We start from the raw sequence: 64,296 nt of genomic DNA, 5'->3' as shown, positions 1-64,296 counted from the left end.
TACAGTAGGAGCAGGTGTACCAGCCATGTCAGGTATACAGCAGGAGCAGGTGAACCAACTGATGGGATATAACCACACATTGTGCCACAAGGCCGTCCGTTTAGTTTGCCTTGTGTCATTCTGCCTCTATCTTATTGAATGTAACTTCTGACGTTCCTTCTTCTCTCTTGTTTTCTAAACCACCACTGTTGAGCTGCCTCCTCCTCATGGTGCTATGAAGCATCAACATTATCATTTAGACTTTGGTCTTGATTACTTCCAGAAATGACAGGAAAGAAATGCAAACTAGACGACTGACCCTCTTGATGAATGTATATTATATTATTATTATTCTGTTATGTTTGATGTAGTTATTCGTTATTTAAATACATTTGATTGGGATTTTACTTTGTGATCATTTGGTTGACAGAATATGTAGCTTTATATGATGATACTGCCTAGAGTTGTTACCAGAAGGGTCTCGAAGGACTCTTGACACAGCAAAATCTTGTATATTTTTTGTGTGCCAATTTGTAACATATTTTGTAAGTGTATATTTTTCTTAGAAAGTGCTGTGAAGTATTTGTGTGTGAGTAACCTTTTATCCCCTGTACAGGCAGTGGAAAGGATGTACAATAAAATGCTTCTGGGTTTAAAAACCCAAATATGAAAGAAACAACAATGTGAAATATCTCCATTTTGATGGGAGTTTTGAAATAATAAGATGTTGCTCTTGTTGTGAGAGTGTTGTGTTGTTGTGAGAGTGTTGTGTTGTTGTGAGAGTGTTGTGTTGTTGTGAGAGTGTTGTGTTGTTGTGCAAAACACAAATAAGCAAAGAAAAAAACATCTGGACTGGAAAAAATATTCAACATTTGTGAGCAGTTTGCTGTTTTATAGAATTTCATGTAAATGATTTGAGTTTTATTCCGTTTTTATGGTGTAACTGTTGCAAAGGTTTGACATATTTGTGATCCAGCCTGTATGGTGACAATGTAATATTAGTGACTTGCTGAGTTTAGGAATAATGTTTATGGAGTAAATATAAACATTAAAATAATATTTTGAACGCTGCTTTCTGAAGAGAGTTGGCTTGTGACTAGTGATTATTCTAATTGGTAGGCCTAAGAACTGATATGATAAGTAAGTTCTGCAATATGCTGCTACAATCACAACAAAACGCTCAAATATCCATTCACTGTTTTGAAGCCTCTTACAGATGCAGCCTCCTCCTCATCTCTGCTCTCCTAGTTTGGCTCCTCATGTTATTTTAATGTCCGTTTTAATTAGCGTACAGCCTCCTCCTCATCTCTGCTCTCCTCCTCATGTTATTTTAACGTCTGTTTTAATTAGCGTACAGGCTCAGGCATGGAGGTACAGTGAGGGATAAAGTATTTGATCCCCTGCTGATTTTGTACGTTTGCCCACTGACAAAGAAATGATCAGTCTATAATTTTAATAGTAGGTTTATTTGAACAGCGAGAGACAGAATAACAACAAAAAAATCCAGAAAAACACATGTCAAAAATGTTATAAATTGATTTGCATTTTAATGAGGGAAATAAGTATTTGACCTCCCCTCAATCAGAAAGATTTCTGGCTACCAGGTGTCTTTTATACAGGTAACGAGCTGAGATTAGGAGCACACTCTTAAAAGACCCCTGTCCACAGAATCAATCAATCAATCAGATTCCAAACTCTCCACCATGGCCAAGACCAAAGAGCTCTTCAAGGATGTCAGGGAGAAGATTGTAGACCTACACAAGGCTGGAATGGGCTACAAGACCATCGCGAAGCAGCTTGGTGAGAAGGTGACAACAGTTGGTGCGATTATTCGCAAAGGGAAGAAACACAAAAGAACTGTCAATCTCCCTCGGCCTGGGGCTCCATGCAAGATCTCACCTCGTGGAGTTGCAATGATCATGAGAACAGTGAGGAATCAGCCCAGAACTACACAGGAGGATCTTGTCAATGATCTCAAGGCAGCTGGGACCATAGTCACCAAGAAAACAATTGGTAACACACTACGCCGTGAGGGACTGAAATCCTGCAGCACCCGCAAGGTCCCCCTGCTCAAGAAAGCACATATACATGCCCGTCTGAAGTTTGCCAATGAACATCTGAATGATTCAGAGGACAACTGGGTGACAGTGTTGTGGTCAGATGAGACCAAAATGGAGCTCTTTGGCATCAACTCAACGTGCCGTGTTTGGAGGAGGAGGAATGCTGCCTATGACCCCAAGAACACCATCCCCACCGTCAAACATGGTGGAAACATAATGCTTTGGGGGTGTTTTTCTGCTAAGGGGACTGGACAACTTCACCGCATCAAAGGGACGATGGATGGGGCCATGTACCGTCAAATCTTGGGTGAGAACCTCCTCCCTCAGCCAGGGCATTGAAATGGGTCATGGAAGGGTATGCCAGCATGACAATGACCCAAAACACACGGCCAAGGCAACAAAGGAGTGGCTCAAGAAGAAGCACATTAAGGTCCTGGAGTGGCCTAGCCAGTCTCCAGACCTTAATCCCATAGAAAAACTGTGGAGGGAGTTGAAGGTTCAAGTTGCCAAACGTCAGCCTCGAAACCTTAATGACTTGGAGAAGATCTGCAAAGAGGAGTAGGACAAAATCCCTCCAGAGATGTGTGCCAACCTGGTGGCCAACTACAAGAAACGTCTAAGTCATACTAAGTCATGTTTTGCAGAGGGGTCAAATACTTATTTCCCTCATTAAAATGCAAATCAATTTATAACATTTTTGACATGTGTTTTTCTGGATTTTTTTGTTGTTATTCTGTCTCTCGCTGTTCAAATAAACCTACCCTTAAAATTATAGACTGATCATTTCTTTGTCAGTGGGCAAACGTACAAAATCAGCAGGGATCAAATACTTTTTTCCCTCACTGTATGGCCAGAAAGACTGCTCATTCATAGTTGGGGCTGGCTCTGCTGCTAGCTGGTTGACGTTGCTCTTCTGTGGTCCTGCTGCTAGCTGGCTGCCGTTGCTCTACTGTGGTCCTGCTGCTAGCTGGCTGACGTTGCTCTACTGTGGTCCTGCTGCTAGCTGGCTGCCGTTGCTCTACTGTGGTCCTGCTGCTAGCTGGCTGCCGTTGCTCTACTGTGGTCCTGCTGCTAGCTGGCTGACGTTGCTCTACTGCTGGTCCTGCTGCTAGCTGGCTGACGTTGCTCTACTGCTGGTCCTGCTGCTAGCTTGCTGACTTTGCTCTACTGCTGGTCCTGCTGCTAGCTGGCTGACGTTGCTCTACTGTGGTCCTGCTGCTAGCTGGCTGACGTTGCTCTACTGTGGTCCTGCTGCTAGCTGGCTGCCGTTGCTCTACTGTGGTCCTGCTGCTAGCTGGCTGACGTTGCTCTACTGCTGGTCCTGCTGCTAGCTGGCTGACGTTGCTCTACTGCTGGTCCTGCTGCTAGCTTGCTGACTTTGCTCTACTGCTGGTCCTGCTGCTAGCTGGCTGACGTTGCTCTACTGTGGTCCTGCTGCTAGCTGGCTGACGTTGCTCTACTGCTGGTCCTGCTGCTAGCTGGCTGCCGTTGCTCTACTGTGGTCCTGCTGCTAGCTGGCTGACGTTGCTCTACTGTGGTCCTGCTGCTAGCTGGCTGACGTTGCTCTACTGCTGGTCCTGCTGCTAGCTGGCTGACGTTGCTCTACTGTGGTCCTGCTGCTAGCTGGCTGCCGTTGCTCTACTGTGGTCCTGCTGCTAGCTGGCTGCCGTTGCTCTACTGTGGTCCTGCTGCTAGCTGGCAGACGCTGCTCTACTGTGGTCCTGCTGCTAGCTGGCTGCCGTTGCTCTACTGTGGTCCTGCTGCTAGCTGGCTGCCGTTGCTCTACTGTGGTCCTGCTGCTAGCTGGCTGACATTGCTCTACTGTGGTCCTGCTGCTAGCTGGCTGACATTGCTCTACTGCTGGCCCTGCGGTGGGTGTTGCAGTGTGGTGGCTGACTGATTGACTGCAACATGTCTTCCTGGTTTCCTGTTTAGTTGGAGCTGGAGATAGAGGCGGCCAAAACATAAACAACATATCTTCTCTCATATTGTCAGCTGCTTTGTTTCTGTTCCATAGCAGACAGGGGAGCAGAATGGTAGACTCAGTGAAGGGGGTTGGTGTCTAACAGCTATTGATCTTTAGTTAGTATAAATTAGTATGCCATCACACCAGATCAGTTACAGGTACATTCATACTAGTTGAATTCAATCATCGGGTTCAAATACACATTTAGATTTGTGAACAGCCATCAACAACAACCGCAATCCGTAAGGAGCAAATAACTAAATGAGAGAGCAGCAGTGTGATTCACACCAATGCTCTATGCAGATATCAGTAATAAGTGATATCCGTATCGCCGTAGACTACACCTCTGCTGTCATCCTTACCTCCAAACGTATAGGGCGGCCCACAATTGGCCCAGCGTTGTCCGGGTTAGGGGAGGGTTTGGCCGGGGTAGGCCGTCATTGTAAAATAAGAATTTGTTCTTAACTGACTTGCCTAGTTAAATAAAGTAAAAATATTGTAGTGCTTCATTGTAATCGGTGTAAACTGTACAAGTAGAGCCACTTGACCTGAGGATAGTGTAGGCTGTGTTTAAGTGATACTCAAGGAGTGGTATCTGATGGGAGAGAAAGAGCATGAGGATCCTCCAGCCACTCCAGATGTTCTGAAGCGAGGATCTATGCTCCATATGGCACCCTATTCCCTACATTGTGCCCTACTTTTGATAAGAGCGCTATCGGGCCCTGGTCAAAAGTAGTGCACTATATAGGGAATAAGTTGCCATTTGGGATACAGACAGAGTTATCTCATTGAAAATAAGAAGTTGTTATTAACTGACTTGCCTAGTTAAAAAAAAAAAATAAAAAAAAAACACTCCCAGGAATGTCATACATGATGGATCATTAGCTTCCCTACATAAATTACACCAACATTCACACATCTAGATGGCCAGGTGGGGTGGGTGTGTAGCCAGAGATAGCAGTGGGGTCAAACTGTAGAACCCAGTTCCTACATTTGATATATAAAAATGGATTTGATCAAACAAAACTATGCCACATTTTATATTTGGGACCTCAGGATGACAAATTAGAGCCAGATTACTGAATGTAAGCACATTATTTACCTTCAGAGGTGAATGTATCAAACCAGTTGCCGTGATAAGTGTTTTGTTGTTGTGCACTCTCCTCAAACAACAGCATGGTATTTGTTCACTGTAATAGCTACTGATAATTGGACAGTGCAGTTAGATTAACAAGAATTTAAGCTTTATGCCCATATAAGACATGTCTATGTCCTGTTACAACATCATGTTAATCACATTAGTGCTCGTTAGTTCAATCGCCCCGGGACACCGATCCCGTAGAGGATTAATTAAAGGGGGAAATCTGTAGTTGCTACATCCATTTATGGACTTATAAATTATATATATTCATTGATTGTTGAAGAATATAACTTATAAATGCCCCATGAGCTTAGTTCAACTGTCACACTCCATGAGAACCCAACATATAAGCTTGTTTTGCTCCAATGTTTTAAACATTGTAACTGTAAACAAACACTGTATAGCCTCATAACATGGTTAAAATAATATGTTGATATCATGGATGGTCAGTCCTTGCATCCATAGCTCTGTCTATTCATCTGAGAGTGGTTACATTTCTCCAGGCCCATCCCTCAGCGTTTTACCAAAACAGAGGCAGGGTCGACCGTTTTGTTATTGTTTCATCTGTAGATTTGCACTTTAAACAGCTGCATATTATCAAGATATCAATGTGCTACCAACTAAAAGGTAAACAATAGGTCTATAGCAAATGCAGAATATGACATTCATTCATTTTCACATGTAAGTAGCACTTTTCAGTAGTGCTCAAAGCATGCCATTCCATGAGCGCAGCATTTATTTTTCAACTCAGATCAATGAGCCATATTAGTCCTCTATGACAATAAAATCATAAACAACACAGTAGGGCTGGCTAATAAGGTAAAACAATTTAGCTAATCTATACATCCATACTTCCAAGGCCTATTTTTGAAGATCAAGGGGTATAACATTTATTGTAATGACTGTAATTGTGATAGACTTAGATTTTTTATGTAAAGATATCATTTAATCGCATTCTTATATGTAGTAGAAAGAGATGGGTTAGAAGAAGCCTACATAACCAACCCAGCCACCCCAGTCATAAACTGTTCTCTCTGCTACCGCACGGCAAACAGTACCGGAGCGCCAAGTCTAGGTCCAAGAGGTTTCTAAACAGCTTCTACCCCTCAAGCCATAAGACTCCTGAACATCTAATCAAACGGCCACCCAGACTAATTGTAGTAGTAGTAGCTACATTGGTCATATTGATTTTACATTTATTATTACACCTTTAATGTTGCATGCAATAATTGATCTGCTTTTTGACAATTCCACCTCTCACCACAGCATTGCGCTGCAGTCAAAGTACAAACCAAAAACAAACTTCCGTTTCATGCTCCCCCAGTTTCCGGAAGATCTCTGTACAATGATGGAGAAAATGGAATCCTAAGACCGTACCCAACTATTCAAGCGGATTTGTTAGAATAAAACGACCAAAGTCCAAGATAACGAATAACGACACAAATACAAGACAGGTACTGTGAATGTATGACATATTTAAATGTTGTTAACTAGATATAAAGTGGGCTGTTAAATTGTGCTAACCTGTTAGCTAGCTGGCGCTTTAGCAAGCAGCTAAAAGTCTTAACTTCGGGAAGGTGTTGGCTAACTGACTAGCTTCATCACCTAGCTAACTGACTATCTTCATCACCTAGCTAACTGACTATCTTCATCACCTAGCTAACTGACTATCTTCATCACCTAGCTAACTGAATATTTTCATCACCTAGCTAACTGACTAGCTTCATCACCTAGCTAACTGACTAGCTTCATCACCTAGCTAACTGGCTAGCTTCAACACCTAGCTAGCTGACTAGCTTCATACCCTAGCTAACTGACTAGCTTCGTCACCTAGCTAACTGACTAGCTTCGGTACCTAGCTAACTGACTAGGTTCGTCACCTAGCTAACTGACTAGCTTCATTACCTAGATAGATAGGTGGGTAGGTTAGATGAGCGTTGATTTACTGGCTTCGTTTCGTGTTGGTGACAATATGTCAGGTAGGTAGTTAACATTGTTTCCAGGTATTCATTCATTTACTTAATAGTTGGCTAGCCAGTTATGAACAGCAAAAACAACGTAAAGTCGCTAATAACGTATCGTGTATAGAAGAACAACTTAATCATATAATTTTGTGTGTAAGTGGATGTCTATATTTAACATTTTACACAAAAGGCATCCGAAGAGCTGATGACTGCAAGTTTAAACGTTTTCTCCTTAGCCTGTTAGCCAATGTTATTAAATGGTATGTTGGCCAGACGAATGTCTTAACTAGATCGCTACATTTAGTCTTGACAACTTGAAATCATAAAATAATAATGTTGTTAGTATATCGTTAGCTAGCTGAGTTAACACGAGCTGTTTTCTCCATCTTTCAGATGCCATTTCCAGCCAGATGCTAAGGGTGTTAGCTAGCATGCTAATGGTTAGCTCCCCAGATTCCATTTTGTTTTTGTCGACTTTGGTCTGACTGGTTAGCTGCTGCTGCTGATTATTATTATTATTATTATTATCAAAACACGGAACTCCGTTAGGATAATGCTTTTTTAAAGGAGGAGACATTGTTGCATCAGAGTAAACGATGCCCACCAAGCCAGGAAAGATTTTCCTTGATATCGGAAACGTCCTTATTAATAACTAGTTTATTGAACGCTAGCTAACTTATTAGCTAATAAGCTGGCTAGTTAACCTGCTTTCTGCTATTTGTTGATGTCATTTAGTCCTGGTCAATAACATCAAAATATGTGTGTTTTATTAATGTGCTGCATGTCATAAATCAGATCACCTGTCTGTGGTCTTCCCCACCTGCTGAATGTGTCAGTGTGTCGAAGATGCAGCTAGGCATTTCTATTGTCGACCTGGTACAGCCAGAAGAGGATGGCGATGGCCTACTTCTCTCAGCCTGCTTCCTCTCGAGGTTTCTTCCTTCTAGGGACTTTTTCCTGACTCTACCTGGCTTGCTCATTGGGTTCTAGGCCAGGCTACTGTAAAAGCACATTTTGACTGTAAAAGCACATTTTGACAACTGCTGATGTAAAAATACATTTTGATTGATCACATTTGATTGATTATCCCTAGCAGCTGGATCGTGGTGACTCAGCGATAGACAGCGTTTATCTCCAGCTTCTCTCCCTTCGACACCCGATGGAGGGCTCCGACAGTTCCGAGCCGGGCGCCAGTGACCAACCAGAGGCCCAGCGCAGGCGGCAACGGGACCGGCTAGACCGGGAGGAGGCCTTCTACCAGTTTGTCAACAACCTGAGTGAGGCAGACTACCGGCTGATGAGAGACAACAACCTGCTGGGTACCCCAGGTAACTGACTCTCCTTTAATTCACCTGTTATAAACCACTAACACACCTCATTAGACAAAAACCTGCTGTGAACCCCAGGTAACTGACTCTCCTTTAATTCACCTGTTATAAACCACTAACACACCTCATTAGACAACAACCTGCTGTGAACCCCAGGTAACTGACTCTCCTTTAATAAACCTGTTATAAACCACTAACACACCTCATTAGACAACAACCTGCTGTGAACCCCAGGTAACTGACTCTCCTTTAATTCACCTGTTATAAACCACTAACACACCTCATTAGACAACAACCTGCTGTGAACCCCAGGTAACTGACTCTCCTTTAATTAACCTGTTATAAACCACTAACACACCTCATTAGACAACAACCTGCTGTGAACCCCAGGTAACTGAATCTCCTTTAATTAACCTGTTATAAACCACTAACACACCTCATTAGACAACAACCTGCTGTGAACCCCAGGTAACTGACTCTCCTTTAATTCACCTGTTATAAACCACTAACACACCTCATTAGACAACAACCTGCTGTGAACCCCAGGTAACTGACTCTCCTTTAATTCACCTGTTATAAACCACTAACACACCTCATTAGACAACAACCTGCTGTGAACCCCAGGTAACTGACTCTCCTTTAATTCACCTGTTATAAACCACTAACACACCTCATTAGACAACAACCTGCTGTGAACCCCAGGTAACTGACTCTCCTTTAATTAACCTGTTATAAACCACTAACACACCTCATTAGACAACAACCTGCTGTGAACCCCAGGTAACTGAATCTCCTTTAATTAACCTGTTATAAACCACTAACACACCTCATTAGACAACAACCTGCTGTGAACCCCAGGTAACTGACTCTCCTTTAATTCACCTGTTATAAACCACTAACACACCTCATTAGACAACAACCTGCTGTGAACCCCAGGTAACTGACTCTCCTTTAATTCACCTGTTATAAACCACTAACACACCTCATTAGACAACAACCTGCTGTGAACCCCAGGTAACTGACTCTCCTTTAATTCACCTGTTATAAACCACTAACACACCTCATTAGACAACAACCTGCTGTGAACCCCAGGTAACTGAAATACATATGAGGGTTAACAGAGCATTGTAGACATGAGTTTTCTATCTCATTTAAAAAGTTAATGTCTTTGCGTTCTTTTTGATTTAGGGCTTTATTTCTCTACTGCAGACTGGGTTGAATTACATTTTCGGTCAGTTTTTTAGATTGGCTATCGAAGGTTGTTGTCTCAGGTTTGAGTTTTTCTTATCATGCCACATCCAGGTCAGTGGGGTGGGCAGTATGTTTGGAGCATCCGCTAGTGGAACACCTTTCCTGGGGAGAGCAGTGAGAGGACAGGGCCTGTCCTGGTAAGTCTGGTGGTTCTCAGTACTGTCCTGTTGCTGTGTAACCAGGAGACAAACTACAGCTTTATGGGCAAATACTTGGGTATTTCCAGTAGTAAATGAAGGCAGTTAGAGCCAGTGTCGGTTTACTGAGTTGTAGTTTCATCCCTCCTAGGTGAGATCACAGCAGAGGAGTTGTTGAGTCGGCTGCAGCAGATTAAGGATGGACCAGAGCAGCAGCAGCCTAGCATCAACACCAGTGAGACTGGAGAAGCTACAGGAGGTAAGGCTCCTCTGTACTTTTCATTATGTCTTTCAAGCGGAAATTAAAAGTTCATCAACTTTTAAAGATGGAGTCCTTAATGGTGACATTATGACCGTCACTGCAAACCATTAGAATGTTGATATGTTCTGTCTTCCATTGGAATGTTGATATGGTCAGTCTTCCATTAGAATGTTGATATGTTCTGTCTTCCATTAGAATGTTGATATGTTCTGTCTTCCATTAGAATGTTGATATGTTCTGTCTTCCATTAGAATGTTGATATGTTCTGTCTTCCATTAGAACTGGCAGAAGGTCCAGAGGACCCGTCTAATGGCGACACCCTCTTGGATTGGCTGAACACCGTCAGGCGGACAGGCAACACCACCCGCAGTGGTCACCGAGGCAACCAGTCATGGCGGGCGGTGAGCCGGACCAACCCAAACAGCGGAGACTTCCGGTTCAGTCTGGAGATCAACGTTAACCGTAACCTGGCTGAGCAGCAGGCCCGCGCGGAGGGGGAGGCTGAGGCGCAGGAGGAGGCCCCAACTAGAGCACCTGGCAATGGGGTGGAGGTCCAGCCTGAGGCGGAGGCGGGGACGGAGGTGCCCATGGAGACAGGAGAGGTGCTGGAGGAACCAGTTGTGGAGGAGATGGCTGTCATAGTGGAACCAGAAGCGGAGATGGAGCCAGAGGCTGAAGTAGAAGCTGAGCCAGAGGCTGAAGTAGAAGCTGAGCCAGAGGCTGAAGTAGAAGCTGAGCCAGAGGCTGAAGTAGAAGCTGAGCCAGAGGCTGAAGTAGAAGCTGAGCCAGAGGCTGAAGTAGAAGCTGAGCCAGAGGCTGAAGTAGAAGCTGAGCCAGAGGCTGAAGTAGAAGCTGAGCCAGAGGCTGAAGTAGAAGCTGAGCCAGAGGCTGAAGTAGAAGCTGAGCCAGAGGCTGAAGTAGAAGCTGAGCCAGAGGCTGAAGTAGAAGCAGAGATGGTCCCAGAGTTAGTAGTAGAGGTAGTCCCACAGCTGCCCAGCCCTGTCACCACCACCCCTCCTGTCTCCAGACCAGCCAGTCCCCTGGTGCAGGCCCCTCCAGCAACCCCTGCCCCTCCTAGCCCGCCCCCTGAGGAGCCTCCGCGACGGGGCCAGAGACGAGCCCGCAGCCGTAGCCCTGAGCAGCGCCGGACCAGGGCTCGCACCACACGAAGTCGTTCCCCCCTCACCCTGGACCGACTCCCCCGCCACGTCCCCACCTCAGCCACCTCACACACCCCCGCCACCCAGGCACCCGCAGAGGGAAGCTCACGGACTCGACAGCATGTTCTGTCCCGGCAGAGCACCGCAGAGTACGAGACCCAGTCAGCCGGAACAGGGTTTGGCACAGGTTCTGGGAACGCCCCAGAGCCCGGTACCACCCCACCCCAGGAGGGAGAGGCCACGGGCGGGGAGGGAGCAGCAGGACGACGTCCCCCCACCATCATGCTGGACCTGCAGGTGCGTCGTGTTCGTCCAGGTGAGTACCGCCAGAGGGACAGCATTGCTAACAGAACCCGCTCACGCTCCCAGAACTCCAACAACACCTTCCTGTACGAGAGTGAGAGGGGGGGGTTCCGCAGGACCTTCTCCCGGTCCGAGCGTGCGGGTGTGAGGACGTACGTCAGCACCATCAGGATCCCCATCAGGAGGATCAGTGATGCAGGGTTGGGAGAGGCCACCTCCATGGCTCTGCAGACCATGATACGACAGATCATGACCGGCTTCGGAGAGCTCAGCTACTTCATGGACTCAGACTCTGACTCCTCGGACTCAAACCGTGGAGGTGGTAACCCCACTGGCGCTGCCGACCTGGCCGAGGCGCTCAATACTCCTGACGGGGGCGTAGCCGGCATGGCGGAGGGGGCGGAGCCTCCTGTCTCAGTGAGCGGGCATAGTATTGGAGGAGCCGGGGAGGCAAGGACAGAGGAGAGGGAGGGGGAGGACGGGATGGGTCTAGGTCTGTCCCCAGGGATAGGTTTAGGGGTGGGGGGCACCCCCAGGGAGGGGCGAGCTCGGCCCCGTGCCCCCATCAGTCTGGAGGAACCAGGGTCACTACCCTTCCTCCGCCTTGCTCACTTCTTCCTCCTGAATGATGAGGATGAGGAACAGCCCAGAGGACTCACCAAGGAGCAGATCGACAACCTCTCCACCAGGAACTTTGGGGAGAGTGATGCTCTGAAGACCTGCAGTGTGTGTATCACAGAGTATGCTGAGGGGAACAAGTTGAGGAAGTTGCCCTGTTCTCATGAGTACCATGTTCACTGTATCGACCGCTGGCTGTCTGAGAACTCCACCTGTCCTATCTGCCGCAGGGCCGTGTTGGTGTCTGCTAACCGGGAGAGTGTGGTCTAACCTGGAGAGCTGGAGGTCAGGGGTCAACGGTGCTCCAGGCAGACAGTATATAACACCGTGTCAGTTCTGCAGGCCTTTCTCCTAGTCAGACCACTTACGTTGTTCATGTTTTCATTCTTAAGACATCACTGACTTTTATCCAACTGACATGCTGGTGTTTGGACAGACAGACAGAGAGACTGACAGGAAGGAAGGAAGGAAGGTGATGTCCTCATAGACTCTGTAGGAAGAGATGTGAGAAAGAGATGCAACTGTCCCCTGTTGGCTAACAGACCCCACTCTCCCCTACCTGTCTTACCCCAAAAGGGACTGTCCCCACCTGAAAGACTTAACTGCATTTATCAATACTCTGGAACGGCTCACAGACTGTCAGTGTGTCAAAGCTTGCTGAATTAGTTTTTAAGTTAAAACTGTAGAATGTTGTACAGGCTTTAATGGGGAGAACAAGATGTGACGGACTTGGATTCCGTTGGGAATTCTATCAGTTTATTTGGACTTGTATTGCATCATATTCATGACATCGGACCAATAGTACTGATTATTGATTATGAACTGTCTTGAACCGTTGTTGAGAAGGGATGTAGGTATCTGTTAACTGATGCTAGTATGTAGTCTAACTCTAGCCCATCACATGAAGCATTGATCTGGCCTGTTTCTATTTCTGCCCTCTGACAGTGTTTCATCATGACCTGGCCTGTGTACACAAAGCATATCACAGTATCAGTGGGGATCTAGGATCAGTCCGTCAGTGTGGATCTAGGATCAGTCCGTCAGTGGGGGTCTAGGATCAGTCGGTCAGTGGGGGTCTAGGATCAGTCCGTCCGTGGGGGTCTAGGAACAGTCCGTCAGTGGGGGTCTAGGAACAGTCCGTCCGTGGGGGTCTAGGATCAGTCCGTCAGTGGGGGTCTAGGATCAGTCCGTCAGTGGGGGTCTAGGATCAGTCCGTCAGTGGGGGTCTAGGATCAGTCCGTCAGTGGGGGTCTAGGATCAGTCCGTCAGTGGGGGTCTAGGATCAGTCCGTCAGTGGGGGCGGGGTCTGTCCATATAATCTTATTCATTATGACCTAAAAGGGCCAACTGATCCTAGATCATCACTCCTACTCTGGGAGTAGGATCCTAACCCTGTCACTATGACAACCTGTTGGTTCTGCTACCATATGACCAGGAAGTGAACAGACGGCATTATGGCTCCGTCTTCACCAGCCTATCTCTATATAGTGCACTACCCATAGGACTCTAGTCAGAAGTACTGCTCTATATTGGGGATAGTGCCGTTTGGGAATCACATTTATGGGTTCCATGTGGTGTTGCATGAAGGATCTGGATTTAGACCCCTGCCGGGCCAGGTTTAGACCCGGGCCAGGGTTATTAAGCCCGGTGTCTAACCCTGCCTGGTTAAACCCAGGCCAGGTTAAACCCCGGCCAGGCCAGGTTAGACCCCAGGCCAGGTTAAACCCCGGCCAGGCCAGGTTAGACCCCGGCCAGGCTGCTGCCTCTGTCCTGTGTTTTGGCCTAGAACTTCAACCACCAAGAGACATCTTCATATCTGAAACACCAGTGCAATAACTAGAGTGGGAAAACTGAAGAAGTGTAATATTCTCAACTTGTATATTATTATTTCTAAAATATTGTAGACTGAATATTCACAGTTAAAACAAAGACTTGTTCCCTTTTAAAAATGTGTTAATCTTTTTATTTTCTTGAGCTTGGTTCTTTGTGTACATTCTGATAGCGCTCTTTCTTGTTGAGCGGTGGGCCTGTAGGATGCTGTAGGTTGGCTGTTCACACAGAGGGAGGGAGTGTTCCATGCCATGATGACATCACATTCTATAGGTTCCATGTGTTCTCACGGTTGCCGTCATTACCTCCTCCCTGTACAAATAAAGTTTTGGGTGGTTGAAGCTCTGTTATTGTTGATAATGACCCGTTGTAAATGAACTGTATTGTGTCTTTCTGACTTTCTGTCTTACTAACCTGGCTATCTTCATCAAGGCCTCCTAGTGCATTGGTCCCAAATGGCTCCCTATTCCCTATAGTGACTTACTTTTGACCGGAGTCCAATGGGCTCTGGTGAAAAGAAGTGCACAATAAAGGGAATAGGTTGTTTGGGTCACAGGCCAGTTGTGTGTTTTAACAGGCTGTAGTTTAACATCCGTATGCTCACAAAGGGCACCTCTCTATCATGAAATACAGTGCATTTGGAAAGTATTCAGACCCCTTGACTTTTTCCACATTTTGTTACGTTACAGCCTTGTTCTAAAATGGATGAAATAAAAATATTTCCTCAGCAAATGACATCACAATACCCCATAATTTATTACCTTTATTTAACTAGGCAAGTCAGTTAAAATCAAATTCTTATTTTCAATGATGGCCTACGGCCTTAACTGCCTGTTCAGGGGCAGAACGACAGATTTGTATGTTGTCAGCTGGGGGATTTGAACTTGCAAACTTTCGGTTACGAGTCCAATGCTCTAACCACTAGGCTACCCTACAATGACATGACAATACCCTGTAATGACAAAGCAAAAACAGGTAACAACAACTCAATGTTTATATCCCAGGACAAAACATAACAGCAAGCTAGCTAAATAGCCATACATGTTTAATGCTTTTCGACCTGTCCCCAAATTAATGTCACTGGTTCAGAGTTTGTTTTGATATTTTAACCTGCCTGTTGTGATCGCGTTTGGTGTGGGGCGGGGCAAAATACATGTATGCACGATGCACGCGCGCAGCTGGTTTGGGTTCCGTGTTAGTCCACTCTGTTCGTTACATATTTTAGTTCTGGGAACTGAAAACTGTATTGAGATCAACTGTTTAATCTACGAGAAAATTAGCAGAATATCGGCCAAAATCCATCTCGTTCTCTCCTCTCTCACTGCCGGACACTGGGCTTCCTCTCAGCACCATATTTGATTGTGAGCAGAAACGCCGAGCGGATGCCTCAAGTATATAGATCCGGTGAAATATCTGTCTCATTGTTCTGTGTTCATTCTACTTGCGCTTTGCCGCACAGAGCTGTCGTGAAGGAAGTTCATCAAGATTCCCATAACGTTGCTCACGAGTGTCTCAGCGATCTAATGGACTGTCTCAGTGCTAGAGGCGTAACTACAGACACTGGTTCGATTCCAGGCTGTATCACAACCGGCCATGATCGGGAGTCCCATAGTGGCGGCGCATAATTGGCCCAGCGTCGCACGGGTTAGGGGAGGATTTGGCCGGGGTTGGCCGTAATTGTAAAATAAGTGTTCTTAACTGACTTCCCTGGTTAAATATAGGCTAAAGAAAATTATGTGGTAGGCAAAAAACTCTAGCAATTACGGTATTATAGTCAAGGCAATAAGAAGGAAGTGAAGGGTGGAATGTCATCCATTTATTTTCAACTCTACTAAGGAACGATGGCGCTCCGGACTTTAGGTTGTCACTTGGGGCGTTTTCAAGGGATTTACCGCCAGGTAAGACCTGTAGAATAAAACCAATGTCACCTGTTCTAAAACGGAGCTACAGAATAGTGCCTTGTCTTTGGAAGACACTTTTATTAACGAGGGCATGTGTAGTCGTTTACAGTACAACTTCTGTATTAAATTGTAAGCTATTAACTTTTGTTGAGAATGTGTAATTAATATCGAATTCTACAACTTTAAGAAACGACACCGCTACAGTTGACCGATTTACCGTAATTACCCGAATACGGTTAACCCCAGATTTTTGCTGAATATATCATAGTACTACTTCATTTGACCACGTAGGGACGCTGTCTTCACGTTCATGTGAATATTTCTTTACATGCATGATTTTTTTTGCACACCTACATTCACCCATCTTTCCCATCTTTCCCATGTTGTCCCAGCTACAGCCCCGGTCCTGTGGGCTGGCTGTGTTGGGGGTGCGGGGGCTACCCGTGGTGTCGTTGGGGGTGAGATGTAAGAGCTCCGGCCCTGTACAGGTGAGTCACCTGGACCACCTTGTGTTGACCGTGAAGAGTGTTCCAGACACCTGCACCTTCTACTCCTCTGTCCTGGGCATGGAGGTCATCACCTTTAAGGTACATTCTGAGTACTGACACAGACTGCATAATCAATGATTAGTCTATTGATCACTTTTACTGAGACGTTAATTATTCTACTTTGGATAAAACATAGGTTGTCAACGTTTTCTACTGTTCTGCCCGTGGTTGTTTCCACAATAGATTTGCTAACAACCAACAAGGTCATTAAATAAATCATAGATACACTCCAACTGGACTGTGTAACCATGTGGAAAACCCCAGCAGATGGTAGCCTTGACTAGTCTCTTATTAAACCCCAGCAGATGGTAGCATTGACCAGTCTCTCCTATTAAACCCCATCAGATGGTAGCATTGACCAGTCTCTCTTATTAAACCCCAGCAGATGGTAGCATTGACCAGTCTCTCTTATTAAACCCCAGCAGATGGTAGCCTTGACTAGTCTCTTATTAAACCCCAGCAGATGGTAGCATTGACTAGTCTCTTATTAAACCCCAGCAGATGGTAGCATTGACCAGTCTCTCTTATTAAACCCCAGCAGATGGTAGCCTTGACTAGTCTCTTATTAAACCCCAGCAGATGGTAGCATTGACCAGTCTCTTATAAAACCCCAGCAGATGGTAGCCTTGACTAGTCTCTTATTAAACCCCAGCAGATGGTAGCATTGACCAGTCTCTCTTATTAAACCCCAGCAGATGGTAGCATTGACCAGTCTCTCTTATTAAACCCCAGCAGATGGTAGCCTTGACTAGTCTCTTATTAAACCCCAGCAGATGGTAGCATTGACCAGTCTCTTATAAAACCCCAGCAGATGGTAGCATTGACTAGTCTCTTATTAAACCCCAGCAGATGGTAGCATTGACCAGTCTCTTATAAAACCCCAGCAGATGGTAGCATTGACTAGTCTCTTATAAAACCCCAGCAGATGGTAGCATTGACCAGTCTCTTATTAAACCCCAGCAGATGGTAGCATTGACTAGTCTCTTATTAAACCCCAGCAGATGGTAGCATTGACCAGTCTCTCTTATTAAACCCCAGCAAATGGTAGCATTGACCAGTCTCTCTTATTAAACCCCAGCAGATGGTAGCATTGACTAGTATTTTATTAAACCCCAGCTGATGGTAGCATTGACCAGTCTCTCTTATTAAACCCCAGCAGATGGTAGCATTGACCAGTCTCTCTTATTAAACCCCAGCAGATGGTAGCATTGACCAGTCTCTCTTATTAAACCCCAGCAGATGGTAGCATTGACCAGTCTCTCTTATTAAACCCCAGCAGATGGTAGCATTGACCAGTCTCTCTTATTAAACCCCAGCAGATGGTAGCATTGACCAGTCTCTTATTAAACCCCAGCAGATGGTAGCCTTGACCAGTCTCTCTTCTTCTTTACCCCAGGGTAACCGTAAGGCGCTGTGTTTTGGGAAGCAGAAGTTGAACCTGCACCAGGTGGGTCAGGAGTTTGAACCCAAGGCCTTGAGACCCACCTCAGGATCAGCTGACCTCTGTCTCATCACCCTCACCCCCCTGGCTGCTGTAGCTACACACCTACAGGTGAGACACACACACACACACACACACACACACACACACACACACACACACACACACACACACACACACACACACACACACACACACACACACACACACACACACACACACAGCCGCTACACCTCCAAGTTATCTACTACATGGTTCCAGTCCTCCACCATAACCATATGGATGGACATGCTGTCTTCTAGTAGGATGTTGTTCTGCCATGTCCTGAAAGTCCCTGTGTGACTGTCTCATCTATCTGTCACCTGCAGGTGTGTGGTGTGGAGATAGAGGAGGGTCCAGTGGAGAGGAGTGGCGCTGTTGGACCCATCACATCTCTCTACTTCAGAGACCCAGACCACAACCTGATAGAGGTCTCTAACTACAACCAACCAACAAAGGACTGAGGCCTTCCTTTAGCTAAACAGCTACCTTCAACAGACCAACATCCTTTAGCTAAACAGCTACCTTCAACAGACCAACAGCCTTTAGCTAAACATCTACCTTCAACAGACCAACAGCCTTTAGCTAAACATCTACCTTCAACAGACCAACAGCCTTTAGCTAAACATCTACCTTCAACAGCCTTTAGCTAAACATCTACCTTCAACAGACCAACAGCCTTTAGCTAAACATCTACCTTCAACAGACCAACAGCATTTAGCTAAACATCTACCTTCAACAGACCAACAGCCTTTAGCTAAACATCTACCTTCAACAGACCAACAGCCTTTAGCTAAACATCTACCTTCAACAGACCAACAGCATTTAGCTAAACATCTACCTTCAACAGACCAACAGCCTTTAGCTAAACATCTACCTTCAACAGACCAACAGCCTTTAGCTAAACATCTACCTTCAACAGACCAACAGCCTTTAGCTAAACATCTACCTTCAACAGACCAACAGCCTTTAGCTAAACATCTACCTTCAACAGACCAACAGCCTTTAGCTAAACAGCTACCTTCAACAGACCAACAGCCTTTAGCTAAACATCTACCTTCAACAGACCAACAGCCTTTAGCTAAACATCTACCTTCAACAGATCAACAGCCTTTAGCTAAACAGCTACCTTCAACAGACCAACAGCCTTTAGCTAAACATCTACCTTCAACAGACCAACAGCCTTTAGCTAAACATCTACCTTCAACAGACCAACAGCCTTTAGCTAAACATCTACCTTCAACAGACCAACAGCCTTTAGCTAAACATCTACCTTCAACAGACCAACAGCCTTTAGCTAAACATCTACCTTCAACAGACCAACAGCCTTTAGCTAAACATCCACCTTCAACAGACCAACAGCCTTTAGCTAAACATCTACCTTCAACAGACCAACAGCCTTTAGCTAAACATCTACCTTCAACAGACCAACAGCCTTTAGCTAAACATCTACCTTCAACAGACCAACAGCCTTTAGCTAAACATCTACCTTCAACAGACCAACAGCCTTTAGCTAAACATCTACCTTCAACAGACCAACAGCCTTAGAACAACAATTTAACTGCAACAGAAGAACAATGAACAAAGGGCATTCTTATATTTAGTTTTTTTGTGCTCAGCCAACTTATTTGTCTTTTGGCAGGAAGATAACAGTAGTTAGACTGAAGAGTTAGTGCTAAGGTAACCTTTATGAGGACAACAACGTAGGTCCTAGCCAGATTTGTATGTTAGCCAATTCCTTTGTTGTTTGGGGAGATGACTTGCCTTGTTAAATAAAAAAAGTGAAAGCGGCAAAATAGTTGTTTGAAGCAGAACCATATCTACAGTAGGTCAGTCTGCATCAATTCAGTATCTGGTCAGTCTGCATCGATTCAGTATCTGGTCAGTCTGCATCGATTCAGTATCTGGTCAGTCTGCATCGATTCAGTATCTGGTCAGTCTGCATCGATTCAGTATTTTGTCAATCTGCATCGATTCAGTATCTGGTCAGTCTGCATCGATTCACTATCTGGTCAGTCTGCATCGATTCAGTATCTGGTCAGTCTGCATCGATTCAGTATTTGGTCAGTCTGCATCGATTCAGTATCTGGTCAGTCTGCATCGATTCACTATCTGGTCAGTCTGCATCAATTCAGTATCTGGTCAGTCTGCATCGATTCACTATATGGTCAGTCTGCATCGATTCAGTATCTACATGGAGTATTTTCAACTTTCTGGTCAGTCTGCGTCAATTCAGTATCTACATGGAGTATTTTCAACTTTCTGGTCAGTCTGCGTCGATTCAGTATCTACATGGAGTATTTTCAACTTTCTGGTCAGTCTGCATCGATTCAGTATCTACATGGAGTATTTTCAACTTCTGGTCAGTCTGCATCGATTCAGTATCTGGTCAGTCTGCGTCGGTTCAGTATCTGGTCAGTCTGCATCGATTCAGTATCTGGTCAGTCTGCGTCGATTCAGTATCTGGTCAGTCTGCATCGATTCAGTATCTGGTCAGTCTGCGTCGATTCAGTATCTGGTCAGTCTGCATCGATTCATTATCTGGTCAGTCTGCATCGATTCACTATCTGGTCAGTCTGCATCGATTCAGTATCTGGTCAGTCTGCGTCGATTCAGTATCTGGTCAGTCTGCGTCGATTCAGTATCTGGTCGGTCTGCATCAATTCATTATCTGGTCAGTCTGCATCAATTCACTATCTGGTCAGTCTGCATCGATTCACTATCTGGTCAGTCTGCATCAATTTACTATCTGGTCAGTCTGCATCGATTCACTATCTGGTCAGTCAGTGTTGATTCAGTATCTACATGGAGTATTTTCAACTTTCTGGTCAGTCAGTGTTGATTCAACAAACCACAGTCCATTTTTAAGATGTAAATGTAGCATTACAGATACTATCATAACTAAATGCTGTAACTCTAACTCCAGCTGGCCCTGTTTAGACCTGTTTATCAATGGCTCTGACCAGTCCACTCTGTTACAGAGGCTGTTCAGTTCATATTGACGTCATGTAGCTACAGCTTGTTGTTTCAGCTAGCAGGGCTGACTGGTCAGATAACGTCAGCGGGCAGGCTAGTCCCAACAACACAGCTTGTTGTTTCAGCTAGCAGGGCTGACTGGTCAGATAACGTCAGCGGGCAGGCTAGTCCCAACAACACAGCTTGTTTTTTCAGCTAGCAGGGCTGACTGGTCAGATAACGTCAGCGGGCAGGCTAGTCCCAACAACACAGCTTGTTGTTTCAGCTAGCAGGGCTGACTGGTCAGATAGCGTCAGCGGGCAGGCTAGTCCCAACAACACAGCTTGTTTCAGCTAGCAGGGCTGACTGGTCAGATAGCGTCAGCGGGCAGGCTAGTCCCAACAACACAGCTTGTTGTTTCAGCTAGCAGGGCTGACTGGTCAGATAGCGTCAGTGGGCAGGCTAGTCCCAACAACACAGCTTGTTGTTTCAGCTAGCAGGGCTGACTGGTCAGATAGCGTCAGCGGGCAGGCTAGTCCCAACAACACAGCTTGTTTCAGCTAGCAGGGCTGACTGGTCAGATAGCGTCAGCGGGCAGGCTAGTCCCAACAACACAGCTTGTTGTTTCAGCTAGCAGGGCTGACTGGTCAGATAGCGTCAGCGGGCAGGCTAGTCCCAACAACACAGCTTGTTGTTTCAGCTAGCAGGGCTGACTGGTCAGATAGCGTCAGCGGGCAGGCTAGTCCCAACAACACAGCTTGTTGTTTCAGCTAGCAGGGCTGACTGGTCAGATAGCGTCAGCAGGCAGGCTAGTCCCAACAACACAGCTTGTTTCAGCTAGCAGGGCTGACTGGTCAGATAGCGTCAGTGGGCAGGCTAGTCCCAACAACACAGCTTGTTGTTTCAACTAGCAGGGCTGACTGGTCAGATAGCGTCAGCGGGCAGGCTAGTCCCAACAACACAGCTTGTTGTTTCAGCTAGCAGGGCTGACTGGTCAGATAGCGTCAGCGGGCAGGCTAGTCCCAACAACACAGCTTGTTGTTTCAGCTAGCAGGGCTGACTGGTCAGATAGCGTCAGCGGGCAGGCTAGTCCCAACAACACAGCTTGTTGTTTCAGCTAGCAGTGCTGACTGGTCAGATAGCGTCAGCGGGCAGGCTAGTCCCAACGACACAGCTTGTTATTTCAGCTAGCAGTGCTGACTGGTCAGATAGCGTCAGCGGGCAGGCTAGTCCCAACAACACAGCTTGTTATTTCAGCTAGCAGGGCTGACTGGTTAGATAGCGTCAGCAGGCAGGCTAGTCGCAACAACACAGCTTGTTGTTTCAGCTAGCAGGGCTGACTGGTCAGATAGCGTCAGCGGGCAGGCTAGTCCCAACAACACAGCTTGTTATTTCAGCTAGCAGTGCTGACAGGTCAGACAGCGTCAGCGGGCAGGCTAGTCCCAACAACACAGCTTGTTTCAGCTAGCAGGGCTGACTGGTCAGATAGCGTCAGCGGGCAGGCTAGTCCCAACAACACAGCTTGTTGTTTCAGCCAGCAGTGCTGACTGGTCAGACAGCGTCAGCGGGCAGGCTAGTCCCAACAACACAGCTTGTTTCAGCTAGCAGGGCTGACTGGTCAGATAGCGTCAGCGGGCAGGCTAGTCCCAACAACACAGCTTGTTATTTCAGCTAGCAGTGCTGACTGGTTAGATAGCGTCAGCGGGCAGGCTAGTCCCAACAACACAGCTTGTTATTTCAGCTAGCAGTGCTGACTGGTTAGATAGCGTCAGCGGGCAGGCTAGTCCCAACAACACAGCTTGTTATTTCAGCTAGCAGGGCTGACTGGTCAGATAGCGTCAGCAGGCAGGCTAGTCGCAACAACACAGCTTGTTATTTCAGCTAGCAGTGCTGACTGGTCAGATAGCGTCAGCGGGCAGGCTAGTCCCAACAACACAGCTTGTTATTTCAGCTAGCAGGGCTGACTGGTCAGATAGCGTCAGCAGGCAGGCTAGTCCCAACAACACAGCTTGTTTCAGCTAGCAGGGCTGACTGGTCAGATAGCGTCAGCGGGCAGGCTAGTCCCAACAACACAGCTTGTTATTTCAGCTAGCAGGGCTGACTGGTCAGATAGCGTCAGCGGGCAGGCTAGTCCCAACAACACAGCTTGTTGTTTCAGCTAGCAGGGCTGACTGGTCAGATAGCGTCAGCAGGCAGGCTAGTCCCAACAACACAGCTTGTTATTTCAGCTAGCAGGGCTGACTGGTCAGATAGCGTCAGCGGGCAGGCTAGTCCCAACAACACAGCTTGTTATTTCAGCTAGCAGGGCTGACTGGTCAGATAGCGTCAGCAGGCAGGCTAGTCCCAACAACACAGCTTGTTATTTCAGCTAGCAGGGCTGACTGGTCAGATAGCGTCAGCAGGCAGGCTAGTCCCAGCAACACAGCTTGTTATTTCAGCTAGCAGGGCTGACTGGTCAGATAGCGTCAGCAGGCAGGCTAGTCCCAACAACACAGCTTGTTATTTCAGCTAGCAGGGCTGACTGGTCAGATAGCGTCAGCAGGCAGGCTAGTCCCAACAACACAGCTTGTTATTTCAGCTAGCAGGGCTGACTGGTCAGATAGCGTCAGCGGGCAGGCTAGTCCCAACAACACAGCTTGTTGTTTCAGCTAGCAGTGCTGACTGGTCAGATAGCGTCAGCGGGCAGGCTAGTCCCAACAACACAGCTTGTTATTTCAGCTAGCAGGGCTGACTGGTCAGATAGCGTCAGCAGACAGGCTAGTCCCAACAACACTACTTGTTATTTCAGCTAGCAGGGCTGACTGGTCAGATAGCGTCAGCAGGCAGGCTAGTCCCAACAACACAGCTTGTTGTTTCAGCTAGCAGGGCTGACTGGTCAGATAGCGTCAGCAGGCAGGCTAGTCCCAACAACACAGCTTGTTATTTCAGCTAGCAGGGCTGACTGGTCAGATAACGTCAGCAGGCAGGCTAGTCCCAACAACACAGCTTGTTGTTTCAGCTAGCAGGGCTGACTGGTCAGATAACGTCAGTGGGCAGGCTAGTCCCAACAACACAGCTTGTTGTTTCAGCTAGCAGGGCTGACTGGTCAGATAACGTCAGTGGGCAGGCTAGTCCCAACAACACAGCTTGTTGTTTCAGCTAGCAGGGCTGACTGGTCAGATAGCGTCAGCAGGCAGGCTAGTCCCAACAACACAGCTTGTTGTTTCAGCTAGCAGGGCTGACTGGTCAGATAGCGTCAGCGGGCAGGCTAGTCCCAACAACACAGCTTGTTATTTCAGCTAGCAGGGCTGACTGGTCAGATAGCGTCAGCAGGCAGGCTAGTCCCAACAACACAGCTTGTTGTTTCAGCTAGCAGGGCTGACTGGTCAGATAACGTCAGTGGGCAGGCTAGTCCCAACAACACAGCTCGTTATTTCAGCTAGCAGTGCTGACTGGTCAGACAGCGTCAGCAGGCAGGCTAGTCCCAACACAGCTTGTTATTTCAGCTAGCAGGGCTGACTGGTCAGATAGCGTCAGCAGGCAGGCTAGTCCCAACAACACAGCTTGTTATTTCAGCTAGCAGGGCTGACTGGTCAGATAGCGTCAGCAGGCAGGCTACTCCAGGGCCTTATTACACACTGTATGCATCACAAATGACACCCTAATAACTATATAGCTCATTAGTCTTGACCAGGGTCCATTGGGATCTACAGTAGTGCACTATGTAGGGAATATTGTTCCACGTGGGACATATTTAAACTAACAGTCAGAGGGTAAGTGCAATATAGTGTGGGACACAGTATGTGTCCAAAATGGCACCCTTCTCCTTATGGGGCACTGATCAAAAGTAGAGCACTATATATGGGTCTATTTAGGAGGCACTCTGTTTTCTCTCCAACTATTCTCCTGCTCTGGCAGTCTCACTACAAAACAGACTGGAACAAATTCTCCATGTCATTTTGGCTGGCTAAGCTCAGCTACTTAAAGTGCCCTGAAATAGTATGAAGATGTGAAAAACTAAATATTATGGCAATTAAGAGGCATTATAGCTTTCTGAACATCCTGTCCCCCTGGTCTAGCTGCTTGTGTTAAGGTCTGTATTATGGCTGAATGCAATACATAAAACAAGCCCTTCTATATAAAAGGCCTGTGTGTGTGTGTGTATTCTCATCACTGTGTAACTGGGGTGTTCCCAATGTAAATGTGTCACGTTAAGTTAACTTGTTACTGTGAGTGTAGAGGTTGTCTCAGAGAGTTGGTTATTTAACTGTAAAACATTATGGGGGATGTTGGTCTTCTCCATATTGGTCTTCACATTACTGTGAACTGATCCATGGAAAACCAACAGGATACGCATTGACACACACACACAACACTGACAGGCATGGTGCTGGAGGAGGGAAACAAACTTCCTGTTAGTGCCCATCCATCAGGCTTAGGTCCTAACTTCCTGTTCTTACTGCCTACCCATCCATCAGGTCTAGGTCCTAACTTCCTGTTCTTACTGCCTACCCATCCATCAGGTCTAGGTCCTAACTTCCTGTTCTTACTGCCTGCCCATCCATCAGGTCTAGGTCATAACTTCCTGTTCATACTGCCTACCCATCCATCAGGTCTAGGTCCTAACTTCCTGTTCTTACTGCCTGCCCATCCATCAGGTCTAGGTCATAACTTCCTGTTCATACTGCCTACCCATCCATCAGGTCTAGGTCCTAACTTCCTGTTCTTACCCATCCATCAGGTCTAGGTCCTAACTTCCTGTTCTTACTGCCTACCCATCCATCAGGATTAGGTCCTAACTTCCTGTTCTTACCCATCCATCAGGCTTAGGTCCTAACTTCCTGTTCTTACTGCCTACCCATCCATCATGCCTAGGTCCTGACTTCCTGTTCTTACTTCCCAACCATCAGGCTTAGGCCCTAACTTCCTGTTCTTACTGCCCATCCATCAGGCTTAGGTCCTAACTTCCTGTTCTTACAGCCTACCCATCCATCAGGCCTAGGTCCTAACTTCCTGTTCTTACTGCCCATCCATCAGTTTTAGGTCCTGACTTCCTGTTCTTACTGCCTACCCATCCATCAGGCTTAGTTCCTGACTTCCTGTTCTTACTGCCTACCCATCCATTAGGCTTAGGTCCTGACTTCCTGTTCTTACTGCTCATCCATCAGGCTTAGGTCCTGACTTCCTGTTCTTACTGCCCATCCATCAGGCTTAGGCCCTAACTTCCTGTTCTTACTGCCCATCCATCAGGCTTAGGTCCTGACTTCCTGTTCTTGCTGCCCAACCATCAGGCTTAGGTCCTAACTTCCTGTTCTTACTGCCCATCCATCAGGCCTAGGTCCTGACTTCCTGTTCTTACTGCCCATCCATCAGGCCTAGGTCCTGACTTCCTGTTCTTACTGCTCATGCATCAGGCTTATGTCCTGACTTCCTGTTCTTACTGCCCATCCATCAGGCCTAGGTTCTTACTGCCCATGCATCAGGCTTAGGTCCTAACTTCCTGTTCTTACTGCCCATCCATCAGGCCTAGGTCCTGACTTCCTGTTCTTACTGCCCATCCATCAGGCCTAGGTCCTGACTTCCTGTTCTTACTGCCCATCTATCCATCAGGCTTATGTCCTGACTTCCTGTTCTTACTGCCCATCCATCAGGCCTAGGTTCTTACTGCCCATGCATCAGGCCTATGTCCTAACTTCCTGTTCTTACTGCCCATCCATCAGGCTTAGGTCCTGACTTCCTGTTCTTACTGCCCATCCATCAGGCCTAGGTCCTAACTTCCTGTTCTTACTGCATATCCATCAGGCTTAGGTCCTGACTTCCTGTTCTTACTGCATATCCATCAGGCTTAGGTCCTGACTTCCTGTTCTTACTGCCCATCCATCAGGCTTAGGTCCTAACTTCCTGTTCTTACTGCCCATCCATCAGGCCTAGGTCCTAACTTCCTGTTCTTACTGCCCATCCATCTGGCTTAGGTCCTAACTTCCTGTTCTTACTGCCCATCCATCAGGCCTAGGTCCTAACTTCCTGTTCTTACTGCCCATCCATCAGGCTTAGGTCCTGACTTCTGTCGTGGAAATATTCAGTCAATAATATTTCCCAAATACTGGAGCTTGTGAGTTCAAATAGACTTCATTACAAAGTAACAGAAACCGAGCTGGCTCAAGAAGCAACTGACTTTCTAGCCTTGGCTTTTATACTGGTTTCATCCCTACATCACACACAACTGACTTTCTAGCCTTGGCTTTTATACTGGTTTCATCCCTACATCACACACATCTGACTTTCCAGCCTTGGTACACACCTTTATACTGGTTTTATCCCTACATCACACACAGCTGACATTCCAGCCTTGGTACACACCTTTTATACTGGTTTCATCCCTACATCACACACAGCTGACTTTCTAGCCTTGGCTTTTATACTGGTTTCATCCCTACATCACACACAACTTGACTTTCTAGCCTTGGCTTTTATACTGGTTTCATCCCTACATCACCCACAACTTGACTTTCTAGCCTTGGCTTTTATACTGGTTTCATCCCTACATCACACACAACTTGACTTTCTAGCCTTGGCTTTTATACTGGTTTCATCCCTACATCACACACAACTGACTTTCCAGCCTTGGTACACACCTTTTATACTGGTTTCATCCCTACATCACACACAGCTTACTTTCCAGCCTTGGTACACACCTTTATACTGGTTTTATCCCTACATCACACACAACTGACTTTCTAGCCTTGGCTTTTATACTGGTTTCATCCCTACATCACACACAGCTGACATTCCAGCCTTGGTACACACCTTTATACTGGTTTTATCCCTACATCACACACAACTGACTTTCTAGCCTTGGCTTTTATACTGGTTTCATCCCTACATCACACACAACTGACTTTCCAGCCTTGGCTTTTATACTGGTTTCATCCCTACATCACACACAACTGACTTTCCAGCCTTGGCTTTTATACTGGTTTCATCCCTACATCACACACAACTGACTTTCCAGCCTTGGCTTTTATACTGGTTTCATCCCTACATCACACACAACTGACTTTCCAGCCTTGGTACACACCTTTTATACTGGTTTCATCCCTACATCACACACAACTGACTTTCTAGCCTTGGCTTTTATACTGGTATCATCCCTACATCACACACATCTGACTTTCCAGCCTTGGTACACACCTTTTATACTGGTTTCATCCCTACATCACACACAGCTGACTTTCCAGCCTTGGTACACACCTTTATACTGGTTTCATCCCTACATCACACACATAGTAACCCCTCTTTATGTTAATGATTCATCCCCTCTGGCATTTAGCCACCATTTATCTTTTAACCTTGCACTAATTTTTAGCTTGGCTTCACATTGGGGTGAAGGGTGGGGTCATGATAGGGGCTACACCAAATGTTTAATGTATTATAATAATTGATTATGCTTATGTTGTATTAATAGAATGGGAAGGGTTATAACACTACATTTATAGGGTCCTAGACTTCAGATGAACTATATATATATTATAAGGGTTATAACACTACATTTATAGGGTCCTAGACTTCAGATGAACTATATATATATATTATATGGGTTATAACACTACATTTATAGGGTCCTAGACTTCAGATGAACTATATATATATATATATATTATAAGGGTTATAACACTACATTTATAGGGTCCTAGACTTCAAATGAACTATATATATATATTATAAGGGTTATAACACTACATTTATAGGGTCCTAGACTTCAGATGAACTATATATATATATTATAAGGGTTATAACACTACATTTATAGGGTCCTAGACTTCAGATGAACTATATATATATATAGATATTATAAGGGTTATAACACTACATTTATAGGGTCCTAGACTTCAAATGAACTATATAGATATTATATGGGTTATAACACTACATTTATAGGGTCCTAGACTTCAGATGAACTAATATATATATAGATATTATATGGGTTATAACACTACATTTATAGGGTCCTAGACTTCAGATGAACTAATATATATATAGATATTATATGGGTTATAACACTACATTTATAGGGTCCTAGACTTCAGATGAACTATATATATATATAGATATTATATGGGTTATAACACTACATTTATAGGGTCCTAGACTTCAGATGAACTATATATATATATAGATATTATATGGGTTATAACACTACATTTATAGGGTCCTAGACTTCAGATGAACTATATATATATATAGATATTATAAGGGTTATAACACTACATTTATAGGGTCCTAGACTTCAAATGAACTATATAGATATTATATGGGTTATAACACTACATTTATAGGGTCCTAGACTTCAAATGAACTATATAGATATTATATGGGTTATAACACTACATTTATAGGGTCCTAGACTTCAGATGAACTATATATATATATATAGATATTATATGGGTTATAACACTACATTTATAGGGTCCTAGACTTCAACTGAACTATATAGATATTATATGGGTTATAACACTACATTTATAGGGTCCTAGACTTCAACTGAACTATATAGATATTATATGGGTTATAACACTACATTTATAGGGTCCTAGACTTCAGATGAACTATATATATATATTATAAGGGTTATAACACTACATTTATAGGGTCCTAGACTTCAGATGAACTATATATATCTATTATAAGGGTTATAACACTACATTTATAGGGTCCTAGACTTCAGATGAACTATATATATATATTATAAGGGTTATAACACTACATTTATAGGGTCCTAGACTTCAGATGAACTATATATATATATAGATATTATATGGGTTATAACACTACATTTATAGGGTCCTAGACTTCAGATGAACTATATATATATATATATATTATAAGGGTTATAACACTACATTTATAGGGTCCTAGACTTCAGATGAACTATATATATATATAGATATTATAAGGGTTATAACACTACATTTATAGGGTCCTAGACTTCAAATGAACTATATAGATATTATATGGGTTATAACACTACATTTATAGGGTCCTAGACTTCAGATGAACTAATATATATATAGATATTATATGGGTTATAACACTACATTTATAGGGTCCTAGACTTCAGATGAACTAATATATATATAGATATTATATGGGTTATAACACTACATTTATAGGGTCCTAGACTTCAGATGAACTATATATATATATAGATATTATATGGGTTATAACACTACATTTATAGGGTCCTAGACTTCAGATGAACTATATATATATATAGATATTATATGGGTTATAACACTACATTTATAGGGTCCTAGACTTCAGATGAACTATATATATATATATAGATATTATAAGGGTTATAACACTACATTTATAGGGTCCTAGACTTCAAATGAACTATATAGATATTATATGGGTTATAACACTACATTTATAGGGTCCTAGACTTCAAATGAACTATATAGATATTATATGGGTTATAACACTACATTTATAGGGTCCTAGACTTCAGATGAACTATATATATATATATAGATATTATATGGGTTATAACACTACATTTATAGGGTCCTAGACTTCAACTGAACTATATAGATATTATATGGGTTATAACACTACATTTATAGGGTCCTAGACTTCAACTGAACTATATAGATATTATATGGGTTATAACACTACATTTATAGGGTCCTAGACTTCAGATGAACTATATATGTATATATATATTATAAGGGTTATAACACTACATTTATAGGGTCCTAGACTTCAGATGAACTAATATATATATAGATATTATATGGGTTATAACACTACATTTATAGGGTCCTAGACTTCAGATGAACTATATATATATATAGATATTATATGGGTTATAACACTACATTTATAGGGTCCTAGACTTCAGATGAACTATATATATATATAGATATTATATGGGTTATAACACTACATTTATAGGGTCCTAGACTTCAGATGAACTATATATATATATATAGATATTTTTTTTATAAGGGTTATAACACTACATTTATATGGTCCTAGACTTCAGATGAACTATATATATATTATAAGGGTTATAACACTACATTTATAGGGTCCTAGACTTCAGATGAACTATATATATATATATTATAAGGGTTATAACACTACATTTATAGGGTCCTAGACTTCAGATGAACTATATATATATATATATATTATAAGGGTTATAACACTACATTTATATGGTCCTAGACTTCAGATGAACTATATATATATATAGATATTATAAGGGTTATAACACTACATTTATAGGGTCCTAGACTTCAGATGAACTATATATATATATAGATATTATATGGGTTATAACACTACATTTATAGGGTCCTAGACTTCAGATGAACTATATATATATATAGATATTATATGGGTTATAACACTACATTTATAGGGTCCTAGACTTCAAATGAACTAATATATATATATATATTTTATAAGGGTTATAACACTACATTTATAGGGTCCTTGACTTCAGATGAACTATATATATATATATATATATATATATATATATATATATTTTATAAGGGTTATAACACTACATTTATAGGGTCCTAGACTTCAGATGAACTATATATATATATATATATATATATATATATATATATATATTTTATAAGGGTTATAACACTACATTTATAGGGTCCTAGACTTCAGATGAACTATATATATATATATATATATATATATATATATTTTATAAGGGTTATAACACTACATTTATAGGGTCCTAGACTTCAGATGAACTATATATATATATATATATATATATTTTATAAGGGTTATAACACTACATTTATAGGGTCCTAGACTTCAGATGAACTATATATATAGATATTATATGGGTTATAACACTACATTTTATAGGGTCCTAGACTTCAGATGAACTATATATATATATTATAAGGGTTATAACACTACATTTATAGGGTCCTAGACTTCAGATTAACTATATATATATATATATATATATTATAAGGGTTAAAATGGTTTCACAGTTATTTTCTAGTCTCTGCCTCTTATAAAGAAACAGTCTGTGAGAAAAGCACCTCAAAGATAAACACAGAACCCTGCAGGGGAGTGAAAGAGATAAGAGACTAGTCAGGCATACCTCTAAATCAACTTGGGGAGTGGACATTTACTGCTGAGCCCTTAGAAAACACTGGAACTATTGTATCTGTCTTGCAAGTTTGTATAGCTGTGCATGCATGGGCTTGGTCTGATGAGTAGAAGGTAATGATGTATGCAGTGACATCACTAGGGCTGGACTTCGGGCTCAGGAAAAGTCCCAAGGTCTTTTATTATTTGGCAGAATTCAGGAGAGACATCAGTTGTATGTGTGATGTTTGATCTTTTGACTTCTGTCTACCCGTATTTTGATTAAAATTGTTATGATTTATGAGTGCACATTTTGAGTGTTCCTTATTTGTTAAGTAAATAAATCGGAGCACAGAAAAACGGAACCAACACTGCCCCTCCATCTGGTTTAGGTCCTAACTTCTTGTTCTTACTGCCCATCAATCAGGCCTAGGTCCTAACTTCCTGTTCTTACTGCCGATCCATCATGCTTAGGTCCTAACTTCCTGCTCTTACTGCCCATCCATCAGGCCTAGGTTCTAACTTCCTGTTCTTACTGCCCATTCATCATGCTTAGGTCCTAACTTTTCTATTCTTACTGCCCATCTATCCATCAGGCTTAGGTCCTAACTTCCTGTTCTTACTGCCCATCTATCCATCAGGCTTAGGTCCTAACTTCCTGTTCTCACTGCCCATCTATCCATCCGGCTTAGGTCCTAACTTCCTGTTCTTACTGCCCATCTATCCATCAGGCTTAGGTCCTAACTTCCTGTTTTTACTGCCCATCTATCCATCAGGCTTAGGTCCTATCTTCCTGTTCTTACTGCCCATCTATCCATCAGGCTTAGGTCCTAACTTCCTGTTCTTACTGCCCATCCATCCATCAGGCTTAGGTCCTAACTTAATTTTCTTACTGCCCATCCATCAGGCTTAGGTCCTAACTTCCTGTTCTTTCTTCCCATCCATCAGGCCTAGGTCCTAACTTCCTGTTCTTACTGCCCATCGATCCATCAGGCTTAGGTCCTAACTTCCTGTTCTTAGTGTCCAACCGTCCATCAGGCCAGGGGAGAACGACTGCCTCCTCTCTTCGAAATGCAAGGCCAAACGTAGTAGCAGTGCAGGCAGTGTTATCAGAAAACAGGATCACCATTATAGTGAATAGAATAATGGAAATCTTTGTCTTCCATCTTTTTGTAAAAATAACAAACAATTGAAGAGAATCATGGTACCAATAATACACCAGATATGTGTCACGTAGAGTAGGCCAGAAGACTAAACTGGAAAACCTAACCTCTATCACGTAGAGTAGGCCAGAAGGCTATACTGGAGAACCTAACCTCTATCACGTAGAGTAGGCCAGAAGGCTATACTGGAAAACCTAACCTCTATCACGTAGAGTAGGCCAGAAGGTACTGGAACACCTAACCTCTATCACGTAGAGTAGGCCAGAAGGCTATACTGGAGAACCTAACCTCTATCACGTAGAGTAGGCCAGAAGGCTAAACTGGAGAACCTAACCTCTATCACGTAGAGTAGGCCAGAAGGCTAAACTGGAAAACCTAACCTCTATCACGTAGAGTAGGCCAGAAGGTACTGGAAAACCTAACATCTATCACATAGAGTAGGCCAGAAGGCTAAACTGGAAAACCTAACCTCTATCACGTAGAGTAGGCCAGAAGACTAAACTGGAGAACCTAACCTCTATCACGTAGAGTAGGCCAGAAGACTATACTGGAAAACCTGACCTCTATCACGTAGAGTAGGCCAGAAGGTACTGGAAAACCTAACATCTATCACGTAGAGTAGGCCAGAAGGCTAAACTGGAAAACCTAACCTCTATCACGTAGAGTAGGCCAGAAGACTAAACTGGAGAACCTAACCTCTATCACGTAGAGTAGGCCAGAAGGCTATACTGGAAAACCTGACCTCTATCACGTAGAGTAGGCCAGAAGGCTATACTGGAAAACCTGACCTCTATCACGTAGAGTAGGCCAGAAGGCTAAACTGGAAAACCTAACCTCTATCACGTAGAGTAGGCCAGAAGGCTATACTGGAAAACCTAACCTCTATCACGTAGAGTAGGCCAGAAGGTACTGGAAAACCTAACCTCTATCACGTAGAGTAGGCCAGAAGGTACTGGAAAACCTAACCTCTATCACGTAGAGTAGGCCAGAAGGCTAAACTGGAAAACCTGACCTCTATCAAAATAAAAAGATGGCGGAGCCGCAAAAGTTCTTCTGTGCTTCAGGGTGTTAATTTACATAGTGATTCCGGAACAAAAATAACAGTACAAATCTGTCGTTCTGCCCCTGAACAGGCAGTTAACCCACTGTTCCTAGACCAGTTAACCCACTGTTCCTAGACCAGTTAACCCACTGTTCCTAGACCAGTTAACCCACTGTTCCTAGACCAGTTAACCCACTGTTCCTAGACCAGTTAACCCACTGTTCCTAGACCAGTTAACCCACTGTTCCTAGACCAGTTAACCCACTGTTCCTAGACCAGTTAACCCACTGTTCCTAGACCAGTTAACCCACTGTTCCTAGACCAGTTAACCCACTGTTCCTAGACCAGTTAACCCACTGTTCCTAGACCAGTTAACCCACTGTTCCTAGACCAGTTAACCCACTGTTCCTAGACCAGTTAACCCACTGTTCCTAGACCAGTTAACCCACTGTTCCTAGACCAGTTAACCCCCTGTTCCTAGACCAGTTAACCCACTGTTCCTAGACCAGTTAACCCACTGTTCCTAGACCAGTTAACCCACTGTTCCTAGACCAGTTAACCCACTGTTCCTAGACCAGTTAACCCACTGTTCCTAGACCAGTTAACCCACTGTTCCTAGACCAGTTAACCCACTGTTCCTAGGCCAGTTAACCCACTGTTCCTAGACCAGTTAACCCACTGTTCCTAGACCAGTTAACCCACTGTTCCTAGACCAGTTAACCCACTGTTCCTAGACCAGTTAACCCACTGTTCCTAGACCAGTTAACCCACTGTTCCTAGACCAGTTAACCCACTGTTCCTAGACCAGTTAACCCACTGTTCCTAGACCAGTTAACCCACTGTTCCTAGACCAGTTAACCCCCTGTTCCTAGACCAGTTAACCCACTGTTCCTAGACCAGTTAACCCACTGTTCCTAGACCAGTTAACCCACTGTTCCTAGACCAGTTAACCCACTGTTCCTAGACCAGTTAACCCACTGTTCCTAGACCAGTTAACCCACTGTTCCTAGACCAGTTAACCCACTGTTCCTAGACCAGTTAACCCACTGTTCCTAGACCAGTTAACCCACTGTTCCTAGACCAGTTAACCCACTGTTCCTAGGCCGTCATTGAACATAAGAATTTGTTCTTATTAACTGACTTAGTTAAATAAAGGTGAAATAAAAAATCCAAAATGCCTCTCCATGAACTGAAAGAGAGGCTCCTTTTGTAGGGCTAGCCCCTCCCCTCAGAACAATTAACCCTAATTAATTGAGCAATTACCCATACAAACCTACATTTTCCATTTAACTAAACATACTAAAGTATATACATTGCAACATGTATATGAAACAATATCACAACATAACATTTACAAAATTACATCACTACTCACAGTGTCTTTCAATATTCCCATTTGCATTAATGAGCCATTTGGGACAGGCACTACAAAGTCAGCCCAATTCCCTTTGCTCGGGTCCTTATCCAGCATACCCGGAAGCTACAGAGATGGAGAGAGAGAGGAACAGAACAAACAAACAACGCGCTCATCCACAACATCGATAACTATAAAAAATATTGCTTATATTAAATATGAACATTTGTCTGTTTATTTCTTTATACCATAACCGGTTACTGACATAAGTGTGAAATGTATGTACTAAGACAGAGGTAAATTGTATGTCGACCCATGTTGTTATCTTATAAAGGAGCAGGGAGGAGTGATGAATGTGTGCGTGCGTTAAAGTACCAAATGCTGCCCGCGGCCAGTGACGGACTTCTACGTCACATTACCGTCCTCCTCTCCTGAAGCGACCAGGTTCGGGAGCCTTGATAGGTAGTCCGCTCGCGGCCAGGGACGGACTTCTACGTCACACAGCCCGCTTGGAGTTTGACAAAAGGAACCTAAAGGACTCTCAGGCCAGTGTTGGACAGGCCAGTGACGGACTTCTACGTCACATTACCGTCCTCCTCTCCTGAAGCGACCAGGTTCGGGAGCCTTGATAGGTAGTCCGCTCGCAGCCAGTGACGGACTTCTACGTCACATTACCTTCCTCCTCTCCTGAAGCCACCAGGTTCGGGAGCCTTGATAGGTAGTCCGCCAGCGGACAGTGACGGACTTCTACGTCACATTACCGTCCTCCTCTCCTGAAGCGACCAGGTTCGGGAGCCTTGATAGGTAGTCCGCCGTGATGTTCTATTGTCCTGCCTTGTGACGGACACAGAACCTGAGGGGCTGGAGCTCCAGATACCACCTGGTCACATGAGAATTCCTCCTTTGAAGTGAGGTTGGTCAGAGGGACAGCGATGGTCTAAAACTGTGGAATGAATCTCCGGTACCAACCTGCCAGACCTAGGAAGGACTTCACCTGTGTCTTGGTTCTGGGTTGAGAGCTGTTCCTGATGGACTCCACTTTGTCCACCTGAGGCCGAACTTCACCCTTACCCAGCTGGTAACCCAGGTACTTTGCCTCCTGTTTCGCCAACCCACACTTCAGGAGGTTAAACGTGAGGCCTGCATCATGGATCTTCCCCAGGACTCTGCTAAGATGCTGTATGTGCTCCTCCCAGGAGTCGCTGTAGATCGCCACGTCATCCAAGTAAGCAGCACAGTAATCGTCACAGTCCTGGAGGACCTTGTCCATCAGCCTCTGGAAAGTCGCAGGGGCCCCATGAAGGCCAAACGGCATGACCTTGAACTGGAACAGTCCCATTGGCGTCCGGAATGCAGTGTAGGCCTTGGATTGTTCATTCAGGGGCACCTGCCAGTACCCTTTGCAGAGATCCAATGTGGTGATGTAATGAGCTCTACCTATTCTCTCCAGTAAGTCGTCAATGCGGGGATAGGCATCAAACTGGGAGATGGCATTCACCTTACGGAAGTCCATGCAGACGCGCAAAGACCCATCCTTCTTTGGGACAATGACAATAGGGCTGCTCCATTCACTTGACGATGGCTCGACAACATCCCTCTCTATCATGGTGTGGACCTCTTCCTTGATATGTCATTGAACCAATTATTGTAAAATAGTATACAGAAGGATAAGGACATTTCAGTTGCTAATGGCAGCCATTTAAAGTAGTTGTAAATACGTTCAGAATGGAAGATTGTAAACTAGTTGTGAATATGTTCAGTATGGAAAACTGTAAATAATTTCCTCCGTTTCCTCCACGGAAGGATGTGGTGGAGGCCATAATTGAGGGTAAAGGAGGGATGTGAGAAGAAGAGAGAGGAGAGGTTTCCAGGAAAAGGGAGCAGTATATCATTCTGTCTGGACTTGTCACCAAGTACTTTGATTTATTACATGGAACATCCTGTACCTTCAGACAGTATTCACATGTAGAGGACATCCTGTACCTTCAGACAGTATTCACATGTAGAGGACATCCTGTACCTTCAGATAGTATTCACATGTAGAGGACATCCTGTATCTTCAGATAGTATTCACATGTAGAGGACATCCTGTACCTTCAGATAGTATTCACATGTAGAGGACATCCTGTACCTTCAGATAGTATTCACGTGTAGAGGACATCCTGTACCTTCAGATAGTATTCACATGTAGAGGACATCCTGTACCTCTAGACAGTATTCACATGGAGAGGACATCCTGTACCTTCAGATAGTATTCACATGTAGAGGACATCCTGTACCTTCAGATAGTATTCAAATGTAGAGGACATCCTGTACCTTCAGATAGTATTCACATGTAGAGGACATCCTGTACCTTCAGATAGTATTCAAATGTAGAGGACATCCTGTACCTTCAGATAGTATTCACATGTAGAGGACATCCTGTACCTTCAGATAGTATTCAACTGTAGAGGACATACTGTACCTTCAGATAGTATTCACATGTAGAGGACATCCTGTACCTTCAGATAGTATTCACATGTAGAGGACATCCTGTACCTTCAGATAGTATTCACATGTAGAGGACATCCTGTACCTTCAGATAGTATTCACATGTAGAGGACATCCTGTACCTTCAGATAGTATTCACATGTAGAGGACATCCTGTACCTTCAGATAGTATTCACATGTAGAGGACATCCTGTACCTTCAGATAGTATTCACATGTAGAGGACATCCTGTACCTTCAGATAGTATTCACATGTAGAGGACATCCTGTACCTTCAGATAGTATTCACATGTAGAGGACATCCTGTACCTTTTATTTTTTTTTATTTTTTTTATTTCACCTTTATTTAACCAGGTAGGCTAGTTGAGAACAAGTTCTCATTTGCAACTGCGACCTGGCCAAGATAAGGCATAGCAGTGTGAACAGACAACACAGAGTTACACATGGAGTAAACAATTAACAAGTCAATAACACAGTAGAAAAAAGGGGAGTCTATATGTACATTGTGTGCAAAAGGCATGAGAAGGTAGGCGAATAATTACAATTATGCAGATTAACATTGGAGTGATAAATGATCAGATGGTTATGTACAGGTAGAGATATTGGTGTGCAAAAGAGCAGAAAAATAAATAAATAAAAACAGTATGGGGATGAGGTAGGTGAAAATGGGTGGGCTATTTACCAATAGACTATGTACAGCTGCAGCGATCGGTTAGCTGCTCAGATAGCAGATGTTTGAAGTTGGTGAGGGAGATAAAAGTCTCCAACTTCAGCAATTTTTGCAATTCGTTCCAGTCACAGGCAGCAGAGAACTGGAACGAAAGGCGGCCAAATGAGGTGTTGGCTTTAGGGATGATCAGTGAGATACACCTGCTGGAGCGCGTGCTACGGATGGGTGTTGCCATCGTAACCAGTGAACTGAGATAAGGCGGAGCTTTACCTAGCATGGACTTGTAGATGACCTGGAGCCAGTGGGTCTGGCGACGAATATGTAGCGAGGGCCAGCCGACTAGAGCATACAAGTCGCAGTGGTGGGTGGTATAAGGTGCTTTAGTGACAAAACGGATGGCACTGTGATAAACTGCACCCAGTTTGCTGAGTAGAGTGTTGGAAGCAATTTTGTAGATGACATACCTTCAGATAGTATTCACATGTAGAGGACATCCTGTACCTTCAGATAGTATTCACATGGAGAGGACATCCTGTACCTTCAGATAGTATTCACATGTAGAGGACATCCTGTACCTTCAGATAGTATTCACATGTAGAGGACATCCTGTACCTTCAGATAGTATTCACATGTAGAGGACATCCTGTACCTTCAGATAGTATTCACATGTAGAGGACATCCTGTACCTTCAGATAGTATTCACATGTAGAGGACATCCTGTACCTTCAGATAGTATTCACATGTAGAGGACATCCTGTACCTTCAGATAGTATTCACATGTAGAGGACATCCTGTACCTTCAGATAGTATTCACATGTAGAGGACATCCTGTACCTTTTATTTTTTTATATTTTTTTTATTTCACCTTTATTTAACCAGGTAGGCTAGTTGAGAACAAGTTCTCATTTGCAACTGCGACCTGGCCAAGATAAGGCATAGCAGTGTGAACAGACAACACAGAGTTACACATGGAGTAAACAATTAACAAGTCAATAACACAGTAGAAAAAAGGGGAGTCTATATGTACATTGTGTGCAAAAGGCATGAGAAGGTAGGCGAATAATTACAATTATGCAGATTAACATTGGAGTGATAAATGATCAGATGGTTATGTACAGGTAGAGATATTGGTGTGCAAAAGAGCAGAAAAATAAATAAATAAAAACAGTATGGGGATGAGGTAGGTGAAAATGGGTGGGCTATTTACCAATAGACTATGTACAGCTGCAGCGATCGGTTAGCTGCTCAGATAGCAGATGTTTGAAGTTGGTGAGGGAGATAAAAGTCTCCAACTTCAGCAATTTTTGCAATTCGTTCCAGTCACAGGCAGCAGAGAACTGGAACGAAAGGCGGCCAAATGAGGTGTTGGCTTTAGGGATGATCAGTGAGATACACCTGCTGGAGCGCGTGCTACGGATGGGTGTTGCCATCGTAACCAGTGAACTGAGATAAGGCGGAGCTTTACCTAGCATGGACTTGTAGATGACCTGGAGCCAGTGGGTCTGGCGACGAATATGTTGCGAGGGCCAGCCGACTAGAGCATACAAGTCGCAGTGGTGGGTGGTATAAGGTGCTTTAGTGACAAAACGGATGGCACTGTGATAAACTGCATCCAGTTTGCTGAGTAGAGTGTTGGAAGCAATTTTGTAGATGACATACCTTCAGATAGTATTCACATGTAGAGGACATCCTGTACCTTCAGATAGTATTCACATGGAGAGGACATCCTGTACCTTCAGATAGTATTCAAATGTAGAGGACATCCTGTACCTTCAGATAGTATTCACATGGAGAGGACATCCTGTACCTTCAGATAGTATTCAACTGTAGAGGACATACTGTACCTTCAGATAGTATTCACATGTAGAGGACATCCTGTACCTTTTATTTTTTTATATTTTTTTTATTTCACCTTTATTTAACCAGGTAGGCTAGTTGAGAACAAGTTCTCATTTGCAACTGCGACCTGGCCAAGATAAGGCATAGCAGTGTGAACAGACAACACAGAGTTACACATGGAGTAAACAATTAACAAGTCAATAACACAGTAGAAAAAAGGGGAGTCTATATGTACATTGTGTGCAAAAGGCATGAGAAGGTAGGCGAATAATTACAATTATGCAGATTAACATTGGAGTGATAAATGATCAGATGGTTATGTACAGGTAGAGATATTGGTGTGCAAAAGAGCAGAAAAATAAATAAATAAAAACAGTATGGGGATGAGGTAGGTGAAAATGGGTGGGCTATTTACCAATAGACTATGTACAGCTGCAGCGATCGGTTAGCTGCTCAGATAGCAGATGTTTGAAGTTGGTGAGGGAGATAAAAGTCTCCAACTTCAGCAATTTTTGCAATTCGTTCCAGTCACAGGCAGCAGAGAACTGGAACGAAAGGCGGCCAAATGAGGTGTTGGCTTTAGGGATGATCAGTGAGATACACCTGCTGGAGCGCGTGCTACGGATGGGTGTTGCCATCGTAACCAGTGAACTGAGATAAGGCGGAGCTTTACCTAGCATGGACTTGTAGATGACCTGGAGCCAGTGGGTCTGGCGACGAATATGTTGCGAGGGCCAGCCGACTAGAGCATACAAGTCGCAGTGGTGGGTGGTATAAGGTGCTTTAGTGACAAAACGGATGGCACTGTGATAAACTGCATCCAGTTTGCTGAGTAGAGTGTTGGAAGCAATTTTGTAGATGACATACCTTCAGATAGTATTCACATGTAGAGGACATCCTGTACCTTCAGATAGTATTCACATGGAGAGGACATCCTGTACCTTCAGATAGTATTCAAATGTAGAGGACATCCTGTACCTTCAGATAGTATTCACATGGAGAGGACATCCTGTACCTTCAGATAGTATTCAACTGTAGAGGACATACTGTACCTTCAGATAGTATTCACATGTAGAGGACATCCTGTACCTTCAGATAGTATTCAAATGTAGAGGACATCCTGTACCTTCAGACAGTATTCAAATGTAGAGGACATCCTGTACCTTCAGACAGTATTCACACCCCTTGACTTTTCCATGTTTTGTTGCTACAAATTGCGATTTAAAATGTTTGTTTTTTTCAACGATCTACACAAAATACTCTGTCAAATTGGAAGAAAGATTTGAAAATTTTTTAAAGATTCATGAAAAATAAAACACTATCTTGATTAGATAAGTATTCAACCCCATGAGTCAATACATGTTAGAATCACCTTTGTCAGCAATTACAGCTTTGAGTCTTTCTGGGTAAGATTCCATAAGAGCTTTGCCCAACTGGATTGTACAATATTCGCCCATTATTATTTTCAGTTCTTCAAGCTCTGTCAAATTGGTTGTTGATCATTGCTAGACAGCCATTTTCAAGTCTTGCCATGGTTTTAAAATCTGACTTAAGTCAAAACTGTAACTAGGCCACTCAGGAACATTCAATGTCGTCTTGGTAAGCAACTCCAGTGTATATTTGTCCTTAAGTTTTAGATTAATGTCCTGCTGAAAGTTGAATTTGTCCCCCAGTCTCTGGGAAACAAATATCCTCTAGGATTTTGCCCTAAAGAACTCCCTAGTCCTTGCCGATGACAAGTATACTCATAACATGATGCAGCCACCACCATGCTTGAAAGTGGTACTGAGTGGTGTGTTGTGTTGGATTTTCCCCAAACATAACAATAAAGTAAATTATTTTTAAAAAAAATTGCAGTATTACTTTAGGACTTACAGATTCCGTGATAGAAATGTTAAGGTGATTTCTGAGTGATCCGACATATGAAGCGTTTACCCTAAATGCAGTTTCCACTAAATTGGGAACATTGCCTTTCAATTTCAATCACATTGTAAAGCTGAACATGCGCGATGCGGATTAAATAGAGACATTAGTGCCTTATTGGAAACAGGAAGCATGTTTTGGAATACTTCCTTCTTTTCACTCTGTCAATTAGGTCAGTATTGTGGAGTAACTACAATGTTGTTGATCCATCCTCAGTTCTATCACAGCCATTAAACTCTGCAACTGTTTTAAAGTCACCATTGGCCTCATGGTGAAATCCCTGAGCGGTTTCCTTCCTCTCCGGCAACTGAGTTAGAAAGGACACCTGTATTTTTGTCGTGACTGGGTGTATTGATACACCATCCAAAGTGTAATTAATAACATCACCATGCTCAATGTGATATTCAGTGTCTACCAATAGGTGCCATCCTTTGCAAGGCATTGTAAAACCTTCCTGGTCTTTGTGGTTGAATCTTTGTTTTAAATTCACTGCTTAACTGAGGGACCTTACAGATAATTGTATGTGTGGGGTACAGCGATGGGGTAGTCATTTAACAATAATGTTAAATACTATTATTGTACACAGACTCCATGCAACTTATTATATGACTTGATAAGCACATTTTTACTCGTGAACTTATTTTGGCTTGCCATAACAAAGGGGTTGAATACTTATTGACTAAAGACATTTCAGATTTTTATATTTTATTAATTTGTAAACATTTCTAAAAACAAACGTCCACTTTGACATTGTGGAATATTGTATGTAGATCAGCGGCACAAAATCTCAATTGAATCCATTTTAAATTCAGGCTGTAACACAACAAAATGTGGAAAAAAAGTCAAAGGGTGTGAATACTTTCTGAAGGCTCTGTAGATCATGTTTACTTACGTTGGTTTTGTTTTCACTTAATAACCAAGTATCAAAGAAAGGCTCCTTAACTGGAAAAGGCAGTACTTCCAGTAACTCCCACTGTTGCCAAGCTAATCTGTCTCTCCATAATAGGTTTAGAGCTAGTTTAAAGATAGCTCCAGCCTTCCTGGTTTCAGTGTTCAGGATAAGTGATATTTACAGACCATGCATTGTTTAGAATAATGGCTCATCTGGGAATCACCTGGGGTAAAAGAGTTACTGGAAAAGAGAGCTTACGTTTTATGGGCGTCTGTGCTTCCTCGAAGGTAGTCAACAAGTGAAACATCGGGGTCGTAGTCCCTGGACATTCTCTAGTTTGACTTCTCTCCTTATGTTACAGTTGAAGTCGGAAGTTTACATACACTTAGGTTGGAGTCATTAACACTTGTTTTTCACCCACTCCACAAATGCCTTGTTAATTAACAAAACATAGTTTTGGTAAGTCGGTTAGGACATCTGCATGGCACAAGTAATTTTTCCAACAATTGTTTACAGACAGATTATTTCACTTATAATTCACTGTATCACAATTCCAGTGGGTCAGAAGTTTATATACACTAAGTTGACTGTGCCTTTAAACAGCTTGGAAAATTCCAGAAAATGATGTCATGTCTATAGAAGCTTCTGCTAGGCTAATTGACAACATTTGAGTCAATTTGAGGTGTACCTGTGGATGTATTTCAAGGCCTACCTTCAAACTCAGTGCCTCTTTGCTTGACATCATGAAAAAATCCAAAGAAATCAGCCAATACCTCAGAAAAAAACATTGTAGACCTCTACAAGTCTGGTTCATCCTTGGGAGCAATTTCCAAACGCCTGAGGGTACCACATTCACCTGTACAAACAATAGTACGCAAGTATAAACACCATGGGACCACGCAGACGTCATACCGCTCAGGAAGGAGACACGTTCTCTCTCCTATAGATGAACGTACTTTGGTGCGAAAAGTGCAAATCAATCCCAGAACAACAGCAAAGGACCTTGTGAAGATGCTGGAGGAAACAGGTACAAAAGTATCTATATCCACAGTAAAACGAGTCCTATATCGACATAATCTGAAAGGCTGCTCAGGGAGGAAGAAGCCACTACTCCAAAACCGCCATAAAAAAAGCCAGACTACGGTTTGCAACTGCACATGGGGACAAAGAATGTACGTTTTGGAGAAATGTCTTCTGGTCTGATGAAACAAATATATTACTGTTTGGCCATAATGACCATCGTTATGTTTGGAGGAAAAAGGGGGAGGTTTGTAAGCCGAAGAACACCATCCCAACCGTGAAGCATGGGGGTGGCAGCATCATGTACAAGAGGGACTGGTGCACATCACAAAATAATTTTCCTACCTGCACATTACAACAATTTTCCTACCATCATGAGGTAGGAAAATTATGTGGATATATTGAAGCAACATCTCAAAACATCAGTCAGGAAGTTAAAGCTTGGTCGCAAATGGGTCTTCCAAATGGACAATGACCCCAAGCATACTTCCAAAGTTATGGCTCAAGGACAACAAAGTCAAGGTATTGGAGTGGCCATCATAAAGCCCTGACCTCAACCCTGTAGAAATTTGTTGGAAGAACTGAAAAAGTGTGTGCGAGCATGGAGGCCTACAAACCTGACTCAGTTACACCAGCTCTCTCAGGAGGAAGGCTACCTGAAATGTTTGATGTTCTGTAAACTTCTATAAACTTCTGACCCACAGGGAATGTGACTATTATTCTGACATTTCACATTCTTAAAATAAAGTGGTGATGCTAACTGACCTAAAACAGGGACTTTTTAGTTGGATTAAATATCAGGAATTGTGAAAAACTGAGTTTAAATGTATTTAGCTAAGGTGTATGGTGACTTCAACTGTAGATATCAGGCTGGCCCTACTGAGTGTACTACTTTTAACCAGGGCCCTACTGAGTGTACTACTTTTAACCAGGGCCCCATTGATGTGTACTACTTTTAACCAGGGCCCTACTGATGGGTACTAGTTTTAACCAGGGCCCTACTGAGTGTACTACTTTTAACCAGGGCCCTACTGAGTGTACTACTTTTAACCAGGGCCCTACTGATGGGTACTAGTTTTAACCAGGGCCCTACTGAGTGTACTACTTTTAACCAGGGCCCTACTGAGTGTACTACTTTTAACCAGGGCCCCATTGATGTGTACTACTTTTAACCAGGGCCCTACTGATGTGTACTACTTTTAACCAGGGCCCTATTGATGGGTACTAGTTTTAACCAGGGCCCTACTGAGTGTACTACTTTTAACCAGGGCTCTACTGATGTGTACTACTTTTAACCAGGGCCCTACTGATGGGTACTAGTTTTAACCAGGGCCCTACTGAGTGTACTACTTTTAACCAGGGCCCTACTAAGTGTACTACTTTTAACCAGGGCCCGACTGAGTGTACTACTTTTAACCAGGGCTTTACTGATGTGTACTACTTTTAACCAGGGCCCTACTGATGGGTACTAGTTTTAACCAGGGCCCTACTGAGTGTACTACTTTTAACAAGGGCCCTACTGAGTGTACTACTTTTAACCAGGGCCCTACTGATGTTTACTACTTTTAACCAGGGCCCTACTGATGGGTACTAGTTTTAACCAGGGCCCTACTGAGTGTACTACTTTTAACCAGGGCCCTACTGAGTGTACTACTTTTAACCAGGGCCCTACTGATGGGTACTACTTTTAACAAGGGCCCTATTGATGTGTACTAGTTTTAACCAGGGCCCTACTGATGGGTACTAGTTTTAACCAGGGCCCTACTGAGTGTACTACTTTTAACCAGGGCCCTACTGAGTGTACTACTTTTAACCAGGGCCCCATTGATGTGTACTACTTTTAACCAGGGCCCTACTGATGGGTACTAGTTTTAACCAGGGCCCTACTGAGTGTACTACTTTTAACCAGGGCCCTACTGAGTGTACTACTTTTAACCAGGGCCCTACTGATGGGTACTAGTTTTAACCAGGGCCCTACTGAGTGTACTACTTTTAACCAGGGCCCTACTGAGTGTACTACTTTTAACCAGGGCCCCATTGATGTGTACTACTTTTAACCAGGGCCCTACTGATGTGTACTACTTTTAACCAGGGCCCTATTGATGGGTACTAGTTTTAACCAGGGCCCTACTGAGTGTACTACTTTTAACCAGGGCTCTACTGAGTGTACTACTTTTAACCAGGGCCCTACTGAGTGTACTACTTTTAACCAGGGCCCGACTGAGTGTACTACTTTTAACCAGGGCTTTACTGATGTGTACTACTTTTAACCAGGGCCCTACTGATGGGTACTAGTTTTAACCAGGGCCCTACTGAGTGTACTACTTTTAACAAGGGCCCTACTGAGTGTACTACTTTTAACCAGGGCCCTACTGATGTTTACTACTTTTAACCAGGGCCCTACTGATGGGTACTAGTTTTAACCAGGGCCCTACTGAGTGTACTACTTTTAACCAGGGCCCTACTGAGTGTACTACTTTTAACCAGGGCCCTACTGATGGGTACTACTTTTAACAAGGGCCCTATTGATGTGTACTAGTTTTAACCAGGGCCCTACTGATGGGTACTAGTTTTAACCAGGGCCCTACTGAGTGTACTACTTTTAACCAGGGCCCTACTGAGTGTACTACTTTTAACCAGGGCCCTATTGATGTTTACTACTTTTAACCAGGGCCCTACTGATGGGTACTAGTTTTAACCAGGGCCCTACTGATGGGTACTAGTTTTAACCAGGGCCCTACTGATGGGTACTAGTTTTAACCAGGGCCCTATTGTTGTTTTGATGAGTAGATGGCTTTGGATGATTCTTTGATGGCTGGTTGTAAACAGGGAAACACCTATTCAAAACACAAAATGTTATTGGGCTGTTTTCTAGCTTTAGCCGGCTATTTCTGGCCAACCCAGACGTCACCGTCCTCTGGGAACAGTAAGAACCACATCCAGGAGTCACTTAGTAACTTCAGCATATTAACCAGACAGTTGGGAAACAGACAGACTACCCATATCCTTACGGTTGGTTGTCTGTTATTTTTGTGTCCATGTTCTTTTATGTTCTCTTTAAGAACAGCATCAGAGTTTCCATAGAAGCCACCTTTTCACAGTCCCCAAATCCAGAGCAGATCCAACAAAGCATACAGTATTATATAAAACTCTTTATTGCATGGAACTTCCTTCCGTCTCATATTGCTCAAATAAACAGCAAACGTGGTTTCAGAAAACAGATAAAGTAACACCTCACGGCACAACGCCTCTCCCCTATTGGACCCAGATAGTTTGTGTGTATGTATTGACATGGAGGCTATGTCTGTCTGTCTGTCTGTCTGTCTGTCTGACTGTCTGTGACTGTATGTCTGTCTGTCTGTGACTGTATGTCTGTCTGTCTGTGACTGTATGTCTGTCTGTTTGTCCGTGTATGTCTGCACACTATTATAAAACACAGCAGTTTCCAGGAGGATTCCACAGTCAAGAATGACGTCATCAGAAGTGGACAGAAACCAGGATAGAATGGAATCACTGGGACTGTCTCCTAGAGACCTGCGTCACAGCAGTCAGAAAACCCGATCTACACAGCCACCCGAGAGGAAAATCCCCAGAAAATCCCCACTAATCCCCATTAGTTGCTGCCATGACAGGAACTAATGGGGATCCATAATAAACCCAGGAAGAGTAGCTGCTGCCTTGACAGGAACTAATGGGGATCCATAATAAACCCCAGGAAGAGTGGCTGCTGCCTTGGCAGGAACTAATGGGGATCCATAATAAACCCCAGGAAGAGTAGCTGCTGCCTTGACAGGAACTAATGGGGATCCATAATAAACCCCAGGAAGAGTAGTTGCTGCCTTGACAGGAACTAATGGGGATCCATAATAAACCCCAGGAAGAGGAGCTGCTGCCTTGGCAGGAACTAATGGGGATCCATAATAAACCCCAGGAAGAGTAGTTGCTGCCTTGGGAGGAACTAACGGGGATCCATAATAAACCCCAGGAAGAGTAGCTGCTGCCTTGGTAGGAACTAATGGGGATCCATAATAAACCCCAGGAAGAGTAGCTGCTGCCTTGACAGGAACTAATGGGGATCCATAATAAACCCCAGGAAGAGTAGCTGCTGCCTTTACAGGAACTAATGGTGATCCATAATAAACCCCAGGAAGAGTAGCTGCTGCCTTGGCAGGAACTAATGGGGATCCATAATAAACCCCAGGAAGAGTAGCTGCTGCCTTGATAGGAACTAATGGGGATCCATAATAAACCCCAGGAAGAGTAGCTGCTGCCTCAGATGAAGGTAACAGGAACATATAGGATCAGATGAAGGTAACAGGAGCATATAGGATCAGATGAAGGTGAGAGGAACATATAGGATCAGATGAAGGTGAGAGGAACATATAGGATCAGATGAAGGTGAGAGGAACATATAGGATCAGATGAAGGTAACAGGACCATATAGGATCAGATGAAGGTAACAGGACCATATAGGATCAGATGAAGGTAACAGGAACATATAGGATCAGATGAAGGTAACAGGAACATATAGGATCAGATGAAGGTGAGAGGAACATATAGGATCAGATGAAGGTGAGAGGAACATATAGGATCAGGGTGTGTCAGCTGCATGTGTTTGAATGTTTATTTGTTCTGTACAGTATACGTGAAACCCTCAGGTCTTTCCTCTGTGCATCAGGGTTATTGTTCTGTACAGTATATATGAAACCCTCAGGTCTTTCCTCTGTGCATCAGGGTTATTGTTCTGTACAGTATATGTGAAACCCTCAGGTCTTTCCTCTGTTCATCAGGGTTATTGTTCTGTACAGTATACGTGAAACCCTCAGGTCTTTCCTCTGTGCATCAGGGTTATTGTTCTGTACAGTATATATGAAACCCTCAGGTCTTTCCTCTGTGCATCAGGGTTATTGTTCTGTACAGTATATGTGAAACCCTCAGGTCTTTCCTCTGTGCATCAGGGTTATTGTTCTGTACAGTATATGTGAAACCCTCAGGTCTTTCCTCTGTGCATCAGGGTTATTGTTCTGTACAGTATATGTGAAACCCTGAGGTCTTTCCTCTGTTCATCAGGGTTATTGTTCTGTACAGTATATGTGAAACCCTCAGGTCTTTCCTCTGTGCATCAGGGTTATTGTTCTGTACAGTATATGTGAAACCCTCAGGTCTTTCCTCTGTTTATCAGGGTTATTGTTCTGTACAGTATATGTGAAACCCTCAGGTCTTTCCTCTGTGCATCAGGGTTATTGTTCTGTACAGTATATGTGAAACCCTCAGGTCTTTCCTCTGTTTATCAGGGTTATTGTTCTGTACAGTATATGTGAAACCCTCAGGTCTTTCCTCTGTGCATCAGGGTTATTGTTCTGTACAGTATATGTGAAACCCTCAGGTCTTTCCTCTGTTTATCAGGGTTATTGTTCTGTACAGTATATGTGAAACCCTCAGGTCTTTCCTCTGTGCATCAGGGTTATTGTTCTGTACAGTATATGTGAAACCCTCAGGTCTTTCCTCTGTGCATCAGGGTTATTGTTCTGTACAGTATATGTGAAACCCTCAGGTCTTTCCTCTGTGCATCAGGGTTATTGTTCTGTACAGTATATGTGAAACCCTCAGGTCTTTCCTCTGTTTATCAGGGTTATTGTTCTGTACAGTATATGTGAAACCCTCAGGTCTTTCCTCTGTTTATCAGGGTTATTGTTCTGTACAGTATATGTGAAACCCTCAGGTCTTTCCTCTGTGCATCAGGGTTATTGTTCTGTACAGTATATGTGAAACCCTCAGGTCTTTCCTCTGTGCATCAGGGTTATTGTTCTGTACAGTATATGTGAAACCCTCATGTCTTTCCTCTGTTTATCAGGGTTATTGTTCTGTACAGTATATGTGAAACCCTCAGGTCTTTCCTCTGTGCATCAGGGTTATTGTTCTGTACAGTATATGTGAAACCCTCAGGTCTTTCCTCTGTGCATCAGGGTTATTGTTCTGTACAGTATATATGAAACCCTCAGGTCTTTCCTCTGTGCATCAGGGTTATTGTTCAGTACAGTATATGTGAAACCCTCAGGTCTTTCCTCTGTTCATCAGGGTTATTGTTCTGTACAGTATATGTGAAACCCTCAGGTCTTTCCTCTGTTCATCAGGGTTATTGTTCTGTACAGTATATGTGAAACCCTCAGGTCTTTCCTCTGTTCATCAGGGTTATTGTTCTGTACAGTATATGTGACACCCTCAGGTCTTTCCTCTGTGCATCAGGGTTATTGTTCTGTACAGTATATGTGAAACCCTCATGTCTTTCCTCTGTGCATCAGGGTTATTGTTCTGTACAGTATATGTGAAACCCTCATGTCTTTCCTCTGTTTATCAGGGTTATTGTTCTGTACAGTATATGTGAAACCCTCAGGTCTTTCCTCTGTGCATCAGGGTTATTGTTCTGTACAGTATATGTGAAACCCTCAGGTCTTTCCTCTGTGCATCAGGGTTATTGTTCTGTACAGTATATGTGAAACCCTCAGGTCTTTCCTCTGTTCATCAGGGTTATTGTTCTGTACAGTATATGTGAAACCCTCAGGTCTTTCCTCTGTTCATCAGGGTTATTGTTCTGTACAGTATATGTGAAACCCTCAGGTCTTTCCTCTGTTCATCAGGGTTATTGTTCTGTACAGTATATGTGACACCCTTAGGTCTTTCCTCTGTGCATCAGGGTTATTGTTCTGTACAGTATATGTGAAACCCTCATGTCTTTCCTCTGTTTATCAGGGTTATTGTTCTGTACAGTATATGTGAAACCCTCAGGTCTTTCCTCTGTGCATCAGGGTTATTGTTCTGTACAGTATATGTGAAACCCTCAGGTCTTTCCTCTGTGCATCAGGGTTATTGTTCTGTACAGTATATGTGAAACCCTCAGGTCTTTCCTCTGTGCATCAGGGTTATTGTTCTGTACAGTATATGTGAAACCCTCAGGTCTTTCCTCTGTGCATCAGGGTTATTGTTCTGTACAGTATATGTGAAACCCTCAGGTCTTTCCTCTGTGCATCAGGGTTATTGTTCTGTACAGTATATGTGAAACCCTCAGGTCTTTCCTCTGTTCATCAGGGTTATTGTTCTGTACAGTATATGTGAAACCCTCAGGTCTTTCCTCTGTTTATCAGGGTTATTGTTCTGTACAGTATATGTGAAACCCTCAGGTCTTTCCTCTGTTCATCAGGGTTATTGTTCTGTACAGTATATGTGAAACCCTCAGGTCTTTCCTCTGTGCATCAGGGTTATTGTTCTGTACAGTATATGTGAAACCCTCAGGTCTTTCCTCTGTGCATCAGGGTTATTGTTCTGTACAGTATATGTGAAACCCTCAGGTCTTTCCTCTGTTCATCAGGGTTATTGTCCTGGTTCATTGTAGTGGTCCATCCGTGTGGGATTGTTTCCTCAACTATATTGTCTTCTCCGCATCTGTCTTTGTGCTCTCTGGGAGGGTGTCACTACAACGACCTGCTGGTAGAGTTACACTCTCTAGGATGTCTTACGTCTCAACTTGACTGGAAATGTTTAGATCAGAGATCATCAACTAGATTCAGCCGCAGGCGGATTTTTTTCCTTGAGCGGACGGTTGGGGGTCAAGAACATAATAACAAATCATTTGTAGACTGCAAGTTGACCACAAGGCGCTCAAACAGATGTAATTTTTGACTAAAACATAGTCATTTCAAACCTTGCTTTCACTTGTATATGATCACGTGCCTCTCCATTATGAGTGGGAATACTTGAAAACAGATTTCTTAAATTAAAATCACTTGGAGCTGATTTCCTGGTGTTTTTGCAGTATTTTTTTTATTTTTTTATTTCACCTTTATTTAACCAGGTAGGCTAGTTCAGAACACCTTTATCTAACCAGGTAGGCTAGTTCAGAACACCTTTATTTAACCAGGTAGGCTAGTTCAGAACACCTTTATCTAACCAGGTAGGCTAGTTCAGAACACCTTTATTTAACCAGGTAGGCTAGTTCAGAACACCTTTATTTAACCAGGTAGGCCAGTTCAGAACACCTTTATTTAACCAGGTAGGCTAGTTCAGAACAAGTTCTCATTTGCAACTGCGACCTGGCCAAGATAAGGCATAGCAGTATGAACAGACAACACAGAGTTACACATGGAGTAAACAATTAACAAGTCAATAACACAGTAGAAAAAAGGGGAGTCTATATATACATTGTGTGCAAAAGGCATGAGAAGGTAGGCAAATAATTACAATTATGCAGATTAACACTGGAGTGATAAATGATCAGATGGTTATGTACAGGTAGAGATATTGGTGTGATTTTATGTCCAACAGTAAAAAATAAAACATATATACACAGTGCCTTCAGAAAGTATTCAGACCCCTTGACTTTTTTGACATTTTGTTACGTTACAGCCTTGTTCTAAAATGGATTAAATTAAATGTTTTCCTCATCAATCTACACACAATACTCCATAATGACATCACAATACTCCATAATGACATCACAATACTCCATAATGACATCCCAATACTCCATAATGACATCACAATACCCCATAATGACATCACAATACTCCATAATGACATCACAATACTCCATAATGACATCACAATACTCCATAATGACATCACAATACTCCATAATGACATCACAATACCCCATAATGACATCACAATACTCCATAATGACATCACAATACTCCATAATGACATCACAATACTCCATAATGACATCACAATACTCCATAATGACATCACAATACTCCATAATGACAAAGTAAAAACAGGTTTTAAGACATTTTTGCATCAAAACAAATAACTGAAATATCTTATTTACATAAGTATTCAGACCCTTTGCTATGAGACTCGAAATTGAGCTCAGGTGCACCCTGTTTCTATTCATCATCCTTGAGATGTTTCTACAACATGATTGGAGTCCACCTGTGGTAAATGCAATTGATTGCATTTACCACAGGTACACCTGTCTATATAAGGTCCCACTGTTGACAGTGCATGTCAGAGCAAAAACCAAGCAATGAGGTTGAAGGAATTGTCCATAGAGCTCCGTGACAGGATTGTGAGAGCTTCCTAGAGATGGCCGCCCGTCCAAAGTGAGCAATCGGGGGAGAAGGGCCTTGGTCAGGGAGGTGACTCTGACAGAGCTCCAGAGTTCCTCTGTGGAGATGGGAGAACCTTCCAGAAAGACAACCGTCTCTGCAGCGCTCAACCAATCAGGCCTGTATAGTAGAGTGGACAGATGGAAGCCACTCCTCAGTAAAAGGCACATGACAGCCTGCTTGGACTTTGCCAAAAGGCACCTAAAAGACTCAGACCATGAGAAACAAGATTCTCTGGTCTGATGAAACCAAGATTTATCTCCTTGGCCTGAATGCCAAGCATCACGTCTGGAGGAAATCTGGCACCATCCCTACGGTGAAGCATGGTGGTGGCAGCATCATGCTGTGGGGATGTTTTTCAGTGGCAGGAACTGGGAGACTAGTCAGAATTGAGGGAAAGATGAATGGAGCAAAGTACAGAGAGATCCTTGATGAAAATTTACTCTAGAGCACACTCAGGACCTCAGACTGGGGTGAAGGTTCACCTTCCAATAGGACACCAACCCTAAGCACACAGCCAAGACAACGCAGGAGTGGCTTTGGGACAAGTCTCTGAATGTCCTTGAGTGGCCCAGCCAGAGCCCGGACTTGAACCGAATCGAACATCGCTGGAGAGACTAGGGCTGTGGCAGCCACAACATTTTGCCAGTCGGTGATCGTCAAGCAAATAACTGTCGGTCTCACGGTAATTTCCTGTTAATTAACATAAACACATTTAGCATCTCCTGGCTTCCACACTGATGCAGACCTTTGGAACATCTACATTTTGAAAAGTCTAATAAATCCATTTAATATAGTCTACACCATCACAATAAATCCATGTAATATATTCTACACCATCACAATAAATCCATTATTTATTTTAGACAGGTCTAAAGAAGCATAATATAAGAAAATGTAGTCTATTTCAGAAGAACAGAATAACATACTCTGTGTTGTCCTGATGTTAGGCCCTGATCTGGCTGTGCCATATGGCTGTGGGCTACATACTCTGTGTTGTCCTCATGTTAGGCCCTGATCTTTTCTTGTAATTCCATTGCATTATTTTATAATATGTTATAGTATGAAGAATACAGTTGAACAAAGCTGAATAAAATAGAAAGGATATGTTCTCCAAACAGTTTGATGGAGTGCAACTATTCTGTGTTGAGCGGTTAACAAAGAAATAGGTCCTCCTAGATGCTTAATTTAGAGACATTAATGTAACTTTAGTTGTTCTACAAACGTTGGCCTGTATGTTTTGATTTAATACATTGTAAGGCTGCATGATGAGACTCTAACGATGATTTGGAAAAAGTTGCTTGAAAGGCAGGAGCTCTGCTTTGTTAGTTTTTTTGCACTGTACACACTTCAATAGTCTCTCATTCACCATTTGACAAGCACTTGATAACGCATCGAATTACATGGCGGCATCCCTTTTGTGCCAGTATTGCACCCTAAGTAAATCTATGCCTTTTGTGCCCGTATTGCACCCTAAGTAAATCTATGCCTTTTGTGCCCGTATTGCACCCTAAGTAAATCTATGCCTTTTGTGCCCGTATTGCACCCTAAGTAAATCTATACCTTTTGTGCCAGTATTGCACCCTAAGTAAATCTATACCTTTTGTGCCAGTATTGCACCCTAAATAAATCTATCCCTTTTGTGCCAGTATTGCACCCTAAGTAAATCTATACCTTTTGTGCCAGTATTGCACCCTAAATAAATCTATCCCTTTTGTGCCAGTATTGCACCCTAAGTAAATCTATACCTTTTGTGCCAGTATTGCACCCTAAGTAAATCTATCCCTTTTGTGCCAGTATTGCACCCTAAGTAAATCTATACCTTTTGTGCCAGTATTGCACCCTAAATAAATCTATCCCTTTTGTGCCAGTATTGCACCCTAAGTAAATCTATACCTTTTGTGCCAGTATTGCACCCTAAATAAATCTATCCCTTTTGTGCCAGTATTGCACCCTAAGTAAATCTATACCTTTTGTGCCAGTATTGCACCCTAAATAAATCTATCCCTTTTGTGCCAGTATTGCACCCTAAGTAAATCTATACCTTTTGTGCCAGTATTGCACCCTAAGTAAATCTATACCTTTTGTGCCAGTATTGCACCCTAAATAAATCTATCCCTTTTGTGCCAGTATTGCACCCTAAGTAAATCTATACCTTTTGTGCCAGTATTGCACCCTAAATAAATCTATCCCTTTTGTGCCAGTATTGCACCCTAAGTAAATCTATACCTTTTGTGCCAGTATTGCACCCTAAATAAATCTATCCCTTTTGTGCCAGTAATGCACCCTAAGTAAATCTATGCCTTTTGTGCCAGTATTGCACCCTAAATAAATCTATGCCTTTTGTGCCAGTATTGCACCCTAAGTAAATCTATCCCTTTTGTGCCAGTATTGCACCCTAAGTAAATCTATGCCTTTTGTGCCAGTATTGCACCCTAAGTAAATCTATCCCTTTTGTGCCAGTATTGCACCCTAAGTAAATCTATACCTTTTGTGCCAGTATTGCACCCTAAATAAATCTATGCCTTTTGTGCCAGTATTGCACCCTAAGTAAATCTATGCCTTTTGTGCCAGTATTGCACCCTAAGTAAATCTATACCTTTTGTGCCAGTATTGCACCCTAAGTAAATCTATACCTTTTGTGGCCAGTGATCATTGTGCCTTTGGCCCGGAGTGCTGCACTGTGCTCCTAAGCACCTCTCAATCACATCACGTGATGAGAAATTCAGTACCGAGAGAGCCTTGGTCTCCCAGATGCCAGGATAATTATGAATACTGAGGCCTTTGTTGTGCTCCTCCAGGCTCTCTCTATCTCGGTGACACCCACCACATCTGATCTATGGAATGCCAGCTGTAGGTTTTTTATCACCAAGCCGTTACTTAATCAGTTGCCAGCTCCATAAAGACTCCTCTCAGTTAAGTCAGAAAGGAGAGACTTCTAAGAGCTCTATTAAATAAAACAACCATTTTGGTGCACAAATATAACATAATCTTGTAATCCTGCTACCACAGAAGACAGACACATCGTGGGACGCAACTGTACACATCCTTATCCAATTCCGAGGTGCATATGGAAGATATTGGAACAACTTACTTTTCGTCAGCCAACAAGATGAGTAGGTCTAACGAACAGCAAAAGCACTAGCCTATGTCAATCTACTATCCCCCACAGTACAAAAGTTGACCTATTCTATGCGAAACATAAATATTCCCAGCATGGTCTGGGACAGTTGTGCGATGCAATAGATCCCAGATTAATACAACCGCTAGCATCAAAAAAACTGTTTTATGCAATGTGGCTGACGCAACAGATCAGAACGTTTAGCTTAAAATGTTGATATTCAGCAATGCGCACAAGGTAGTAGGCTATAAGCGCGAACGGAGATGAAAACACCATTATCAAAAGTGAAAAAAAGCAACTGCGATTATGCATGTCATGCCTTTCTTATTATAAAGGTTCATTTTTAAGGTGAAAATTATCTTGCCCATTTAGGCTCTAAACCCCTTGTAAAGCAGATAAATGTGCTTCATTTTAAGAAGTTATTTGTGATACTTTAGCTGTGATACAAACCTTATTATTAAAACATATAGGACTATGGACTAGACTACATGAGGTGTGATACTAACCTTATAGGACTATGGACTAGGCTACATGAGGTGTGATACTAACCTTATTAAAACATATTGGACTATGGACTAGGATACATGAGGTGTGCGACTATGATTAAAAAAAGTCCCAAAAAAAGTATGTTTCTTATGCTGGGCATCATTCACAAGCGATAATATATATCATATATTCATCATATATATCATTCACAAATGATAGGCTAATATTGTCACAGATCAGACTATTCTTGATTTAATCTTGTCTTTACATATACTAACTAATAGATGTGTGGAATGTGGATTGATTTAGAATGGACCATTATCATGCACCTGTCTCGAAACAGTGGAAGTGGAAAAAAATATATCCAGGTCGGCTATACTACTGTCGTAAACATAAACAATGTGCTTAATATCAGGAAAGTTGAGAAATAAATATAGCAGGCCTAGCCTATAGAAAGCTGATGGGAACCTCCTCTTTTTAGTAGAGGCCATCACCTCGTTTTCTTGCGCAATTGCATAATGATCTCTCATGAAGTTTTGATTAGATTTTCGAAAACATTTGCACTGATGACAGAGTGATTAGAGGGACAATAGAGTGCTGAGTACCAGGCAGTTAGAACATCTGGTAGGCTACTAATGACCATCAGCAGCATCAGTGTCACGCCCTGACCTTAGAGAGCCGTTTTATTTCTCTATTTGGTTAGGTCAGGGTGTGATTTGGGTGGGCATTCTATGTTTTCTATTTCTTTGTTTTTGGCCGAGTGTGGTTCCCAATCAGAGGCAGCTGTCTATCGTTGTCTCTGATTGGGAATCATAGTTAAGCAGCCTTTTTCCCATCATATGTTGTGGGTAATTATTTGTTTTCTGTGTGTGTTTGTGTGCGTCACGGTCGGTTTCTGTTCACCTGTTTTTTGTGAAGGTTTCACTTTATTAAAGATGTGGAATTACATGCAAGCTGCGCCTTGGCTCATCTATGACAGGGAGTTTGAAGACAGTGAACGTGACAATCAGAGCTTGGAGAAGCCTAATTCCCGTGACTAAAGGGTGTGGAGGTAATATGGTCTCTGAAACAGCCCTAGGAGAGACATGAAAATAGCTCTGCAGAGCTTGAGAGGATCTACAAGGAAGAATGGGAAAACTCCCCAAATACAGGTGTGCCAAGCTGGTAGCGTTATACCCAAGAAGACCAGAGGCTGTAATCGCTGCCAAAGGTGTTTCAACAAAGTACAGAGTAAAGGGTCTGAATCAGTGGTGGTCAGTGCCGTTATGTAAAGGGAGGACGATTTTTGTTTTCGTGAGCATGGCCTTATTTCTATTACAGCATATTGGATGACTGTCATTCATTTTCCATTCACCCAGTTCAATGTAACAGTGTATATATATTTCAATTTTTTTCTTGTCTGAAAAATTGTGTGTGTGTGTGGGGGGGGGGGCAAATGAAACCACCCGCATGCCAAATTAGTCCCGGAGGCCGACAGTTGGGGAACCCTGGTTTAGATAGTCCACTGTGAATCTATAGGTATATCCTCCTGTTTCTGTTCTGCGTTCCTTTAACAGGTCACTGAGTTCCCTGTGTATATCTGATTGTGTTCATTCCTCTCTGCTTTGGCCGTGTTTCAGCAGTTGGATGGAAGAGTTTCAGACAGACATACTGCATATTTCCATGTAATGTTCTGATGTAACAGTTGTTTTAAACTTCACAATGAAACACCTTCAACTGTACTGTCTTTATATTTGGTTAAACATCATAATAGTGTTCTCATTCAGTTAATGTCCACAGCACCCACAGCCCCCCAAGCCACCGGACCAGAACTTGTGTGTGTGTGTCTGAGTGGAGGAGAGGATTGGGTAAATAAAGAGATGAAACGTTTCCTCATTCCCTTGCCGTTCCTTGTTATTTGAAGTGGAACTAAATCAATATGTGGTTGTAAATCTGGACAGCTGTTGGCAGTCCGGAGGACCAGACGGGGGCTCAGCCCTGTGTGTTTGCCCAGCTCAGCCCTACCTTGGCTGGGGAAAAACCAACGCCCCCCTGGCCCTGGTCCAGTCTAGCAGTGTTGGAACAGTTGGATCAACAGAGAGGAGTGAGGCCATGTCTCTGTTGTCTGTCGTCTCCACTTCATATTCATACAACTGGAAAGAGGCAAAGCTTTTATGAATGTTGAGAGAACAAACTGTGCTTCGCTGGGGGATCATTATCGTCTGTGTACCTCCCCCCCCTCGGTCATCAAGATGTGATGGATTAGCCAGATTTGTTCAGTCTCTGCCATGATGACAGCCCCCTCTTTCTCAGGAGAAAGGAATGAAGGGGTGAGAGGCTGAGAGACTAAGGGCTAGATTCAATCAGGTTTCCATATAGCTGGTGTTCTGACAGTGTTGGAGATGGAACCTCGTTAGAGCTGTCAAATCCACAAGCGTCTCCTAGCATTATACCTATCGTGGACATTGCCATTGGCTGCACGGAGTCACAATAGTAGGACTCACATGCAGCCGTACAAGTTTGATTAGCATGTACCTAACACATACAGCACAGTAAACTCAGCAAAAAAATAAAGGAAAGAAACTAGAAAAAAAAAGTTATTTCACTGTCAACTGCGTTTATCTTCAGCAAACTTAACATGTGTAAATATTTGTATGAACGTAACAAGATTCAACAACTGAGACATGAACTGAACAAGTTCTACAGACATGTGACTAACAGAAATTGAATAATGTGTCCCTGAACAAAGGTGGGGTCAAAATCAAAAGTAACAGTCAGTATCTGGTGTGGCCACCAGCTGCATTAAGTACTGCAGTGCCTCTCCTCCTCACGTACTGCACCAGATTTGCCAGTTCTTGCTGTGAGATGTTACCCCACTCTTTGACCAAGGCACCTGCAAGTTCCCAGACATTTCTGGGGGGAATGGCCTTAGCCCTCACCCTCCGATCAAACAGGTCCCTGACGTGCTCAATGGGATTGAGATCCGGGCTCTTCGCTGGCCATGGCAGAACACTGAAATTCCTGTCTTGCAGGAAATCACGCACAGAAAGAGCAGTATGGCGGGTGGCATTGTCCTCCTGGAGGGTCATGTCAGGATGAGCCTGCAGGAAGGGTACCACATGAGGGAGGAGGATGTCTTCCCTTTAACGTACAACATTGAGATTGGCTGCAATGACAACAATCTCAGACTGATGATGCTGTGACATAACCTCCCAGACCGTGACGGACCCTCCACTTCCAAATGTATCCCGCTCCAGAGTACAGGCCTCAGTGTAATGCTCATTCCATCTGACAATAAACGCGAATCTGACCATCACCCCTGGTGAGACAAAACTGCGACTCGTCAGTGTAGAGCACTTTTGTTCAGTCCTGTCTGGTCAAGCGATGGTGGGTTTGTGCCCATAGACGACATTGTTGCCGGTGATGTCTGGTGAGGACCTGCCTTACAACAGGCCTACAAGCCCTCAGTCCAGCCTCTCTCAGCCTACAGTCTGAGCACTGATGGAGGGATTGTGCGTTCCTGGTGTAACCCGGGCAGTTGTTGTTGACATCCAGAACCTGTCCCGCAGGTGTGATGTTCGGATGTACTGATCCTGTGCAGGTTTTGTTACACGTGGTCAGCCACAGCGTGGACGATCAGCTGTCCATCCTGTCTCCCTGTAGTGCTGTCTTAGGCATCTCACAGTACGGACATTGCAATTTATTGCCCTGGTAACATCTGCAGTCCTCATGCCTCCTTGCAATATGCCTGAGGCACGTTCACGCAGATGAGCAGGGACCCTGGGCATCTTTCTTTTGGTGAATTTTTCAGAGTCAGTAGAAAGGCCTCTTTAGTGTCCTAAGTTTTCATAACTGTGACCTTAATGCCTACCGTATGTAAGCTGTTTGTGTCTTAACGACCGTTCCACAGGTGCATGTTCATTAAATGTTTATGGTTAATTTAACAAGCATGGGAAACAGTGTTTAAACAATTCACAATGGAGATCTGTGAAGTTATTTGGTTTTTTTATGAATTATCTTTGAAAGACGGGGTCCTGAAAAAGGGAATATTCTTTTTTTTGCTGAGTTTAGTTATAGTAGTGGGGGTGTCTAACAAGTCTCACAGTAAAGTGTGTAGATAGGTAACAAGTCTCACAGTAAATTGGGTAGGTACCACTTCTCACAGTAAAGTACAGTATGTAGGTAACATGTCTCTTAGTACAGTATGTAGTTAACATGTCTCATAGTACAGTATGTAGGTAACATGTCTCACAGTACAGTATGTAGGTAACATGTCTCACAGTAAAGGACAGTATGTAGGTAACATGTCTCACAGTACAGTATGTAGGTAACATGTCTCACAGTAAAGTATGTAGGTAGCATGTCTCACAGTACAGTATGTAGGTAGCATGTCTCACAGTAAAGTATGTAGGTAGCATGTCTCACAGTAAAGTATGTAGGTAGCATGTCTCACAGTACAGTATGTAGGTAGCATGTCTCACAGTAAAGTATGTAGGTAGCATGTCTCACAGTAAAGTATGTAGGTAGCATGTCTCACAGTACAGTATGTAGGTAGCATGTCTCACAGTAAAGTATGTAGGTAGCATGTCTCACAGTAAAGTACTGTATGTAGTATCTATGTGTAATTATTATTGTATATATATACAGTGGGGCAAACAAGTATTTAGTCAGCCACCAATTGTGCAAGTTCTCCCACTTAAAAAGATGAGTAAGGCCTGTCATTTTTATCATAGGTACACTTCAACTATGACAGACAAAATGAGAAAAAAAATCCAGAAAATCACATTGTAGGATTTTTATGAATTCATTTGCAAATGATGGTGGGAATTAAGTATTTGGTCAATAACAAAAGTTTATCTCAACACTTGTTATATACCCTTTGTTGGCAACGACAGAGGTCAAACGTTTTCTGTAAGTCTTCATAAAGTTTTCATACACTGTTGCTGGTATTTTGGCCCATTCCGCCATGTAGATCTCCTCTAGAGCAGTGATGTTTTGGGGCTGTTGCTGGGCAACACAGACTTGTTGAGTTTTTACCAAAAAGTTATATTTTGGTTTCATCTGACCATATGACATTCTCCCAGTCTTCTTCTGGATCATCCAAATGCTCTCTAGCAAACTTCAGACGGGCCTGGACATGTACTGGCTTAAGCAGGGGGATACGTCTGGCACTGCAGGATTTGAGTCCCTGGCGGCGTAGTGTGTTACTGATGGTAGGCTTTGTTACTTTGGTCCCAGCTCTCTGCAGGTCATTCACTAGTTCCCCCCGTGTGGTTCTGGGATTTTTGCTCACCGTTCTTGTGATCATTTTGACCCCACGGGGTGAGATCTTGTGTGGAGCCCCAGATCGAGGGAGATTATCAGTGGTTTTGTATGTCTTCCATTTCCTAATAATTGCTCCCACAGTTGATTTCTTCAAACCAAGCTGCTTACCTATTGCAGATTCAGTCTTCCCAGCCTGGTGCAGGTCTACAATTTTGTTTCTGGTGTCCTTTGACAGCTCTTTGGTCTTGGCCATAGTGGAGTTTGGAGTGTGACTGTTTGAGGTTGTGGACAGGTGTCTTTTATACTGATAACAAGTTCAAACAGGTGCCATTAATAAAGGTAACGAGTGGAGGAGAGAGGAGCCTCTTAAAGAAGAAGTTACAAGTCTGTGAGAGCCAGAAATCTTGCTTGTTTGTAGGTGACCAAATACTTATTTTCCACCATAATTTGCAAATAAATTCTTAAAAAATCCTACAATGTGATTTTCTGGAAAAAAAATCGAATTTTGTCTGTCACAGTTGAAGTGTACCTATGATGAAAATGACAGGCCTCTCTCATCTTTTTAAGTGGGAGAACTTGCACAATTGGTGGCTGACTAAATACTTTTTTTGCCCCACTGTATATATAGTATCTATGTGTTATTATTGTATATATAAATATATATATTGTAACGGTTTTCGTTGGTGGAAGAAGGAGTAGACCAAAACGCAGCGTCGTAAGTGTTCAAATTTCTATTTGTGTTATTATTGTATATATAAATATATATATAGTATCTATGTGTTAATATTTGGTATATATATATATATATATCTATGTGTTATTATTGTATATATATATATAGTATCTATGTGTTAATATTTGGTATATATATATATATATATACATATATATATATATATATATACATATATATATATATATATGTGTTATTATTGTATATATAGTATCTATGTGTTAATATTGGATATATATATATATATATATATATATATATGTGTGTTATTATTGTATATATCTATATATATATATATATAGTATCTCTGTGTTAATATTGGGTATATATATGTATATATATATGTGTTATTATTGTATATATATATATATATATATATATATATAGTATCTCTGTGTTAATATTTGGTATATATATATATATGTGTGTGTTATTATTGTATATATATATATATATATATATAGTATCTCTGTGTTAATATTGGGTATATATATGTATATATATATGTGTTATTATTGTATATATATATATATATATATATATATATATAGTATCTCTGTGTTAATATTTGGTATATATATATATATGTGTGTGTTATTATTGTATATATATATATATATATATATAGTATCTATGTGTTAATATTGGGTATATATATATATATATATATATATATATATATATGTATATATGTGTGTTATTATTGTATATATATATATATATATATATATATATATAGTATCTCTGTGTTAATATTGGGTATATATATGTATATATATATATGTGTTATTATTGTATATATATATATATATATATATATAGATATATATATATAGATATATATATATATATATATATATATATATATAGTATCTATGTGTTGTTTTTGTCAGGTAACATACCCATGTTATTGTTTGCTTCTGTTCTTCTGATTCAGTGAGGTAAATGAGAAGGATAAACAGATCAAGGCTGTAATTAGTTTAATATAATATTTTAATTAAGATTCAAGTATAGAATCATAATAATATACATGTTTGGTAGAATACAAGACTGTTTAACAAAATAGAAAATAAACTTCATAATAAAATCACATGTACATACACTTCCATCCTTCAAATGAATTGTTGTTATTGTCAACATCCACTCAGGACTGTAGAGATACGTTGTCAAGGAAACACAGGGACCCTAATCGGGGTCATATAAATGGATACACCAAAAT

At 42.8% G+C, this 64,296-nt stretch overlaps 3 protein-coding genes across 7 annotated transcripts in view; 2 read left to right on the top strand and 1 right to left on the bottom strand.

The window, feature by feature from the left end:
* Positions 1–6,412: 6,412 nt before the first annotated feature.
* Positions 6,413–14,340, top strand: LOC110504466 (E3 ubiquitin-protein ligase RLIM). Of its 4 annotated transcripts, none has more exons than XM_090221160.1 (5): positions 6,469–6,600; positions 8,207–8,438; positions 9,741–9,826; positions 9,978–10,085; positions 10,368–14,340. In XM_090221160.1, exon 5 carries the CDS (start codon positions 10,676–10,678, stop codon positions 12,437–12,439), a length of 1,764 nt encoding a protein of 587 aa, XP_090077286.1. In that variant the 5' UTR covers positions 6,469–6,600; positions 8,207–8,438; positions 9,741–9,826; positions 9,978–10,085; positions 10,368–10,675; the 3' UTR covers positions 12,440–14,340. The 4 variants fall into 4 exon arrangements, with proteins under 4 accessions (XP_021438896.3, XP_021438897.3, XP_090077286.1 ...); XM_090221161.1 differs by having other exon boundaries at positions 8,204–8,438; XM_021583221.3 differs by lacking the exon at positions 9,741–9,826 and having other exon boundaries at positions 6,413–6,600; positions 8,204–8,438.
* An 800-nt stretch (positions 14,341–15,140) lies between these two features.
* Positions 15,141–19,724, top strand: glod5 (glyoxalase domain containing 5). Its single transcript, XM_036970182.2, has 4 exons — positions 15,141–15,897; positions 16,293–16,487; positions 17,845–18,000; positions 18,258–19,724. Exons 1-4 carry the CDS (start codon positions 15,841–15,843, stop codon positions 18,390–18,392), a joined length of 543 nt encoding a protein of 180 aa, XP_036826077.2. The 5' UTR covers positions 15,141–15,840; the 3' UTR covers positions 18,393–19,724.
* A 44,318-nt stretch (positions 19,725–64,042) lies between these two features.
* The window catches only part of LOC110515535 (cis-aconitate decarboxylase), an 11,472-nt gene continuing 11,218 nt past the window's right edge, over positions 64,043–64,296 (bottom strand). For both annotated transcript variants that reach the window (XM_090219242.1, XM_090219241.1), the window contains one exon: positions 64,043–64,296. This exon is cut by the window's right edge and continues 1,328 nt beyond it. The gene's annotated coding sequence lies outside the window, so the exon portion shown is untranslated.

Source organism: Oncorhynchus mykiss, chromosome 25, assembly GCF_057628025.1.
Source record: "Oncorhynchus mykiss isolate SJ-2025 chromosome 25, ASM5762802v1, whole genome shotgun sequence".
NCBI classification, from domain to species: Eukaryota; Metazoa; Chordata; class Actinopteri; order Salmoniformes; family Salmonidae; genus Oncorhynchus; species Oncorhynchus mykiss.
This window is presented reverse-complemented; position numbering and strand designations above follow the sequence as displayed.

What these genes read in the sequence shown, in the direction of transcription:
- LOC110504466 (XM_021583221.3), top strand. Translation starts at nt 8,270, where the DNA reads ATGGAGGGCTCCGACAGTTCCGAGCCGGGCGCCAGTGACCAACCAGAG. An exon ending in CAACCTGCTGGGTACCCCAG is followed by an intron (nt 8,439 to 9,977) that starts GTAACTGACTCT and finishes CATCCCTCCTAG; the next exon opens with GTGAGATCACAGCAGAGGAG. An exon ending in GACTGGAGAAGCTACAGGAG is followed by an intron (nt 10,086 to 10,367) that starts GTAAGGCTCCTC and finishes GTCTTCCATTAG; the next exon opens with AACTGGCAGAAGGTCCAGAG.
- glod5 (XM_036970182.2), top strand. Translation starts at nt 15,841, where the DNA reads ATGGCGCTCCGGACTTTAGGTTGTCACTTGGGGCGTTTTCAAGGGATT. An exon ending in TGGAGGTCATCACCTTTAAG is followed by an intron (nt 16,488 to 17,844) that starts GTACATTCTGAG and finishes TCTTTACCCCAG; the next exon opens with GGTAACCGTAAGGCGCTGTG. An exon ending in CTGTAGCTACACACCTACAG is followed by an intron (nt 18,001 to 18,257) that starts GTGAGACACACA and finishes TGTCACCTGCAG; the next exon opens with GTGTGTGGTGTGGAGATAGA.